Source organism: Linderina pennispora, assembly GCF_002104995.1.
Source record: "Linderina pennispora strain ATCC 12442 chromosome Unknown DL89scaffold_26, whole genome shotgun sequence".
In the NCBI taxonomy this organism is placed as follows: Eukaryota; Fungi; Kickxellomycota; class Kickxellomycetes; order Kickxellales; family Kickxellaceae; genus Linderina; species Linderina pennispora.
In genome coordinates, this window is record NW_024468274.1 from 413 (window position 1) to 71,290 (window position 70,878).

General features: G+C 53.0%; 6 protein-coding genes and 1 non-coding gene across 7 annotated transcripts in view; 4 read left to right on the forward strand and 3 right to left on the reverse strand.

Annotated features, from left to right (window-relative positions):
- DL89DRAFT_310771 (uncharacterized protein) overlaps positions 1-274 on the forward strand; it is a gene marked incomplete at its 5' end in the record, with an annotated part of 612 nt that extends 338 nt beyond the window's left edge. The window contains one exon of the mRNA XM_040890970.1: positions 1-274. This exon is cut by the window's left edge and continues 338 nt beyond it. Coding sequence (XP_040739706.1) covers positions 1-220 — 220 coding nt within the window. The 3' untranslated portion in view covers positions 221-274.
- Positions 275-391: 117 nt separating this feature from the next.
- Positions 392-637, forward strand: DL89DRAFT_99392 (uncharacterized protein). The gene has a single exon (XM_040892320.1). It carries the CDS (start codon positions 446-448, stop codon positions 602-604), a length of 159 nt encoding a protein of 52 aa, XP_040739707.1. The 5' UTR covers positions 392-445; the 3' UTR covers positions 605-637.
- Positions 638-18,671: 18,034 nt separating this feature from the next.
- DL89DRAFT_310775 (uncharacterized protein) lies at positions 18,672-19,536 on the forward strand (the record flags this gene model as incomplete). The annotated part of the gene is made up of 1 exon (XM_040890971.1): positions 18,672-19,536. Exon 1 carries the CDS (start codon positions 18,718-18,720, stop codon positions 19,534-19,536), a length of 819 nt encoding a protein of 272 aa, XP_040739708.1. The 5' UTR covers positions 18,672-18,717.
- A 7,739-nt stretch (positions 19,537-27,275) lies between these two features.
- DL89DRAFT_99523 (uncharacterized protein) lies at positions 27,276-28,084 on the reverse strand. The gene has a single exon (XM_040892321.1). The coding sequence runs from the start codon at positions 27,941-27,943 to the stop codon at positions 27,476-27,478; it is 468 nt and encodes a 155-aa protein (XP_040739709.1). The 5' UTR covers positions 27,944-28,084; the 3' UTR covers positions 27,276-27,475.
- A 9,676-nt stretch (positions 28,085-37,760) lies between these two features.
- DL89DRAFT_t157 lies at positions 37,761-37,834 on the reverse strand. The gene has a single exon. It is a non-coding gene; the product is annotated as a tRNA-Val (tRNA).
- A 16,158-nt stretch (positions 37,835-53,992) lies between these two features.
- Positions 53,993-56,392, reverse strand: DL89DRAFT_260965 (uncharacterized protein; the record flags this gene model as incomplete). The annotated part of the gene is made up of 1 exon (XM_040885828.1): positions 53,993-56,392. One exon carries the CDS (start codon positions 56,390-56,392, stop codon positions 53,993-53,995), a length of 2,400 nt encoding a protein of 799 aa, XP_040739710.1.
- A 10,830-nt stretch (positions 56,393-67,222) lies between these two features.
- On the forward strand, positions 67,223-68,426 carry DL89DRAFT_260971 (uncharacterized protein; the record flags this gene model as incomplete). Its single annotated transcript, XM_040885829.1, has 3 exons — positions 67,223-67,737; positions 67,788-67,871; positions 68,054-68,426. 3 exons carry the CDS (start codon positions 67,223-67,225, stop codon positions 68,424-68,426), a joined length of 972 nt encoding a protein of 323 aa, XP_040739711.1.
- Positions 68,427-70,878: the final 2,452 nt, after the last annotated feature.

The window sequence follows — 70,878 nt, forward strand, 5'->3', positions numbered from 1 at the left end:
CCCTCCTAGCAACGACCTCCATGTCGCCTTTGCCGAGTCAGAGGCGGTCCTTGGACATGTCTGCATGAACAAGGCGTGGCAAGCATTTCTGAGACAGCGTGCTGAGCAAGCAATTGCTGTCTCTTGCAAGCTGCACAGCAGGGATGTTTCGCCGCCAGTCATCTTCCGGCTAGCCTTTTCCTCTATTTTCTCTAGCAATACATATCTCGTTTCTGATTGACTAGTGGTGAAGAAGGCATATATCTGCTACCAGCGATAATATCCAGAGTTGTTGTGCTGGTTACTGTGCATTTGGCAGTTGTTCCAGCACCGCCCAAAACCATGCAACTCGAGCCTTCGCACAAACAAGCGTGCAGTAAATCATAACATGCGTTTCTCCCTGCAGCACCAGTGGATTTTTTTTTTGCGTTCATTCTACCACCTACCATCTAATACATTCTAGCTTATGTGGCGAGCAAGGTCGTTCTATCTGGCGCTTCTAGCTGCACGCGTCGCATTCTCGGTACTCCCGGCGTATATCCACCCAGATGAGCTGTTTTCAGGCGCCAGAGGTTGCGGGCCAACGACATATTTGGCTAGAGGCAGTGCGAACATGGGAGTTTGACCCACAGGCGCCGATCCGGTCCAGCGTGCCAATCTACATATACGCAGGGATTTCCAATGCTGCTGGTCAAGATCGCACAGCGGATACTGCTTGCTCTGTTTGGGTACCGGCTCGAGCTGACATCGCAGCTGCTGTTCTGCGCGCCGCGGGGTATTTATGGCCCTCCTGTCGTTTCTGGTCGATGCCAGCATCTATGACACCCTGAAGCGGCTGAATCCCACAGCGCGAATGACCCCGACGATGATTTCTGGTTTGCGAGCTCGTACTGCCTTGCAGTCTTCCACACGCATACGTTTTCCAACTCGTTTTGCGTCGATTGTCCTGGCGTTGTGCTTCAATCTGCTGGCGCGGATTGAGCAGGCATGCGTGCCACAACAAGTTCGCCCAAGCTGAGCTGGCCACACACGGGCAGTTGATAAGGCTGTGCATCCTCTTCGGGGGTTTGCGTGGCACTGGGCACCTTTGGACACATTGCCTTTGCGGCATTCGCGCTGCCACTCTGCCTGGTATGCGCTGCGATACTGGTAAATGCAGTATGGACTGACACAGTCGGTTTGCGGTGTGCGCTCGGTGCTTTTTCGGGAGTTGCGGTTGGCGGAATTGGATCGCTCTTGGCAATTACTCTAACGGACTCTGTGTACTTTGGATTGCTAAAGGTGGGGGCTACCGGTGTATCGGGATCACTGACATGCACACTGCTGAACAACTATCATACAACACGAAGAAAGACAACCTGGCCGAACATGGAATCCACCGTGGTACTTGCACGCAACAACGTCGATGCCAACGTTGTTTGGGCCGCTGTACATCCTGGCCATAGCCAAGCTGTGGGCATTTGCAAAGTCATCAGCAAGCCAGAGCAGAGACGAGCTACACCTCGGCTGCAGCTGCATTATCAGTTGTAGTTGGAGTCGGAGCCATGTCGATGGTGCCGCACCAAGAACCACGGTTCCTGCTGCCAGCATTCACTGGAATGGTGCTTTGCACTTGGCGCTGGCATCGGCTGGCGCCTGATTACTTCTGGATCCTATGGCTAGGTATTCAATGTGTTGCTGAGCATTGGCTATGGCGTGGTGCACCAGTCAGGCGTCGTACCGATGCTCGATTACTTGTCACGGACATCGGTGGCCCGATCAGCAGTGTGTACAATGGCAACCAGGGATAGCCATGGTGCATTGTGCGCGGCTTCACCAGCGACTGCAGGCGACCAGCGGATGACTACCAGGGTACTCATCTTTGCGACATACATGGCCCCTAGGCACTTGCTCGTACAGCCAGAGCAAAAGGACCAGAGGCAGGCCCGCATCGAGCTGATCGATCTTGTATCGGTTACCGACAAGCAGGTCCAAGATATGCTGCGTAGCTCGGTACAGGTAGATCACCCGACAGCCACACTATCTGCTGCAGAAGGACCCCATGCATTCAAGCAAACATCGCCAGGGGGTGTTTGAAAGGTAGGTTGAAACCTGTGCATTGTCACTGGTGCGAATTACTGGACCCAATAGTTGAAATGGCCCATGACTACTGCGTGCGCTAACAACACAGGACGTTGTCTCTTCTCTGCCTTTTCCGCTTGAATCCATCTGGAAAATAGGACGCTTCTGGTGATGCCGGCATCCGCAGACATCGAGCGGGTACAGCCCAGCGGTAGCACGGGGTACCAGCTCATGCCTCTCAAGAGCTTTGCACCACATGTGAATTTTGACCACATTGGGGAGATACTGCAGCGGCCTCTGGCACGGTCCAAGCTGGACATGTACCTGGTTGTCGCCTCATAGAGCCATGTGGAAGAAAAATATATATATCCGTGTCTGGACGTCAGAGCTTACAGTGCGGATGTGCATCGATAAAGGGCTGCAAATCTGCAATTTTACTTTTGCGGCAAAAGGAAAGAGGCTGTTCGCGATCTTCTTTATGGCCGTGCGCCTTTGCAGGACATGCAAATGCTCATCTGACAGCTGCTGGCAATGGCTCCGGCCATGCCACCGATGCCCTTCTCAGAAGAGAGCGGCAAACACAGCATTCTGGTATGTGGAGCCAGCGGCAGGTCGGGAAAGGTGCCGTACTGCGTCGCGGGGGCCAGGCTCTAAATCAGCGAGTGCCCTCTCGCTCATTCCCAAAGCAGCTCCTGCTAAAGACTAGTCTATGCACTACAGTTCATGAGCACCTTGAGTCTGTGCGATTGACAAGAGGGACGCACCACTCCTCATCCTTGCGTCCTACCCCGATTCTCAGCTTTCTTTCAATACTACCGGCTTGGCAATGGGCATTCATGCAGCTCGAGGCATGGCTGCAAATCAGCTTGCAGTCCTCTTCGCACGATGGTGCTCAAGCGCGGATGGGTTGCAACATGGGAAGGGCAATTGGCGTTTCTCGAGGTGCGATTTTTTGGTTTCCAGGACAGCCTGGGGGACATGCGTGGAGATCTACAACTGGGAATATCCCAACCACACAAGGATCAGCTACATGTGTGGTTCCAACTCTCCTTTCGCAACCACCGTTGGCCAAAGAGATATGCTGCATGACAATGGGGAGAGAGCAGGGAAAGTGACCGGAATGCCTGCGCATTGCACCAACTGACCCAGCCAGGCTCCCCTTTGTCCGCCACAGTGAATGCCCAGGCTGGCAACCACCATGGTGCGTGCTGGGGGATCATGGCTGCATGCATGTCTTTACAAAGAACGGCTTTCGTGGCGAATGCGAATTCTTAACAGTGATCTGCCCGTCATACTACACCACACAGCACAGCCGCTAGCCGAACCCTCGGTTTCCGGATATCCAACGCCGCATGCTCTAGAGAAGAACAAAGTGCGCTGCTAAGTTGCACGGTGGCTATCGCTGCGGGTGATTGGCAAATGTGTGGGAGGCTGAAAGCGCATTTTTGCCCAGCAACAACCAACCTTGCGATAGCCTGTGCAGAAAAATAGGGCGCATGCTGGCCAGCTCCGAGCGCAATCCTGGGTGGGGTGGGGTTTAGGGCAAGAGAAAATGCTTCTGAACAGACCGACAATCCCTAATTAAAAAATAACTCACAGCTTGCAACCCCCTCATGCCAGGGAACACGCGGTGAAAAAGGGGGCTATGGTCAGGGCAGGTATATAAAGGCATTTGCCAGGCGGTAGACATTAACTACCCTTCATCATTCACACATCGCCACCTTCTATCACAACAAACAAACCACAAAAACAGAGTCCGAGCGGCAACATATATAAATACTGTCGTTGACCCTTTATCACTGTATTGCTTCTATCTATACGCCTCTCCTTGCTAAATACCCAGAGTGCCTTCCCTTTTTGCTCTGCACCTCCCACACTAATGCGCCTCTCTCTCTCTATCCTTGTCGGCCTGGCTGTGTCTGGGCAATGTCAGAGCACTTTGAATATACCCTCATCATCAACAGTTTACAAGTTCACTCAGCCTGTTGACCACTTTGGTGCCAACAACAGCCAGTGGCAGCAGCAGTACCTTATCAATGCAACATTCTACAGGCCAGGCGGCCCTGTATATATGATCACTCCGGGCGAATCCACACTGGCAACATACTACACCGATCGCACGTTTGTCAACGACCTGGCACGTGAGACTAATGGGGTTGTTCTGGCAATTGAACACCGGTACTACGGGTCCTCGTACCCGATGCCTGACCTTTCAGGCGCCAGCCTCAAGTATATGACACCCGAGAACGCTCTCGAGGATTTTGCATCGATCCTGCGTCTGGTCAAGACCGACCCCAGCCGGATCTTCCCGGTGCCGGTGAGCGCAAACTCGACGATTATCACAGCCGGAGGCTCGTACTCTGGGGCGATCGCTGCGTGGATGCGTGCAAAGTACCCGCAGCTGGTCAAAGGCGCCTGGGCATCGTCGGCGCTGATCAAGGCGCAGTACGAGCTCTACAGCTACGACCAGATGGCCGGCAAGCGCTTGAATGACATTGGCTGCGGACCCAGGTTTGCGGAGGCAGTCAAGGAGGTCGACAAGATCCTGTACTCGGGCAATGACACGGCAGTCAGACTGATTGAAGATAAATTCGGCTGTCCCCACCTGACTCCCCGTGACTTTGGCGGCCTTGTAGGCGGCCTCACCACGATCATCGGGATGAACCCTGTTTTCGAGGGCTTCAACCAGTACAAGTCGCTGGTCTGCGACCACTTCGATGGCACGCGCTCCGATATCGATGCTTATGCACGTGCGTTCCAGGACTGGGTCAAATTTCTTGGCTTCACGTTCAGTGACCTCAACGCGATAGCGAACACAAGCTTCAACGTGGACAACTATTCTCTGGGTCAGAATTCACGGGTGTGGTTCTGGCAGTCGTGCACATGGTTCGGCAACTGGCAAGTCGCTCCCCCTCGCAGCACGCACCTGACCCCGTACCGCTCGCGACTTACGGATCTCGACTATTTCCAGCCGCCCTGCCAGGCCAAATTTGGCAGTCAGGTCAAAATCCCAGTTGACGTGAAGGGATATAACAAGAGGTGGTTCAACATTCTCAAGGGCGTCAAGAACATCCTGTATACTGTCGGCTCATATGACGTCTGGCGCGAGACAACGGCTGGCGCTGAGTACAGCTATGTGCTTCCCAACACAACAAGCTCGCCGATCATTGTCATCGAGGGGGCGACGCACGCCCAGGACCTGGCCAGTAGCAGGCCCAACGATATCGACTCGGTGAAGTGGGCCCGTGCATTTGGCACGGCGCAAGTCAAAAAGTGGATAATGTCATGAACATTCAGCGTGATATTCTCCGGCCAGCCTGATTCTGTCGTCTTCCAATCGCCTCCCTTTTTGCTACATCAGCAGCTGGGCGTTCCGCTCAAGCTAGCAGTTCGCCCAGCCGCCTCCCCACATATACCCTTGGATAATAGCGCACTGCGTGATACAGTATGCGCATTCTGCGTTTTTCCGACATGGCACATTTAGCCAGCCTGTCCTTGGTAGTCAATAAAACAAAATACCCTCACCCCCATGTTGGAAGCACAGCAAGTGAAGGAAAATAGGTATGCTTGTCTTGGGGGATCCAGACGACCCAGGGAATACATGCTTACTGGTGGAGGGTCATGCTGCCCGCGCCAAAACGCCTATCTCTGCCGACCCTGATCAAGCCCTCTGCCGCTGCCGAGGAAGCTGGGCACCCCGAGTCAGGCAGCAAACTGCATGCAGTCAAAAACCTGATTGCGCTTCCTTGTTCCGCTCTAGGGTGTGAAAACTTGGGCACGCGGTCAGCAAGAGAGCAGCCCAAAAATCAAGCAGCATCCACATTTGCCCAGGCACTTCATTGCATCACCCAGCTCGGTCGATTGTGCGAAATGCCGCCATCCGCTGCCCCCCTCTTCCCCCTACCCTATGCCCTGTCACGTCTGGCTGCATCCAGAAATCCGAACCTGTCATCAGGCAAGCATGCATTGCAGGAATAGAACAGGGAAGACGGGGGAGGGCACATCGATGTATGGCCTAAAGTGGAGGCAGGCAGGAGAATCTCGAGAACAATTTGAAACGTGATAATGATGGACACCCATTTCCGACTTGCTTGCCAACATTGGAGCGAGGGGGCTAGGAGGTCAGTGTGCGGCGTTGCCCTCGATTTCAATTTGCCAGTCGAGAGATGGCAGAAAGGAAAGCCAGAAGTGAGACGCTAGATTAACAAGTGGGGTTCTTGCGAATGCCAGCAATTGGGAGTGCTGAGATAATGCCATTCACTCCCGAGACTCCTTTCCTTGCTTCTGCCTGTTACCGCCTGAGGCCGCCACCCACTCCCTATCCCACCCCTGTTCGTCGGACCCACTCCAAGATGGGTAAAACACCACGCCTATTGTTTCTCCTTCATTTAAATACGCCGTTCCTTACAAATGGCGATACACCAGCCAGCACCCTTTTCTTTGTCCAGAATCACCATTAAAAAGCACTCTCCCCCTCTCTGAGACAGCATAATATACGCTTGGCATCTTCACATTATACTCGCACTCACACACCTATCACAAAGACAACCAACCCAGCCCTACGCAAACTACTGCTTGTCTGTATACATCAACAGCCAGCAACCATCACTAGCTAGACCAGAACCAAACACGCATTTCGACAGAGAACTTGACAACACGGGGTTTCCTTCCTATTCATAGTATATGCCAGCCAAAGCAAAGCTAGGGTTATAATGAATTCCCCAGATTTGTACACACAAGAGCACCACAGCAACAGAACATGTGGCCCGACACTGACGGACCTGCTCCAGACAGCAAACCACAGAGCCCCTTCTGGCATCATGCATACTCTGCCGGCTGCCTCCCCGCAGCAGCTCATCCAGAAATCGGCCCGCCAGCACACCCCGACGTCACTACGTTCATCCCCATCCCTAGCTACATCACTGCCGACCCCCGCAAAGAGATCTGGCCCTTCCTTCCCATCGAGGACCATTGACGAGATCATAGCCCATGAGAACGAGTTGCGGGCGCAGCAAGCAGTGTGGGAAAAGGCAAGGCTTGAGGAGCTTGTACGCCTCGAAATAGAAGGTCCAACACGGCCCTGGGCAGGAGGTAAGCGGCGCCGCTACACCAATCCTACTCCTGAACAGCGCGCGTGGCGGAGGCAGCAAGAGCTCGAGAAAAAGAAGCGCAAATACCGCAACCGCTGCAATGCATGGACGTACGAGGAGCGCGAGGAGCGCAGGCAGATACGCCGTGAGCGTGCGCGGCTGAAGCGCAAGACAGAGACACCCGAGGAGGCCGAAGACCGGCGCGAGTACAACCGGGTGCGTATGGCGGGAGTCCGGCGGAGGGAGCGCGAGCGCAAGGTTCTCAAAGACTTCTGTCAGCGACTCCGGCGCCAGCAGCACAACATCCGCTGTCTGGCGGTCAAGCGAGCAAGCAATACTGTCGATAGCTCAGCCTTGCACTTGGACGGCTCTGCTGCACATGAGGAGGTGAACAACACAATAGAGGCGCTGATGCAGTGGGCAGCCAGCGGGCTCCAGGTTCCCGAGAAGTTGGCGCCTGCCCAGTCACTCTCGCAAATCGCAGTGTCCGAGCAAACTGCGCTTGAATCCGCATGCGTCATGAGCCCTCTGCCCGGAGATCCGATTGATGTGGCCTCCACACTTTTGCTACCCAGCAAGCCAATGCCGGACACCGCGCTGCTTGATCATGAAGCAGCACTGGGCAGTGACGAAGAGACAGGCTCGCTATTTGGAGACCGCAGCAGCGGAGACGAGGTCAGCTCGCTGTTTGGCGGCGCCAGTGGAAATGGCGAATCGGAAACTACCGCAGGACAGCATGCAGGCGCCGGCAGAGGGCTAGCCAGTGTTTCGGATCTTCAGGCTGGCGCGGCCAGTTTGCTGCTGCCTACAAATGGTACCGTCTCAGTTGTAACTGCAGAAGAACTGAGGCGCGCGGCTAACAAATTCAACAAAGTACAGGCCGCTGCAGATGCTGCTGCACAGGCTGCTGCACAGGCTGCTGCTGAAGCGACAGCACAGGTTCAGCGGCAGCAGGGTATCGAGGACACTGTGGACAGCCTGCTCAAGGCTGCCGCCGACGCCGCCGAGGAGGATTCAAGGACACCGGAAGATCCTGGGCAGCCTCTGGTGGATAAGTTGAATGCGGTCGTCAAAGCAATAGCTGAAGCAGACGAAGCACCACCCACGACTGCATCGGATGACCCGCGGTCGTATCTCGCGGGAGTTACTGAGATTAATACAGCCCTGACAGCCGTCGAAGTCTTGGACGGTGCTATTGCACGAGGCGACACGGTGCCCATCAACCTTGATGCCCTTGAGGATGTTGTGCTCAAGATCGAGGCCCTGGTTGTGATGACCACGCTTCTTGGAAAAGACACCACTAAGGAGTCTGGCACGGGGCCAGCAGCAGCAGCAGCAGCAGCGACTGAAACAGCGGCAGTAAAAGCGGTGGTAGCAGCAGCAGCAAGTCAACCTGCCCAGCTGCCAAATCTGCAGCATATTCGGAAACGCCCATCATCTGATATGCGCGTCGTGCAGCACGACGGCATGGCATCGCCATTGTCTGTTTCCAGCCAGTGCCCGCTGACGCCGCGACCAGGCTCAGTTGTGTCAGTGGGGGCGTTGAGCGACTCACCATGGAGCCGTGACATCGCTGTCCCACGCTCCAGGCAGACTGGTGCCGTGCCATCGCAAGACATCGAGGCTATCATGTTCTCCCCACTGATGCCCAGCAAGGAGCTGTGCGTATTGCCGTTCGACCAGCAGTTTGTTCACTGTGTTCCGTCGCACCCAGCCTCCATAGCGGTCAGAGCACTCACTGCGCCAAACCGAGGGTTTGCCATGCCGCCACAGAAACACGTCGTGCCATCGCAACAATACGGTATGCCGCCTCGGGCATACACTGTGCCTGAGCACCCGTATGGTGTACCTTTACCAGCCTTCTACACCCAGTTGCCACACCACCAGGGGTCACAGCGCGTCCCCTCAGCGCAACCACGTATGCAGGTCCATTTTAGGGGCAGCCCGACCTATGCTGCACGCGGCAGAGTCATCGTGAAGGAGCTTGAGCGCAGTAGTAAGGAGCGCCTGGCTAAGGAAGCTGAGGCCAAGGCTGCTGAGAAGGCTGCCAAGGCTGAGGTGTATGCGAAAATTGCTGCTGCTCAGCTGCGCAAAAGCAGAGCCCGTGCCAGCGAGTCTGCTGCACAGCCGCCAAGTTCCCAGATTACTACCGGCGTGGATATGCCCAGGACCTGTGTTCCTAGTGTAGCGTCGGTTGCTCAGGTCGGCGGTACTCATGGCTGACTACAGGTGTGTGCCAGCATTCTGCGTTCACTGGCACCTACACTAACCAAAGCTATGTATACTATCCATTTTTCAGCGATAGCGATTCTGTTTTCTAACACCCCTTGCTCTCCAGCGTCCTTTTGTATATCATCTGTCCATTCCTGCATTCTACAGCCCAGCAGCCCGGCTGAATGGCCCCACGCTATTGCCAGCCACACGCGCTCCGATTTAACCAGCGTACCTTACCAAGGTCTTTATCGAAAGAGCAGTATTAAAAGTGGTATTTCAGAAGATGACTGCATACCTTTATGTGGAGGCAATAAGAAAAGAATTAGATAAAGTGAAGCCTTGCTATACAAATGACAAAGACCATGTTCTGTGAGCGGTGATGAGGGGAGGAATCAGCCAACCACCATAGTCTTCTGTGACAAGACATTATCGCACAGCCAGTCGATCTCCTCCAGGGCGCCGGATGACAGCACTACCCTGTCGTCCCAGGACTCGGGTGTTGTGACAGAATCCTCCAAGCACTGCTCGATCTCGCGGATCCGCTTGTACTCGGGACCCACTGCGGGCATAATCGACCGGATCTTGCCGATTAGCGATGCCAGCTGCTTGGCAGTGATGCTGCCCGACCGCGCCGTATGCGCAGCCCGCCGCACCTTTTTGATCTGGTCGCGCGGCACCTGGACCTTGCATTCAACAGTATTGAATACGAAACCAAGGAACCGCTGGTTCTGTTGCGGCACCAGATCAGAGGTCGGTGTGTTGATCAGGAACCCAAGATCCGTCAGGTGCCGGCACAGCACCTGCGTCTGCTCAGCCAGGTCCTCGGCCGACCCATTGAGCAGGCAGAGTTCGTCGATATGCGACACAATGCGGAATCCATTGGTGCGCAGCGGCTGCAGGGCTGCCTGAAGCAGTTTGGTGAACACCTTGGATCCAACGGAGATCCCAAACGGCAATGTGCGGTACTGGTAGTATTTGCCGTCAAACCCAAACACCAGATACCGCTGGTGGTCCTTGTGGATCGGCACCGACATGTATGCGCACTTGATGTTGATGCGTGTGATGTGGTCGCCCGGGTGCATAAGCGAAAGCAGCGATGGCAGCTCTTTGGCGACATAGTTGCCCGCCTCCAGGTACTTGTTGATGGGCCGGCACTCCAGTAGCGCCTTAAAGTTGCCGGCCACCTTGATTGTATACATGTGCGACACAAACAGCTCCGGCGAGTGGCTGACCTCCTCAATCACGCGGTCGCCCAGATCCCACCGCACAACCTTCTCGATCGCCTCGCGCTCCTCGTTGCTGTACTCGGGCATGGCCGGCTCCACGTGCTCAGGCTCCATCACAAAATCAAATTGCAGCCCATGGGTCACGGTCTCGAGCACCCACGGATCGGCGGTTACACCAGTCCAAGCACTCGAAAACTCGCGGATTCGAGCACCCAGTGCCACCGTGCGGTTATCACGCACCACTGCCTCTTCAGCTACGGCATTATGAACAGCCTGCGAAATCACTGGCGACTCCTGCGGCGTAACCGGCGTCGACTGGGCCAGCCCAGAGCCTGATGCGCCAGATGCGGCTGACGGCTCCATCGCGCGTCGCTCGATCTGCGCTGCCTCCAGCAATGACGCCGAGCAGACAGCCATCAGGCCGCTGGCAATCTCGCCCAGCCCCTGACCAACCTGCCGACCTACCAGTGTGGTCTTCAAAATGTGCTGCAGCCGGAAGTGCAGGTGGGCCGCCACATTGGCTGTGAGCCGGAACCGCGACGCCACATGCAATTGCGTCTGCGCCGCAAGTCCGCCGCCACCGACCATCTCCTTCAACAATGCGCTGGCGTTCAGCTCGCTGTTGTCCAGGCCTGGGTATGTGGCCTCGAGCTCGGGGAACGATGTGTTCTTGTCGCGCGCCTGAGCCAGAAACTGATCAACCTCGGACTCGCTGGGCTCAAGCTCCTGCAGCGCCGTCACCAGCCCGCTTTGGGGCTCGGGCGTCGCTGATGACGGCGTCGGCAGCACCGGTGTGGCTGCTGTGTCCAGCTCTACCTCTGGCTTTACAGACAGCTGCTCGAACGCCTGCAGCAGGTTCCTGAATCTGTCCTTGTCCATGTCCTGTCGAATAATTGAAAAATGAGCTCTCGCGTAGCTGGAAAAAGTGCGAATGAATTAGTCGGGATAAGAAAAATAATAATAATAAGGAGTTGCGAAAATACAGGGAAAGGGAAGGTTTTGAGACAAGCCTGAGAGCGGCTACTGCTCTCCGTGCGCTCCCGCCCTGTTTTCTTTCTCAGCCCGGCGGTGTTTTGCGATTTGTGCAGCAGCTGAATGGCCATTGGCTTTAGCTTTTTGTTCGACGGTCTGGCCCGCTGTCGGGAAACTGAAAACATGAAGCTCACTGCTGCCTGGTAAACTCGCCCAGTATTGGATGTGTTGCGAAATTGCCAAAAGCAGGCCCGGTGCGATTATTAACGCCAGCCTCGCAGCCCTATACTTAATTCTCCCGGAGCAGCGCATTGTCGGTGGCATGAGCAAAAATAGCGAAAGCCCAACCAGCAGTAGCCGACAGTTGGCCTACTGACTAATCTAAACACGATGCTGGCACGCCCCCACACTTATAAAGCCCCGCCGCTCTCGCATACGATCTCCCCCACACGGCCCACCTGCAGCGCACTTGTGGTACGCACAGTCATGCGCGGGGCTGCAGACGAGAAGCGGGGTCTGATATCTGGCAATTGCACGGATCAGGAGTGGAAAGGGCACAGCCCCCTATGTTCTGGATACCGGGCTGTCTCCTGGTCACGCGCTTGAGGATTTATATAGGGTGTTGTTTCGAGAGCTGCACCTTGGGTCTGTGTCTGATGTCATTGCCACGACAGGAGGAGGCAGCCACGTGTTCGATCTTCAACGCATACTCCAACACGACTCCCCAGCCCCTAGATTTGCAATCCTTTTCCAGACGCCGCGTCCATATTCCATCCCCTGGAATGCCCAGACACCGTCTCATCTTTCTGTCCTTTCTGCCCATGTAGCTGGCGTGTCCCCTCAGGTCCGATGATGTTCAGGGGGTAAGCTGATTATGAGCAATTCGACTCGGTTTTCCTAGCTTCTCGTTTATTTTCTGCTGCTGTTGAACACTCCAATGCAAACACTGGCATTACGGCCCTTCGTGGCGAACCCGTTGGCCAAATTCCATGCATCTACTATTCACACGATGGCCGCACGTAAACACGGGCATTGGTACTGCCTCATGTCGCGGAAACCTGCGATGGCAAAGGCAACCTGAGCCGCGGGAGAGGGCTCTGCTTTATGCAACCCTTTTCTAGCAGTCGTCATCTTTATCCAACTATTATTTTCCACACAAATACCTCTGCACCCTGCTAAAGGAAATGGATAATGCAAAATCAACTTGGGTTGCAATAATAGGTGCAGTGCTGTTGTTTACCTTGGCATATTTTACGGGCCGGTCATTTGTCAAACACCGTCGACAGCGTGAGATGGTCACCAGCAGAAATATTCGTCGTAATCGCCATGACCCGCGGCCAACAGATATTGAGGCTGGCCAAATATCTCGTACACAGACTGTTGACTACGAGCTGCCTACCTACGAGGCCCCACCGCCTGTATATTCGCCAAAGTAGCTAGTGGAGGTAGTGGAGGTATGGTGACTTGTAGATTGTAATGCCCACTTGTCCCGAAAATATATGATATTTATTGAACTTTTTCATGGCCAATTGACACGAATTGTTGCACCCGTGCAAGTTGCCGGTCGGCCAACCGTGCTAGCAATATTTTGGTTACGCAGCATGAATTCTTTTATATGCATGCTACTGCGTTTCACCGGATGCCTCTATGAGTGTCAACGGCCCGTTAACAAGGATGGCGCTCGTGTCGTCACTACCCCGAAGTTCCGCGTGAATTAGTTCGTTCAGAAAAATGCTGCCAAGACATCCACAGCTGTGTTGGTGGTTGCTTTCAGTGCATCAGTGCTATAATAAGCATAATGCTGGTTTCTCCTCTTCTCTTTGGACAGGCTATTTTTTCTATTCCTTGGCGCAACTGTCATACTTTTTTTTTAAAACACCTTGGTTCATGCACTTGCTCTAGAGCTTACCACACAACTCGTACACTCACTTTGCTCCTCTCCACTCAGGCTCCTGGTTTTCTTAACCATCAACCGATCTCATGTTCTACACTTTAAACAGGATGCCGAATGTCGTGAAAGCAATGGACATGGCCATTGTGGCCATGCTGGCATTTAATATCCTGCTGCTGCTCATTATCTCCCACCACATTCCACGTCAAGGCCACATTTGCCATAGCAACGTAGTCGACGAAACAAGCTACCCAGTAGATGGACGGCCTGTGGGAATGCAGCATAGGTGCTGGGACATGTAGGCTAGATGCTCATCTAGACTGACAAACCAACGATTTCAACATGGGTAAATATCCACAAATGTAAACGTGCTCATTCTCACAAAGGTGCTTGGGGCAATAAATGCCAACATCCTACCCCAATTTCGCCCCCTTCTCCCGCCTCTGCGTGCACTCGCCAGTTACACCGGCTGTGTAAACCAGTTCCTGCGGCTGGCTGTGCAGAAGGTTCTAAGTTTCTCCCCAAAGTGGCACATTTTAACATATCCTCAAACCACCTGTGCCCAATAACCAGGCACTGGTTTATCTGGCATTTCAGCATGATGCAGCTGACATCGACGTCATGAACGTTGTACCAAGCTGAGATAGTTCATAAGGCCTTCGTAGCGTGCGGGCAATGGCTGACTAATATTCCTAAGCGTGTAGCAGTAACCAATTTCACCTGCGTTCGACCTAATCCAGTTCCAGTATGCACGCATTACTAATGGCCCTATGACAAATGGCTACGAGAAAATTTTCATATAAATCCGACTGGTGATCCAGGCTCTTATCGGACTTGGAAACCCAAACGCATCACGCAAAGCGCTGCTTTCAACTCTTTTACTCAAAAGCGTCTCTAGACTCAACAACCTACTGCTCCTTTGTATCACCGCCAAATAATGACCAAACTCATCGCTATTACCGGCGCCACTGGCCTCCAGGGAGGCAGCGTTCTCAAGTCTCTGCACGCGACAGGCGCCTACAAACTCCGCGCTATCACACGCAATACCTCCAGCGACAAGGTCAAAGCCCTCAAGGCCAAGTACCCCGACGTTGAATGGGCTGAGGCTGACCTCGACAGCGGTGCCTCTCTTGTCAAAGCGTTCCAGGGCGCTGACTATGTCTTCGGCGTCACTCAGTTCTTCCAGCCTGGCGTCATGGACAAGGCCTTGGAGGGTGATACTGATGCCGAGTTTAGGCAGGGAAAGAACATGGTCGATGCTGCAATCGAGGCCAAGGTCGGCGCAATGATCTACAGCAGTCTGGATTCGATGAAGCAGCTGTCCGGCGGCAAGTACCCCGGTGTGCTGCATTTCGAAGGCAAGCACAGGATCGAGGAGTACCTGAACAGCATGTCAGACAAGATCAGCCCGTTCTTTGTCTACTTGGGGTACTACATGGAGAATTACGTGGACTTTTCGCGTATTTCGCCAGAGGACAACAAGACTGTCGAGTTCACCATGCCTCTCCTGCCTACGACGAGGGTTCCTCTTGTTGATACCGCCAATGACACGGGTGTCATCGTGCGCTATATTATTGAGCATCCTGAGGAATGCCGTGGCAAGCCAATGGAAGCCAGCGGTGGGTACTACGAGGCACAGGAGATGGCCAAGGCATATACTGAGGCTACGGGAAAGCCTGCCCGGTACGTCCAGATCCCGTACGAGGCAGTGGGTTTGGACGAACTTGCGCAAATGTTCAAGGGGCTTAACGAGTTTGGCTTGTTTGGAGGCAGAACCGGGTTCCTCAGCCGTGGCTATTCAGCAGCGGGTGGATTCACTACCCCAGTCCAGTTCTGGAAGAACCGCAACTGGAGCGGCCCTTCCTCTGCTTAAGCACCTTTGGTCGCCTCACATATCACATAAAATGAATAATCAGGTCAATATACTTACTCCTTACTGTCTGATTTTGCAAAGGTGAGGCTGTAGATAACCTGGCATCCTGTTCAGCTATCGGCCACTACACCCAGTGTCAGCTGTGTATACAGCACCATTGGCGAATGACTGTCTCTGACCCGATCACGTATTGGGCTTTGCTGGTAGACCTACCCACCAAGTAGTTGGCAAACTACCAGTTAATATGAATTGCAAATATCAGAGTGGAAGGCTGTCAGCATCGGGCCTTTATTTGTGAGAAAATGAAGTCGAAAAGGGGCTGTCATGTGCGAGAAAGTCGCTAATTGTCTGATTAAACTCGGCGCTGCACGTGCCGTCCCTGTTTTCGCCATGCGCTATATTCTCAGCTACTATAGCGATTCTTGGTCCACGAGGGAGGATGGCTGCTGGATCCAATTCAGCCGCAGAATCCAATCAATAGGCATATACGCTCATTCTCGTAGAGCTACATTTCCCCGGCAGCTACATGCCAACGGCATCTTTCACTCTGGGCTTTTTGGCAGCTGCCAGATTTCTTGCGTTTAAAAACTATATCTGTAGTACACTCCCTCTTCATAGGCACTTGAAGCTGTTTTCGTTTTCCCACCTACTTCTGATAGCTATTAGCCTTTTTCTCGAGATGGTTCTAATCGTTGAACTCGAGCCAAGTACCGAAGACCTATTTGACTATGCGTCATCCACCCCAGTCTCTACTAGCCCTACTGAGCCGGCCAGGGAGTTCCCACCTGAGGGCAACGAAGCAATTTTATCGAAAGCACTCGACAAGAATCCACTCACCAGGTACCTCAAGTACCTGATTACAACGCGAATTTCGCTTGGTTGACACCTATGTTAACGATCTCCCGGGCGTCTACGAGGAAGCCCTGTCCTCTGATTCCTCACTGCTCAACACCACTACCCAGAGCTTGGGTCGCCTGGCAAGTGCTAGCATGCAATTCCAGCAGCACATCGAAGAGCTGTCGCGGATTGGTGGCGACATCAGCACGGCGTGTGGGGCGCTGGACACAACCATCGAGTGCCTGATGAGGCGTGTAGTGGCAGAGCGGATGCAGCACGCGATAAAGGCTGAATTTGAAGACTACTTTCTGCAGATTGCTGAGCAGAGTGCCAAGAGTTTCGATTCCTTCGAGTTTGGCCTCAGCCCCTCTCAGTACCTCGATGACTGGATTCCCAGTCATTGTTGTATATGGTGGGCCGACGGAGGGTCTGAACTGGCGTTCGTTCATCATTTCCCATGCCTCGCCTTTGGTGCAGCACTATGCCAAATATGACTTGGAGAGCGCCGTTGACTGGGAAGTGGCCAAACGCAGAATCAACAGAAAGCTCACTGTCAGCATGCCCTGTGACAGGCTTGTTCAGGACAGGGACCTGATTGCCGATGCAGGAGGGTACCAGCAAGCACTTGACAGGCTGTCGAAACAAGTATCCAGGTGCCTAAGATTAGTCTTCGCTGGGTTAGCGTGCTGTGCAGCAGTGCAATAGCAGGAGCGCATGGTGCAGGCACTGACAAAGCTGAAAATTCGTGAGATAGCCTCGTTTGATTTCAATAGCCTGAGGGACTACAGACCTAGCTCTGGCTCTGGCTCTAGCTCTAGCTCTGGCTCTGCTGGACCAGATATTCCGTAAGGTGATGCCGGCATAACATTCCAATAAAATACTTGCATTGAGATATGGCCGGTACCCCATAAATGGCGCGGGCTGCGCATATACGCGGAGCCAATGGCAGAAATGTTGGCTTCGGCCTTGTTTCAGATACCCTCGCATTCACAGTTACAAGCCATGAAGTCTACACAGAACAGTAGGTATCGCAATGAATAGCATACATCCTTTGGTATCGCCACAGGTCTAAAAGCACTTTTTGTCGGGCTGGTAGTTTTTGAGTTTAGAGTTTACGATCTCTCGGGCCAGCAAGATCGCGTGTCTAGCTCAGTGCCCAGGCAGAAGAATTCCCGGCAGGCTTCGCCAGCAGTACTATCGGCCAGCAGCACTGGACTTGCAGATCCAACCGCATTCGTAGAACCAGCGAGCATCAGCAGTTCAAGTTCCAAGGATGCATCGACAAACTCCCTGTATTGTGCAGCTTGCAAAAAAAAGTTCAACAACGCGTCAACATTTGCTAACCACCAGCAGACGGAAAAGCACCGCAAAAACGCAAAGGCGTCGGGAAAACGCCCACCACCACGACAGCAGACTTCGAACACCCACCAGCACCCGGTGGTTCAGGGGGCGCTTGCAAGCCTGAAGAAGGCAAAGGGCATTATGCAGAAGGATCCAGCTGTTGCGGCTACAGTTATGTGGAATATTGCCAAGGACATCGCTGAGCATGGCGACGATACGACAACCAGATCGGCGCTTGAAGGCGCGCTCGAGTGCATGGAGCGCATGAATGCAGACAAGGCACTGAGAGGAGCCAAGGGAGCGCCGGCATCGTGGACTGCCAGGACGCTGCTCAAGACCATGCTGGATTGTAGGATGGCGCTGGCAAGGCTCGAGCCGGCAACAGACAGAGCTGGGACCATGTATGTTGATGCACTAGGCGGGTTCCTTGGGATCGAATCAAAGGCACTTCACGGTCTTGCGCAAAGCCGTGATCCAGTCAGCCTAGATGCCGTGGCATCAAAGCTGAACGAATCGATTCCGCGGAAATTTGCTAATACAGAGGACATTGACCAGGCAGTGTCGACCATCGAAGAAGTCGCCAGCGGACTGCTATCGTTTTCTGGTGGCCAACGCGAGGACCCAGCCATATGGACTGGTGTAGCGCTTTATTTCCTACTACACTCGTTCGCAACTACAAAGGGTGCGCCAGACACTGCATACAGGGCATTGTTGACTGCTGGTGAAGCTTTCAAAGCACTCGGCTTCGAGTACTTGCAATGCGACTGCGCGTTGATTCTCATCGACAAACACTGGCAGCAGAACGCCGCCAAGTTTATAGTTGCCCAGGCTATAACAAGATCGCTAGAGATGGGCGATCTAGTGCGTGCCCAGAGCATTCTGAACAAGACGAAGGAGCGGTGGAGCGACCCGTGGATCCAGTACCTGGCCAAGGTTGTCACCCGGTCGGTTGATTCTGATGCGCTATGGCTCGAATTCGATGCCAGAGACGAATGGACCCATGTGTGCTCTGACTCTGTAAGCCTTGACAGCACAATACGCGCTCTGGTTGACAATTGCCTGGGCGCTATCTTGGCCGACTATACTTTTTACATCCCAGCTACTGCGAGATAAGGACCCATCATTCCAATACATGTGTGGTTCAAATGACGACCACCCGCTATGCGCAGAGCTCCGCCCACGCGATGTAGATTGTCCCCAGCCCCATTTTGACCTCACCTCCATACCTTTGCAATGCGAACAATCCTGCCCAGCACATTAAAGCAGCCTAAGAACCTGGGGAGTCTCAGTAAGACTGAACGCCAGCAGAGGCCCAACTACTTCTTGGCAGTCCGGCTCAGCAACCCATCGCTGCAAACACAGCTCCAGCATTTTTACAAGAGTGTCTCAGAAACCTTCCCCAGGCACAGCCGGTATCTTATCAACCCCACGCTATCACATGTAACATTGGGCACAATGTTCCTGGAAAAGCACGACATCCCTGGCGCAGTTGACCTCTTGGAGTCGTTCGCCGATCTAGTCAACGAGTATATCCAGGAGCCACCCAAACTGACGCTCAAGGGGATTGGCAACTTTGGCGGTAATCGTGTCGTGTTTGCCAACGTCGATGCCAGCCACGGGTTTCAGTCGCTAGTGCGCGACATCCGGGTGATATTCTGGTCGCACGGCTACTCTAACACCCCTTTGCTGGCGCCCAGGCGCGTACCGTATTTCGGCAACGACATTGTCCCCCATGGGAGTGCCTTCCAAGTGACTAGTGGGCACGTCATGGACTGGAAACCACATGCAACACTGATGAAGGAGCGCTCGCTAGCAATGCCTGTATCTGTGAAAAAGGCCAGAGAGCAGATCAAGTCCTCGCTGGCGAAACTGGAGAACAGTGAGACTCCTCGCAAGAAGCCTGCGACCAAGATCCCAGGATTCGTATTTGAGAACTTTATGAACCACTCGTTTGGATCGCAGATCGTGTCTCGGATCGAGCTGCTGTCGATGACGGTGAAGGACAAGGACGGCTACTATGCGCGCCTTGGCGGGCTAGATATAGACAAGTGACGACGGATACCCTCAATTGATGGTTTTTAGACTCTGCAATAACTACAAAACGCAAAAGGCTACTCGCCAAAGGTGATCTTGGAGCCCTCGAACTGCACGGCAACACCCATCAGCTTGGTTTCGGCTATGTTATCAGTGTTCTCAGTGTCCATCTTGCGTGCCTTCTTCAAGTCGGGTTCTGCCGCAGCCATCACTGCAGGCGCGCCGCTGTCGTCGGCCGTGCGCTTCTTCAGGTCCTTTTCCCATGGCCGGCCCTTTTCTGTGGCAGCTGTGCCTGCATACTCTATGCGCATCATGCGGCCCTTCAGCTTCTTGCCATTCATGGCCATCAGCGCCTTGGTCGCGTCATCCGTGTACTTGAAATCAATGTACCCAAAGCCCTTGCACTTCTCGCGGTTGTCCTCGAACGTGGCAACACGAATGCCGACGATATTGCCAAACTGCTCAAACATCGACTTGAGATCTGCCTTCTTCACATCGAAGCTGAGGTTGCCCATGAACAGCGTTGGGCTCGGGTCATGCTTCTGTTTCTTCATCTTCTTGTCCTTGACCTTGCTCTTGGGCTTCTTGTCCCCCTTCTCCTCGGCCTCGGCCTCGGCCTCGGTTGCCTTCGGGTCGATGCGGCTTGGGCGGCCCGTCTTCACAAAGTCACTTGCGTTTTTGATCAAGACAGCACGCCGCCCGATCTTCTGCTCAGAATGCGCCATGGCTAGCGTCATCGCATTCTCGGTGTCAAAGTCAACGTACGCAAACCCTCTGATCTTGTTGTTCTTCTTGGGCAGGTTGACCCGGGTGATGTTGCCGCCGCACGGCTTGAAAAACTCCTCGATGTCCTCGCGTGTCACTGAGAATGGGAGGTTACCAATCCACACGCTATATTCAGACCGGGGCTTCTTTGCCTTCTTAGCCTTCTCCTCTTGGCCCTCTGCTGACGGCTCGCTGGCGTTTGTGCTCTCCTCAGCACCTGCTTCGCTAGTAGGCTGCTCTGTCATCTCCTCTACTTTCGCTGCTTCAGCTACGGCCTCTGCCTTCTTCTTGTCTTTCTTGTCCTTTGTGTGGGAGCCCATGGTGAGTGCAGGAAAAGCAAATAATGTCGAGTGTGTAGAACTGAAAAGGCCAACTGCCAGTTGATGAGAAAATATTCGAGTGAACCATTTTTTTCTTAATAAAAAAGCAGACACATGCTAATTACATCCGCAGTGATCGTGATCAGAACTGCTTTAGCTATAGCCCGATTTGGATAAATAGCAATTAGACTACCTGTCAGCGCCTCCATTGGTCCAGCCAAGCTGCTGCAGGCACTGCTCAATAGCAGCAATTGTCATGCCGGATAGTTCGTCTGACATATGGCTGTCATGTCTTACCACCATTCGCTGGCCTTCCAGGAAACCTCTATTCCACTACCTATCACAGGCATCAGGTATGTGTGACTCCGAATCGCATAATGGACAGCACATGGCATCTGTAGCCACAGCAGCTGCCAATACACTTGAACCAGGTAATAAAGGAGACTGCATAACAGAAAGCCTAGCAGCCAAAGAATTCCTGGCCAGAGAAAGCACCTGTGGGACTGACACTACATTTGCAGGTATAGCAAATGGCATAAAAGCACTTTGGGAGGCTGGTGGGTTTGTGGACAAACTTGCGTCGGGCCTATCAGCTGATCTTGCTTCTGCTGAACTATTGACTGGACAACAGTAGATATTTGTTGTCTGTAGGGTGCAATGGCCTCTTGAAGGTATTGGATTCTCATCTTGGTAGAGAGCTGCTGAAGCTGTAATCTCACCTGCAGACAACTGTACTCCATGTGGCTGTCAACCCATTGCTGTACCATTTGCTGCTCATATTGCTGCTGCTCAAGCTTCCACTGTCGCTGTTGCCCAACAATCTGCTCTCCTGCCTGCTGCAGACTAGCGATCTGCAACCCAGCCTGATACTGGCTGTAGCTATTTCTGCCATAGGTAAATGCGCCTGGGAATGCAGGAGATGCCGGAATAGCATCCAGAGAGAGCGGGCTCGAATCGGCTGGACACTGGGGCTTGCTCGTTGCCGGCCATACAATAGACTGAACCGTGGTTACCGAAGATCTGTGGACAAGTGAAGGCTGCTGTGGTGTCGATGCATGCAAAGGAGTCAGCAATGCGTGGGTATCAGCATCCATAAATGAGGGAGTAGCAGAGGATGTTCTTGAATAATGCATATTATCCACACTGGGTGTTCGCGTTCGATGTACCTGTGCTGTCGCCACAACTGGCTGCTGGATATAGACACCAGATGGATTGGACGCCGTGCACGGAACTATGTCCGCCGAAGGATTCGAAGATGAGCTCGCCATGGCCATTGATGGCCAGCCAATTTGTGCAACAGCAGGTGTGCTGGGGCTAGGAATGAGCGAGCTAGAACCAACAGTACCACACGGGAGCACTGGCTGACATGATATGTGCATTGGGCCAGATATCGCTAGTGACACAGCGGATGCAGATACCGACGAACTGACATGCGAATGTGGTGCTATGTATGGCGATTCTACCGATGACTGCACCGGCGTAGTAGCAACAGCTCCCTGAACAGGTGTAGCCACTTGGACAGACATAGACACCGATTCCGAGACAGCAATCCCAGGATCTGCTGTGACAGTTGGTAATGCGACAGGATGATCTGAAGGCATAGCAGCATCAGGACTTTGTGCTGGTGCAGGCGTCGGGGTGATAGCAACAAATCTTGATGCCAAGGAGGAATCTGAAGCAGAGGAAGCTGGGATGGAAATAGCAACTGGACCCGACGCGGATTTTGAGTTTGCCACAGGGGCTGACGTCGATGCTGTACAGACTGCAACGAAACCCATGGCCGATGAGAATGTCGATATAGGCTGCTACATACTGACAGTAGTAGCAACGCCATCGGGAATAGACCTCGGTATTGAAGCAGATGTAGTAGCTGAAGTGAGCGCTGTTGCAAAAACAAGGGCCGACACGTGCATTGAGATAGGTGCTGCTGTCGATCTGGGTGCATATGGTTCTGGAGACACAAGTACCGCAGAGTCTGTAACTAGCCATGGCTTCTCCACTGGTGCGGCGTCGCTGTGGCTAGCCGGTGCTTTCTGAGTGCCCAATTGCTCAAGGAACGAATGAACCAATCTCACAAACTCCTCCTGAAATCCGGCAGGGTCGGAGGCGCTGGTTTTGGCGGCGTGTTGGTACAAGCTGTAGACGGCGTTTAGTGTTGTTCGAGAGCTAGGCGTACCTTGAATGCTGGTTTTCAGAACACCAGTACAGTTGCGCACAGCCTTGGCGAGATCATCCATGATAGCGCAGTCTTTGGAACTCAGCCTTATACCCTTCTTATGGATTGCCAAGAGCAGACCCCACAGCTGGAAGCTAGGAACTGCCCTTTTCAGCAGTGAAGCTGGGACTGTTGCTGGTACCAGCGCAGAAACAGTAGGAGGGATGACAGGGGCAATCGGTCACACGACTGGAGACAAAGCAGCATCCATAGCTGCCTCTGAGAAACTGGCTGGAGCAACTGAAACCCGCAATGGTGCCTGTATAATTGCAATGCGGGCCTCAGTACGCCGAATCTTGATTGACAGACAGTCACAACATGTCATCAGTCCCTTCAAATCCAGAATCTGACGACTGGAGCCCGCTATGGCACAACTGGGCACATAACTATCGCCAAACTGTTTGGTAGCGTTGGCACGGGTCAGCTGGATCAAATGAGTCCGCATACCCTTGAGCTCGTTCAACGAGCGCCCCAGTGTAGCCACATCGCTGGTTGCTAGTTTGTCCACGATCGTCGCACAATTCTCTGTGATTTCCTGGCATACAGCAGCATACCTCTCCAAGCAAAGATCTGACGACAGCTCCATAGTATCGTTCTGAGGGGTTAGAGGAAGGTGCAACTGGAGCCGGGCCAAGGTAACAAATGGGCGAGCATCAACAGCGAACTCAGGGTGGTGCCTGACATTGCGAGCATTGACAGCCGCTCCTTCCGCGCTGCTCAAGTAGTACCAGGTATACTGCATCGAATACCAAGGCTGCAGCCTCACGTAGTACGGGTGGATATCGTAGTTGCGGGTATATAGCAGTTTACTCATCCCCTGGATGAACGCTGGGTCGCAAATTGTTGGACAGAATGTGATGTCGTGTGGACGTCCACGACACGCAGGACACTCGTCGCTGAGCCGAGGCTGGGAGGGCATAGGGCATTCGCCTGGCACTATCGAGAGATTTGTCAAAATTGGAAAGAAGAGGCCAGGCGTGGTTTCAACAGTGTTTGCCATCGGTTTGCGCAAGTCCTTATCGAACATCTCGTCAAACAGTTGCTCGATAGCCCTGCTCTCGTCTTCAGAAAGTGCATGTTTCTGAGAATGTGTGTGCAAAATGTAAAGCTCGGTCAGCCTGGCAGCAAAGAGCTCCATGATAAGAGGCAGCTCCTCTGGGTGGACAGTAACCAATTCCTGAGATAGAGGCAAATCTGGGTCCGATACAGGGAGCTGGATCTGCGGGCATACGACGACCTCCTGTCCACTTGACATCGCACCATCGCGGCCATCATCCCCCTGGACAGTCGTCGTCGAAAGTGCCAGCTTGAGCTGTTTGGACCGTCTGTCAGTCCCAGACACAGCTGCATCAACGCTGCTGGAGATGGCCACTGCTTCACTTGCCTTGCGTTTGATCGCTTTGCTCTTCAGTAGGTCTGGTGATTCTACCCCTGCGCCAGTATCTGGTTTTGGCTTCACGGCATGGAACTCGATCGGGCGTCCAGTAGCAACATGCACCGGCATATTATCGGTTGAGAGAATCCACGAATCTGGCAGCTCACACATTGACACCGATTGCGTGCTGGCACTTCTCCGCAGCAAGCTAGACTGAGCACCATGATGCAACCCTGATGCCTGTATGCAGCAGTCAAGTACCCTTTCCGCTCGCTCTGCGCTAACCATCTCGCTGTCGGCATTTGTCTGATTGATATAGGAACTGCTGAGCACTTGTGCTGCATTGATATCTAGGGCAGATACGATTGCTTCACCCAGACGGACGACATCTGACTTGGAACCGTCATCGCCCGGAGACCCGCTCTTTGCACGCAGCTGATGGCAAACCATATGTTCGTCAGCTGTATCCCTTGCTACCAGCCGAAGCACCCATACGAATTTGGACTGGCCAGCACCCATCACACGCCCCAGCGCCACACGGTCTACTCCAGCATCGACACTGCTGTCAAAGAAGATGACGGTATCAGCGGTGATAGGATTTGGTGCATACGACTCGAGCATTGTCGATGAGATGAGAATTGCGACAGGGGAATGTTTTGTGTTGAAAAGATCAGCACGCTCTTGACTAGCGCTCTGCCGAAGGCTGCTGTCGATTCGCAAATGGTCGATACGGGAACTAGCCAGGTACTCGCTGATAATATCAAGCGTCCGAAGGTGCTGCACAAATATCACTACGCGCCGCCTCTGTTCAAGCAAGCCCGGCAACAACAGGTCAAGCAGGCCGAGTTTGGCTGAAGACTCAACCAGGATATTGCGATGCTCAGGATCTGAATTGGGCGAGACTCCGGTGTTGCTGATAAGATGCGGGTGGCTAGTCGACTTCAGGGCCTCGACAAGAATATCCATGAGTACTCTGGCTGCATGAGCGCCCGGCTTGCCCTCCGACTGATTGGTGCTAGGATGGGCAGCTGCGTGTTCGGAGTTTGTGCTGCAACTGTGAGTCAGTTGACGCTTGAGCTCGGCCAAACACTTGTTGCGCTGGCCATCATCTAGGCTGCTTTGCCGCATCATAATGATAACCTTGCCCTACCAGCTGAATGGACGCCATGCTCTTTCGGATGATTGCCTGATACAGCTGACGCTGCCATGCTGTCATACCTACGGGAATAACGAGGTCGAAGTAGCGCATGTTGTGCGCACTGATTGAAGAAGACGCAGCAGACGGCTTAGATTTCGAGTGTGCAACAGGCACTGGGGTTGCTGGAGCGTTGATCACTGGTGATGGTTTTCGTGAGGCACACTGCCTGCCCTTTGAGTGTGCTGGATTTTGCGGATTGCTAGCGTGCTGTGCAGACGTCGACGCTGAAGTACTGCTACGTAACACGTCGCGAAAATCGGCTACTGTCGACTTGCACGAACTGGGAGCTGGTGGTAGTGGTGGAGTCGACCGTTGATGACCATCTGGACGCTGCCGGCTGCCCGAGATGGCAGTGCAGGCTGCCATATTAGTATTTAACTTTTCTACGACCTGCTTGAGCGCAAACATCTTTGCACACTTCACAATATCCTCCCTTGTCGGATCGTCAGTCAAGTCAAAGCGGTCCCGAAGCGACTCTTCAGTAGAGTACCGATTTGGCTCAAGGAAATGCGCTAGCGAAAACAAGTCATAAACGCTCTGTGGTTGTTGTGACGGCCCAATAAGAATGCGCTGGTGCAAATGAAACTGGTTCGAGAACTGTACAGAGCTACAGAATTTCTTGCCCTTCAGGAATGCGCCGTATGTTATGATGCTCTGCCAAAAGACCTTGGTTGAGCGTAACAGACTGGCTACAGTGTCGTTCTTTATCGCCTCGAAGTCTGCGATAACAACATGGCATGAAAGCGCTGGGCTCAGCTCCCCTTTTCCGTATCCGCGGAACACCAGATGCTTAAGTAGCATTTCCACGGTACCCTCATCGCCGTACAGCTCGCCAACAACAACGTTAGGTGCGACTGCCCTAAAGATAGCTGACCAGGCAGATATATCACTATGTGGGGCGATAATCAGGTAGGGAACCATGCCACAAGCGCCTGCGGAAGCACCGGAACTGCACATCTCACGAACTGGTTGTGTAGCAGTAGCTGCCGAAATGAAAGCTGCCACAGTATTCATGAAGTGGATTCTTCTGATCGTATTGAACACAACTGGCTTGGACGCCTTCCACGCAGTCAGGAGCCATTCGACTCGCTCAACCTCCAAATCGGAGAGTCCAGCGCTCACTGAAAATGACAATGGCTTGATCGTGCTCACAGCATCCATTAGACAGCCCCCTGGACGACTCTCCCACCTGCACCATCCACGCATGTCGATTGCACACCGGGCTCTGTACCTTTTATATGCATACAGCCAGTACATGAACTCTTGGCGATCTGAGCAAGGGTCTGGGATGGCCTGGACGACAACCGTCTTGTCATTTGGTGGTTCCAAGATTACTGCCGCCTGCTCAAAGTGCAAAGCCAGGTATCGGCCATCGCTATCCAGATCGAGTCTGTTATGCTCCAGATATCTCCTGCGTGCATCCACACTGTTAGGCTATCTATGCAAAACGCCGACCATGTGCTTAATCTGCTTTCCGCTCCTAATACTCGACTTGCTCAAAATATCCCCAGACCAATCCGGCATACCCATTATTGGGGTGGAGTCCTTTGGCAGAACCTTGGGGCTAATCGTGCCCGAAGCCAGTACCTCCTCGACATCCATAGGCTCAACCACTTCCGAAATACCTGCTACATAGGAATGGTGCGTGTGCTGCTTAGCTATACCGTATAAATCACTTTTTTTACCAAACGTCCCTACATGTTATATGATTTTCATACCTAGTTCCTGCCCTTCGGCATGTGAGAGAGAGCCTCCATATTGGCCAAGAGTATCTGCCAGGGCCTTCGTTTTTCCACCCCATTCATTGGAAGATGTGTCTCCAGGGTTGAAATTGCTCTGAGGTATGGCATTTTCCTCGTCTGAGAGGGACCTCATGTGCGACTCCTTGGTATGAGCAGAACTGCGCAGGGTTCGACATAGTGTTTTCCTGGGCCTGAGATCTTTCGCCAACTTGCACTTCTCCAGAACATCCAACAGGCTGTCGGACGTTGCTAGTGATTCTCAAGTAACCTGCCTATCGCCCCAGGTCACCAAAAAGTAACAGCGAAGTGAAGGATCGACCAACATGCCTTTGATATTTTTGATCATACAGGTAGGCGACCAGGATGCACTATTGACCCTGCTCCATCCATGAGTGGCCCCCACACACCACGGCGAATCCTATTCATGGACTTGGTCCCTCGTTTATTTAGCGCATTAGCCTGACTGGTGTTTTTGCCATTTTCTGCATCGACATCCTGAGCACCAAACACCGAAAGATTATTAGCAAACGCGTCGAGCGCCTCGTCTACGATGCTCGCAATCCCCCTGTTCTCGAACCGGTCAACAGAGATTGGTCTGGGTAAGCCGATTCCTTGGCACATGTCGCTGCACTTCTCAAAATTTTCGACTTCCTCCTTGCAGTTCAGTGTTTCCTTGGCATCTATCCAACTTGCGTCCACTATCCTGTACCCTTTCCAAAACACCAGGTACTCGACACCTCTCTGAAGGGAGATTCGCCGTCCAACTATACGCTCCACCTCATATTCATCTGCGTCCCTTTTCCTTGCCATACTAGCTATAACGGTTGATCGATGTTAAGCAAAATATGACTGTTGGTATCGTTTCCTTCCTTTATGAGTGGGTAAATGTATAATAACGAGCAGCTGCTTCGATGTGGAAGGAAACCATGTATTGCTGCAAGTATGAATGAGGGGGCGAACTTATAGTCAGAGTGCCATGAGTCTGCTGATAGTCAGCTTTGGTTGATTTTTTACACAGCACAAATCGCATTTTCCCTATCTGTGAGTCCTGTCCTTAATTGGCTCATTGTTCAGACTTTAGAGAATGCACGAGTGAGGATCAGCGACAGGTGGCATTGCAGTTTCGGCATATATTGCACCATTGGAATGCCATGGCCAGCATAGCCACGCTGCTTCCAACAAGTCTGAGCCCTAGCATCACCAAGCATGTGGTTGACGATCTGCACAACAAGTCTAAATTTGGAATGCTGCAACACCACTGCAAGCCGCCTGGTGGTTAAAGATATGTGTATACTTACCCATATACATAGCGGTGGAATTAGCGATCTGCATACACCACTGAGTAGAGAGCAAATAGAGTAGCAATGCCAAAGTGCACGGATCGGGAATCAATGGTTGAGATAAAAATCATTTCCCAATTTTCACTATTTTTGTACTGTTCACAGCAAAGATCCTCAAGGCGCTGGTTCCTCGACTGAACGCATTACATGACTATTTTAGCCTTGAAGCTACATGCACACAGTGTATATTGGTCCTCGGCATACAGTGCTTCACTGGTGGGGCTAATTTCGGCCCTAATATCACTCTGAGCTTCTGCTAAGGTGCTTTCATCGATTCCAGAGCAAGCTTCCGAAGCCCTTGTCATAATAGGTAACATTGAGTGGTGTCTTGTATACTAGCTTTCAATCCGGGCATGCAAGTTGGCTACTTTGGCCCTCCAAACCAACCAATATCCCTCACTCTCCTCTCTTTTTGCTAGGGGTCCTTAGTATATCTCGTAGAGTATCAATATTGTTGCCTTATTTCAGCACATTTCACTCACAAAGCGTATTAATTTTCTTTGAACGCACAGTATTCGCTCTATGCTGTTGACAATTAGAGGTATTTATCAATATACATAAGCAACAGCTATATATACAATACCCCTTTCTTAACTCAAAATAAATTCTGTAGCATTCACATTACGGACACTGTCTTCACAGTACATATAGCCAATATTCAATGGCTGCACTGACAAATAGACTAATAATGCGCTGATCTTCTATTTCATAAAACTTTGCTAACAGTGTACTTTTGTCTTAACACGTTATGAATTCCCACAGAGTGCACTCGGACTACATCTGCAGTATTTCTGTCCTTGGTCTCTGGTAGCAAAAACCAGCAGAAAACCACTCCAAACACATTGCAGATGCCAAAAACAACAAACGAGTATCCGCCTATAGCGCTCTGCATAGGTGGAAATACCAGGCCAATGACGACCATGAAGAAATAGTTGACCGTGCTGCCAATGGAGCCAAATGCAGCTGCAGCATACGTGGGCGTTAATTCGCTGCATGTGAGCCATGGAATTGGCCCCGAGCCAACAACAAAGGCAACATAATGCACAAACACCATTGTGATTGCAAGGATATTAATATGCCCCACGGTGCCCACAACAATAAATATGCATGCAATGGCCATGCCGCCATGCGAGACCAGCATTAATGGCCGACGCCCGTAGTATGCGGACAAGATCACCCCAGCCAGTGTCGCTAGCGCAGCAACAAGAGAAAGAACACTGGTCAGGATCTGCGCCAGTGTCGGGATGCTTGCAGGGTTGCCGGTGGTGACTGAGCTGAAAATTGATGTCGAGTAAAACGACAGAGAGCCAACACCACACGACTGCTGGAGGAAATTAACTGTGACTATCACTAGCAGTTGGTGGCGGAGGTTTTCTGGCGTTCGTCCAGCTACGACGTCGTAAATGTTGGCAACGAATGCGCCATCGCCCATCTCTTTGCGCACGTCGGCGACCATTTTGTCGAACTCGGCTGTGCAGTCGGCGCCCTGGCGCAGCTTCTCCAGCGATTCACGGGCCAGTTCGAGCCTGTCTTTCATGATTAACCATTTAGGCGACTCGACACAGAACATCAGCAGCTGGATGTTCACCAGTGCGAGGACGCCGGTGATGGAGAACAGAATGCGCCAATAAGGCGGCTTGGACATTCCCAACGAGACTGCCTGAGACACAGCAATTCCCAGTGCAATGCCCATCTGGAGCAAAAAACCCAAGCACATTCCGAGCCTTGGGCGTAGCCGCTTCGACAATATACGCAGTGAACGTGCTATTGGCACATCCAATGCCCAACCCTACGCATATGCGTCCAACCACCAGCATTGGGATGTTAACCGCCAGAGATAGAAACAGCGCGCCGATGATGGAAAAGACTCGGCAATAGGCGAGTACTGTTTTTCGGCCGTACCGGTTTGAGAAGGGCGTACAGAACAGAGCGCCCAGCATCGCACCCAGCGGCATGCAGGAGACGATTACTCCCCAAACGGTGGGACTCATGGGGATGCATGATGGGAAGGGCCCGATCCAGTGCAGGGGAGAGGTGATGCAGCGGGAGATTACATCGCCAGGGACGTTAGTTGCACCAATGTCCCAGCCGTAGCCGACACTGCCCAGGGAGCCAACAAGGGCGCAGAAGAGCTGGTACTTTGTGATGCCCAGTTCGCGGGAGTCCGTCATTGAATATAGTAAATGCGTAGGGATGGGATGTTTGTGGAAATGAAAACCGAGGACCAGCATCCGGCTGGGTTTATATTGGGCGTGGGATTGATATGCCAAAGCAAGAAATGTGCGTGTGTGCGAACGTGGAAGCTTGCGCTCTCAAGAGCTTATTTTTGACACTCTATGCTACCCGTGCCATTTTGTAATATTTTTCAGCACGGGTAGGATGGTATGCTTAGATTAGCAAAAAAACCAAATAAAGACCGTGCAGTTCAACGCCGATTGCAGGCAAGTCGTTCCCACACGCTTGTCAGAATGCGATGTGCCAAAGCGCCCAGAGGACCGATTTCCGATCCGGTAATTGATTTCTAATTTCTGTCAACCGCCTGTTGGGAATCAAGGATCCTCGACGACTGGATTTTCTGCGCCGGCTAGCTGCCGTGTGCCCGCGGGCCACCCAGCGCAACGTTGGGGGGAGGGCGACGATGTGGGCTGAGCTGTGCAGAGCGTGGAACAGTAGGACTCCAGCGTGTACTAATGTTGCACAAACTGGTGTTTTCCTCCTTTCAAATGAATTCTATCGGGCGGCGAGTGCTGACATTGTCCTGACAAACTCCCATTTGCACCTATTTTCCGGGGCCGTCGCACCAAGCACTGGCGAAGGTACGACGGCGATCATCTACTAGGTATAGTCGCGGCTTCTGACCACACCCACCTGCAGATGAATGAGCAAGGCCACCAAGACTGTGGCGAGAGCAAACTGAGAGCGGCGAATTAGATCGGCGGCGTAAAGCGAGCTGGATCCACAATGAATGAGGGTAGAGCCGCGTTTCGTGCAGGGTCGTCCATTCCCAGGGCATGCGCGGTCTATTTCACGACACTGTGTCTCTCGGTTCATTGGAAGTCAAGAACTGCCGTGCAGCATCTGCTCGAGTACAGGCGAGGGCGGGCATAAGCATTTTTGGCGCAATCTGGCTGGCGCTATGTGGATAAAGACACCAGTGCCACCAGCCTACTGCTGCGGCAAATAAAACAGTGCTATCCTCAGGGTGTATATAGATCGCACTGAGATAAAGCCTACTGTCGCTGTTGCCGATGACGCAAGGACACATTTTTCAAGGTATGTATCTTGTGCAAATGTAGTGGAAAGCCAATAATTGCCAGCATCAAAGCCGCCTCATGCCAAGCGAGGCGCTGGCGTTGAGCAGCTGCGGGCGAGATGCGTGGCGACTGTGACGATGACAACGGCGGCCCAAGCCCTGCATCTGGTGACAGACTTGGCTCTCCACAGTGCAACGCCAGGCGGTGGTGGCGGCAGCAAAAAGCCAGAAGCTTTCCTGCTTGACTGCTGGCGCTGGCAGCCGAAAGAAAAAGGGCCAGGCTCTCAGTGACCTTTTCAGCACACGGTTGGCTGGGCGTGGTCCGGGCCAATCGGGTGGCGACTTCAAAGTAGGCAGTTTCAGGAAATTGAGAGCAATGCGGGCACACCCAACCGAAGCTCCTCCCCGGCCTGGCAGGCAAGGAGGTTTTTTTGTTTTTGGCTGCTGGGCTCACAATTATATAAGGAGTCTCGTCTGGCCCAACGGCCAGTTCTCGAGGCTTCCTTGTTTTTATCCACTTCTTGATCAACAGCCGCCATCACCCTAGCCATGTCGACAGCCATTGCCTCTACAACCGCCCTGCAGGGACCCGCCCTGGAGTACAGCAGCCACTCGCAGCTGCTCCGCACGACGGCGTGGTCACTGCGCTCGCTAATGCGCACAACAGACCGGCTGGCCAGCGGGCCTGGGCTGCGCGGCAACTTTGGCCACATAATTCCAGCCTCGGCGACCCTGCCGTCCATCGAGGTGTTTGTGAACAGCATCACCGCCTCGCTCCACATCAAAGCCGCAGTGCTCGTAACAGCGCTCGTGTATGTCGAGCGGCTCGGCCGCCGGCTGCCAAAGAGCGCCCAGGGCACAGCTGACACCCCATACCGCATTTTCCTGGCTGCGCTAGTGCTGGCCGACAAGTACTGGTCAGACTACGCGGTCAAGGCAAAGAGCCTGGTCAAGGCGGCTGGCGGGCTGTTCCAGCTCAGTGAGATCTGCGCCATGGAGCGCGCAGTGCTGAAGATCCTCGGGTTCAGACTGTATGTGTCGACCGAGGAGCTGCGCCAGTACGCCAACAAGCTGTCTATCGATCTCGACCAGGCCTGAAAAGAGAAAGCCAACCAAGCATGCATCACCCCTGCGCAGGGTCTCCTCTGCCGTCCACCCACAGTACATATCCCCTCTCACCCCCACCCCCTCCCTGTTTATAGCTGTTTTAAATGAAATTCAAGATATTTTCAAGCTTGTCTTTTCTGTACACTGAGAATTGGTCTACCGCGTTGACTCCTTGAGCTGGCCCTCGAGTATTTCGCGCTCCATCAGCAGATACTTTATATACTCGACGGTCTTTTGCAGAATCAGCGCCTCGCTGCGCTGCGACGGCGTCAGTGTCGGCACGATCTGGATAAGCTGATCGTAGCCTGCCCGGATATTCTGCCGGCGCTTCTGCTCAGACGCAATGTGGTTCGCCTTCTTTTCCTCCTCCGTCAGCAGCTCGCCCTTCTTCTTTGTAATGCGCGTTACTCGTGGCTTCCTGGGCTTGCCAGACGACCCGGAGGGCTGCTGCATCTCAGCCATCATTGAGGCAAACTGCTGGTCGGCAGGTGCGGATCCGATCAGCCCCGGGAGTTGTGGTTTTGTTTCGTTGTCCATGTGCTTTTTTCCTGAAAACAGGTTTTGGGCGTATGTGTGTGTACAAGAGCGGCTAAAAGAGCGGCACAAAAAGTGGGCAATTGCAAAAGGGCAAATGGAGAGAGCTAGGAAACAGAGTGAGAGAAAGAGCGTTCCAAGGCTGCAAGAAGGGACAAGGGGTTTCAGGGTTCCCTATTAAGAAACAAATAATGTGGGAACGACTGGCGATGGCCGGTTCAAAGGGAGAGCCTGTGCGAGTGGGAGGCAAGAATTGTGCGGGAAAGCAGCGCAGGCTCTGATGGCGACAAAGGCGAATATAGCAGCGTGAGGAAAAGTATTATATAAGGGCGTGTAGCACTAGTAGAGACAAGAAGAGCTGTGCTTGCTGCTGCAGAGAAGGGAATCTGCTGCCCTTGGTCTATTTGCGCCCGTTCACAAGACGAATGCACCTGGCACGTGAATGTGCGGGCACCCACAGAATCAGCCAAGGCCTTCCCCTAGATGTTGGAATTTCCAAACACACAACCTCGAGTGGTGTCGCATTGCTTTTCTGCCTAGATTCACATGCGGCCTATGCCCCCCCCCCGCAACTTGCACCGTACCCCTTTACCAGTCTCGACGGTCCGCGTGGACTGTTAAGAGCATGACATCCTATATTAGCTTTGCCACCAAAGCCCTCATGTGAAAAATCTATTCACTCGTCGTCACTGTCGTCGTCCTCTGACAGATCCTCGTTCTCAAACAGCGACGAGTCCACGGCCACATCACCCTCCGAGATAAACTTGGAGTCCGACTGCGCCAAGGACCGATCTTGCTCAAACAGCTGGCGCCCAGTGAGCATCATATCCGACTGCTTCTTTGAGTCCGCCGTGCGGCGCGCCGTGCCCCGCGACTCAGCCGCCGCCAGCGCAGCCTTCTTCATCTCAGCCCGCTCCATGTCAAACCTCTCCTTCCACTCGAGGAAGCTCGCCCGAGTCACCTGCGTGCCGATGAACTTGGCCTGGTCGGCCTCAACCTCCTTCTGGATCCGCTCGTCCTCCTGCCGCTTGATCTCTGCAAGCTTCTCGATAAGACGCTCGGCCATCAGCTCCTTGACATGCATCGCCATGTTGAACACCATAGCCATTCCAAGACTCTCTTCGCCGATCACGCGCGTCTTCTCTTTGAACTCTTCCAAATCGTCGTCATCGAGCTCTGCCTCGGGTTCCGGCACGTTCTCGTCCTCAGAATCTGCGTCGGCGTCAGCATCAGGCAGTGCCAAGTCAAATACTGGCAGCTCGTCGGGGTACGTTGCTGTGTATTCCACCGTCAGGAGCACCGTACTGGCCGGCAGCTCGTCATCGTCAAGCGCAATCTCAATCGAAAACCTGTATGGAGACTCGGCAAGCTCCGTGAACTCGCTCGGGTAAATCGATTGCAGGATCTCCACCTCGCTGCGCTGCTCTTCCAGATAGTGCTCGTCGGACATGCCTTTTAATGTAATTAACCTGAACTTGAGAGAAAGAGAGAAAAAAGCTATCGAAAAATTGCACTCTGAAATCAGACATCCATGATCAGCCTATGGCTAAGGCCTACGAAGCCAACCTGCCAGAGCCAGTCGTTGTGGGAATGGAAATGAGAAAAAAAAAAACACCGCTGCGGCTAATCTCATTATCTCGCTGACGATTTACTCTGAGGCTTAAAGTTGTCCGAGCAGGTGCTCCAGATGCTGGACTTTCGACGGGAGGCCTGAGTCCAGGATGGCACTGAGTTTCGCACGCAGCGGTCCAGAGCTGCTTGTGGGGATAACAAGCCGCTTCAGATTAGGCATGCGAGCCAGGAACATCGCCAAAGCGTGCAGCTTCTGAGGCGAGACTCCCTGGGGGAGTCCGTCCTGAAGGTTAAAGTACACCAGCGACATGCTAATAGGCACATACTCGCTGGGAACCCTCAAGTCGGGATGACCTGTATCAAGCAGACTACCCTCTAGCATTTCATATGCTGTGCATAGCTGCTTGAGGCGTGGAAGCTGTCCCAGAAGCTTAACCAGCTGCCCACGGCCGCATTGGACGTACAATCTGAGGCATTGCAGTTGATTGAGCTGGACGTCATCGGGGACTGTAAGCCTTGCACTAGTATAGGAGTTCAGATAATACGACACCTCCAATGTCTTGATGCGAGAGTTGGAAGCAAGCAGCGGGTGAGTCCAGTAAGGCGAAGTCGAAAGGTCCGAGAGAAGTAGGTGGTTGAAGACCACCTTGAGGCTATCGAGATTTGCAAGCGGAGTAAGATCAAGTTGAGCCCATCCAGGGTGATCATGAACCACCAGCTCTGAGATCTGGTACAGAGGGAAATGGCTCAAAAAGTCGTTGATATCGCCAAGGAAATTCTCAACACCAAGTTTTCTGAGCGCACCGAACCTAGCATTCTTAGGAGCTGCTACCTGGCAGTCCCCAACATCATCCTCAAACTTGAGGTAAAGCGACTCCAGCTCATTGAAAGCTAATGACTGGTAGCCATTCCAAGTGTGGAAGTGCTCCCAAAGGGTTCCTGGGTCCACATTATTCAGCCGAAGCGACTTGATAGTAGGTGCGAATATTCTAATCGGCCTGAGATACTGGTCACCAAAGCCCACTTCTCTATCCTTATGCATCCCCACGGTCACAGTAACATTTTGCACCGTCTTTGGCAGGTCTCCCAGGCGGACAAAAAAGAAGTCTGTATCGATAATGTCGATAGAAACCAACGAGCTCACCATGCTGTGCAAAAGAACCTCAATCAGCGGCTCGCCGTACGCACCATCGCCTCTGTAGTAGTAGATCACCCTCTTCAGGTTCGGCAACGCCTTACACAACTCGTCATTAAGCTCTGTCAGCCGGTAGTTGATGGCACCAGGAAATCGATCGTCAGAGTCCGGGACCTGCTCATTGGCATCAGCGCCTACTCTTGCAACGCTGACCCCCTCATCACCTGGGCCATCACTATTGCCTGTGTTAATCCCGTAGATACGCAAAGTCGTGATATTTGGCCACACGCGTCCCAGGAATTTCTTCTCTACTAATTTCTCCAGTAACCCGCTGGCGCTGATGCACGGGTTAATACGCAGTTCAAAACACCTAGCTTTATGAATATCCCCATGCTCCACGATAGTAAGAATGTTCGTAGACACCAAGAACTCGCCCCTTCCGTTGACATGTGCGTTTTCATCAGGATTATAGAACCCAGCCATGGCAGTCTTGTACATAGACGACTGCACGTCACCATGGTACCTGCGGCTCACAGCAGTCGATTGAATGTCGAACCTTGCCGCATTGGTAAAGAATTCTGGCTCATCCTCATGATCACCCAAAAAATAGTCATTCCCAGGGCTGCTCACAGAACGAAGGTTGTCGAATACTAGATCTAGCACTTCGGGTGCAGCAGAATCGAAAAACGACATGGCTGAAAAGGCTTTTTTGCTATAGATGGCGTTTGTTGGCTAGTTGGATGTTAAAGAAAGGATGAATTAGGAAGAGAACAGCGAATGATGCGCTGCCACCAGCGCATATTTATATCAAGGCTATTAATGATACTTTTGTCGGTATTGCTGATCATTATCAGACTCATCATCGCCGTATTGTGAGCCTTCAAACTAAATATACACCAAAAGTCAGGGAAATAATCAAAAGGGAAATTTCAGACATGCGTAAAGTTTATTGTTTGCTACAAACACAAAAAGCTACAAAGCAACAAGACCATCACGCGCTTCAGTTTATGGCAGGGTAAGCCCGACACCTGCTCAGTGATACAGTTCAAGGAAATAAGTGCTGTATGTTTCCACACAGCCTCGTACTTGTGAACATCATTGCATTTGTTTGCTCTGAAAACATTGCTGAGGCAGTATAGAGACTCACAACGACAGTCAGACTTCTAAATCTGAGTCGCAGTATCTAAAGCTCCATGCCATAACCTCTCCCGAATACAGTGCGTGGTGCACCAATACTACCCAATCACCGCATAGGCGACTCAATTATCCATGAGATATGAAATGAATGAGCTAGATGTTGAACATTCAGAAGCACATTAATAATCTTTCTGCCAATTCTAGCTAGCTCATCAAAATAGTGCTCACGTTTTGGTACTGTCACTGACTCGGAATAAAAAAGAACTGGCTGTCTAAAGGCTAGCTGAAGCAGAGTAGTGCTATGAACATCTCTCTAACTGGCACCATCTCAGTTGCCCAGGGGTTAGATATGCTGAGTGCAGGAAAAAGGACGAGAGCCTCTCGATTTCCTATGTATCTTTTTGACAACCCCTCCGTATGCTGGTCAGCAGGCCAAACACTTGCAGCATCGTGCATAGTAGACAGTTCGTGTATGCTGAGAGAAGGATTTTTGCTTTGCAATGCAAGTGGTTAAAAAAAATAACACTAGCAAAATAGGACACGCAAAAATGATTTCTGCCGGGTTCGAACCGGCGACCGTCTGCGTGTTAGGCAGACGTGATAACCAACTACACCAAGAAATCTTTACGCTTCTGAAGTGGTTTGTTATGCCCGTCGTTGACGATCATGAACATGTCGCTGATACGCTCCTAGATCAAGATCAAGATCAAGACATGCGAGACCCACGACTGCCCCGCACCTCTTCCTCTGTCTCAGTTTCAAGTCCACAAGACCAGTCTCATAGCCATGCGACAAGGGTCGACCCAGTCACTGGGATTCCTATTGTCCATGCGGCCCCGAGACCTTAGCTCAAGTGTGCATCGGTATATATAAGTGCACATCTTATACATGCACATAGAGAGAAGGCGAACTCGGATCCTGTCTTTGACTTTGATTTCCTGAATATAACAATCTCTGACTCAAGCTCTTCTTTCTATTCGGCTCAATCATTATCACCTGGGCCAGGTGATAACACTGAAGTGGTTCTCAGAAATACATATATAAGCCAGATGATCCATACATCACCCACTTTTCGATGATACCTCTGCCTATTGCTCCCCAGCTGCCTTTGTCCATTAGTCAAACTTCCTATCTGCAATGAAATAAATACCAAAATGCACCTGCAGTGCAGACTAGTCTTATTGTTGCAAAGATATTATAGGATATTATATTTCTAGATTAGTTCTTATTAAGATTGCATATTTCTCCTAGTATTATGCTTCCCTCAAAAGGATACTTAAATTATTAGCCTAATATATAAATGAAGTGCATTTCTTACCTATTATTATACTATTTTCTATACCTATATATATTATTATTACTAAAGAATAATTAGAGGTTATTTAGAGTTACTTATCTGCTTATCAATTATTTAAGTATATTATATCTACTCACAATTTGGGTTTAATAGATGTTATATAGAGTTAGCTCTCTACCTATAAATTGTTTATATATATTACAGCTATTAGCAATTTCAGTAAAATAATCATTTCACCTAAGCTACTATCAGTATCTTAGAAAATTTTTAGTAAATATAACTTCCTCATAGTTGCTTAGCTATATCTATTAAGATATTGGCTTTTATAGCCTAAAGATAATTAGCCCTAAATATACAAAGCTTTTCTTTCTAGCTAAAATCATATTTACTAAAAATTTTCTAAGATACTGATAGAAGCTTAGGTAAAATAGTAAGAATATCATATCTTAGTTATTTGAATAATTAATTTTAGAACAGTTTTTTTTACTACTAGTTATTTTTATTATAGATATTAATAAATATTGTATCTAGAATGTTTCTATGCTTCTAAATGATTACTAAGTTAATTGTAAAATACTAATATTTATAAGTCTAAGAATGACCCCTTAGCTGAAATTTTTTAGGATACTAATAGGAGTTTTAGAGAAGCACCATATTTGGCATAAGAATAAAAATTTTCAGATAAATTAACTAAGTATCAAGTAGTTTAGTAACTGTGAATAACTTCCATAGTGGAGATCAGTCAGAATTGGTTAGCTATTTAATAATTATTAATATTTTTATTGTTTTCTTATTCAGATGCTAAATATAGTGCTTCTCTGAAACCCCCTTCAGCATCCTGAAAAATTTCAGTTGATTTCTTGTGACCCAGCCTCTATCTCAGTAGAAGCATATTAATTGTGTATCAACTGAAATTTTTCAGGATGCCAAAGGGGGTTTCGGAGAAGCACCATATTTGGCATCTTTGTTTATTTGTTAATCTAGTTGCTAGAATCTTTTTGGCCACTACTAAGCATTCTGTATTTTAAAATATTTATCTATTGCTAGTAATTGATTTCTTATTTGTTAATTGGTTATTCTGATAATAGATATTTAGTTTCTTTAACTATTTATATTTGTGAATGGCCTCCAGTGGTTTAAAGAAAAATTCTAATTTTTATCCCTAGTTGATGAAGTGTATATTGATAGAAATTTACCTGAAGAAATAGCTAATACTCTGTATATGATCTGCAACTTCTGCATACTTTGGTATCTTCACAAGAGTCTCTATAATATCACCAAGGTATGGTTCAAGGCTGTATGAAACATACACTCGCTTGAGAGATGGAATAAGTGAGATAAGCAGTACCAGTCTGTCAATTGCAGCTTCATTGGATGTCTCAATAACCAAATTGACATCCAGTTCAAAAAGACGATCCCCGCCAAGTGGATAGTGAGTACCGCGAACCTTTTGCACCTCATCCAAATGAAGATTGTAATCATCTTCCAGTGACTTATTGCCTTGGTGATCATCAAGGCATAGGGACAACTTGGTAATGTTTGGGAGCAAGCCAATGAGTGATATTACTTGAGCATAACTGAACCGCACAGTTGTAATGTCGAATATCCGGAGGTTGGCAGCACACACAGAGTCTTGGAGTATTGTGAGCACCCAATCGGTATCCCACAGAAACCAGAAGTCGATCATTAGCTGCTGCAAGTGTGATGAAATGCTGAATGCCGAGGTTATCGCATGTTCATACCACTCTTCCGACTTGTTTTCGCTGGTGTAATCCCATGTAAGGTTCACGCAGTGTAGGTGGGGATACTGGCTGTGCACATGCCCATCGACTAGAGTGATAATAGGCGGTGATGCTTCAGGCATATCTAGAGTGATCGTCTCTAGTGTCTCTGTATTGGGCTCAACGAGAATATCCTGGGCGAATGGGTAGTGGTGCTTGCATTTGACATGCTTTAGAGCTGGAAACGGCTTTCCCGGTGGCAGATTGTAGCGGGTGGTGATATCATCGTCGTCCAGTTCAATCGATAAGGCCTGAAGATTGGGGTATATGGTCAGACTGCCTCCGTCGTGCTGTACCAGGTGCAAAAAATCGGCTGATGTAGCATTGACCAGTTCAATACTCTTTAATGTTGCTGCGCTGCGGTAGAAAAGCTCAAAGAATGACTCACCCAAGGATGAGTCAAAAAGCGTGATATTCTCCAAGTTGGCAATGAATGGCAGTTCGCAGACTCCAGGGCCAAAGTATGCGTCAATAAACGTAACTGAAGCGGCCCTCGATGCCATTGATGCAGCAAACTCCATTAGCAGCTTTCTATGGTGATGCTGTGGCCCGATATCCATACCAAGGTAGCACCTTTGGATATGCGGAAACAGCCTGTTGAGCTGAGCAGTTGTCCTTGCGATCTCCTGAGCGGCCATAGCGCTGTCGATATCAGAGTCGCTATCAGGTAATCCAGTCAAAATGACTTGCAAATCAATTGGCTTCAGAAATACAGCGTCTCCAGTAGCGCCAGCTACGAGTTGTTGAGCTACTGTGCCGTTCAGAATATCGGTGCACGAATGATTCATGGCGACAGACTTTACAAGCCTTTCGGTACCAGAAGTCACAGCAGTAAGGAGCGTTGGCAGCCAGCACTGGTCCTCTGTAAGCATGGTGAAGCCGAGATTCGTCTCGTCTACCACTTCCTGATACAGTAGCTGTAGAGCAGTAAGTCGCCAGTGCCGACAAATACTGAGAAACGGCATAAAGCTCGGACGTATGCCGGTTGGACTCTTATCATAAGTACGGACTGTGCCACGCAAAACGCCCGACGTATACTCGATTATCAGCTCGATAATGTGGGGTGGCAGAATAGAAATATCAACAGACATTAGGGTAAATGTTTGGAAAAGATAGAGGAGAAGTAGGAGAACGGTTCACAGTTTGCTTCCAAGCCCAGTTGTACTAGACAATGAAAACAGCACTACACTGGCTAGTTTTCCAGTCTTGATGGCCGATCCATCGTGCATCATCATATCCCTTTGCTAAGCTAGAGCTGAGCCACTGAGCATCTATACTCTTCCAAGCAATGTCTAGCTGGTGCAAGGAATACTGAGTATAGCTGCGCATGGGCACCAGAACGTTCAGAGCCGCTATGTGCATTTAATGATGTGTTGTGTGAATAGCAATTCGAGGGCTGGCTTACTGTCGCAGTTTATTGGGCTTTTTCAGCTCTACTCGTAATGGCTAAACGGTGCATTCCAGCTTTCAAAATAAACGAAAGTTCAGCAGTATCCAAAGACTGGTTACACGTGCGACGCCAGATCATCACTATCTGCTTCAGTAAGCAGCCCATCGTTCCTGGCGGAGGGCAGTTGCATCGCACACTGCACTCTGGACATTCCAATCGTCCCATGCAACACCAGAAAGATAAGCAAAGGTGTCTATTTTACTCAACTGAAGCCAGCAATAAGAACTCTCCGGCAAAAGGGTATGGCGAAATAGGCTACTGCTTACTCGTAGATGACGTTGTCAACAGCACGCGAGTACGGCTTGATGTTGTCACCGAACCACAGAGCAACCTCGCGCTCAGCGGACTCGACCGAGTCGGAGCCGTGGCAGACGTTCTTGCCGATGTCCAGGGCGAAGTCGGCGCGGATGGTGCCGGGAGCCGAGTCCTGGGGTTGGTGGCGCCGAGCATGACGCGGCCGATCTTGACGGCACCCTTGCCCTGGATGACGAAAGCAGCAACAGGGCCTGACTGCATGTACGCCAGAAGCTTGGGGAAGAACGGCTTGTCAGCCAGGTCCTTGTAGTGCTCCTTCAGCAGCTCCGCCGACGGGTGGATGAGCTGGAGGGCGAGGATCTTGAATCCGCGCTTCTCGAACCGCGAGACAATCTCGCCGACAAGGCCGCGCTCGACGCCGTCGGGCTTGACCATGATGAAGGAACGCTCCTGGTTGGCAGACATGGTGGATTTGTGGTGGGTTATGACGTGCTGGCTGTTGCGATTAGCGAAGCAGAAAAAGACAAAGAAGAAGAAAAAGGAGCAGACTGCGAAGGGCCGCATCGTTTGGGGCTGACTTTATATGGCTGTCGAGTACTGAGAAGCAAGAAAAAACTTTTCGTAAACAAATTGGATATGCTGTAGAGTGGCAACGACGATCCCCTTCCTGTACACCAAGCCCAAGCGACGGTCACAACTGGTTGATTGAAATTCGCAGATGGATTACGAGACATCAAATTTTGGGATTAGGGTTGGGTTTGGATTTGTAATGCCTGCGATCATCATCACCGCCGCTCAGATGGGCTGGCACTTGCGCCTTCACGTTTTCCCGACACCTTTTGCTATCAAATGCTCGCCTCAAAATTAGCAACCTTGACCCAGAATCCGCCCCGACTGCTGAATCTGCCGTCACTGACTCGGAGCAGCGCTCTGCTGAATGCAAAGAGCACACTCGCAGTCGCTCGTAACCTGCACAGCCTGTCGAGACAGCGACCATCAGCACTTTCGCAGAATATTGCGCTGCAAAGTGCTACTCCCCGCGGACAGCAGTGGCGTGGGGCTCGCTGGGATCGGTACACTAATGCCGATTATGGATCCAAGCGTGGCAGCAGCTATGGCAGCAATCCGAACCCAGGCGGCTTCTTTTCGCGACTGTCGCCTGAAGCCCTCGTCTATTCAATCATTGGCGCAAACGGCGTAGTGTTCTTGGTATGGAGCTCTGCACAGCAGCGGCAAAAAAGCTTTGGCGATACCAAGCTGCTGAGGTGGATGGTGGACAACTTTAGCGCGACCTACATCAACCTGACATCGGGCCGGGTGTGGACGCTGTTAACGCCGGCATTCTCGCATATAGAGCCCATGCACTTGATGGTGAATATGTTTATGCTGTACACGTTTGGCACTGATATGGCACGGCTGCTAGGACCGAAACGCTTCCTGATGTTCTACCTGGGAGCAGCAGCATTCGGAAACCTGCTGAGCGATTTGATCCGCGGTATCTACCTGCCGGCCAAGACTGGCAACTACAGAACGGCAGCTCAACCGGCGATTGGCGCATCGACCTCGGTAGTTGGAACCACAACACTATTTGCGTGCCTCTACCCGCATGCTACGCTACAGCTCTTCTTCATTGTGCCTGTGCCGGCATGGCTTGCAACTGCTGGCTTTATCGGCTGGGATGTCTATCGTGTCATGCGCTCGGATCGCACCAGGGTCGATGGTGCAGGCCATCTTGGCGGTGCTGCTGCTGCTCTTGGATACTACTGGTTCCGTCTGCGTCCGCTCATTAGAAGGATGCGCTAGACATGACTGCATTCATTAGAGTTGTACTGTCCTTTTCTGACAGCAGAGAGTAGCCTTGGTTGTATGATGAGCCTCCAGTACCAATTTGGAGTCTAGTCGACTAGGCGCAAATTAGCCTCTTCGTATGTAGCATATGTGGTATATATACCGTGTGCCAGTCGGCCCGGTCCCAATGATAGCCATGCTCCACTAGTCCTCCATTTTAAATGCTGTCCTCTACCCCGGCTGCGTGTTGGGTCTGGGTTGTTGGTGCAATGACCAAGTGGTGGGCGATATACAAGTTAGGATAAAAGGCAGCAAATAAAAGGCAACATGTGCCAAGCACTAACACTGCAGTGCAGGTGCATGGCAAAATCATTCTTCACATGGGCGATGCTTTGAATTCCAGCTTACAATTGCAGTCAACGTCCCAGTGCCATTCCCACCCGACCGTGGCCATGTGAAAACAGAACAATGCTCTGCTGCATTTTGGACAGGTACCAAGATGTGGCCGGGCAAAACAAAGGCACAGCAAGTATCTCGGGCAGTGTCCTTTTAGCAAGTGCGTCAGCTTGCTTCGCTTGCCCCGTCGTTGGATTTGCATTTTTGTTTACTGTAGAACTTGGCTCTGCATCATATTTTCCTATCCTATTTCTTTAGCTAATATATCCAAGATGCCAGACATCAAGAACACTATAGCCATCGAGGAGGGCGAGATCGTTGTCCCTCAGGCCGGACCCGAGCGCGATGCCATTACCAAGCGTCTCCTGCACAAGCTCGATATGCGCCTTGTCACTTATATGTCGCTGTTGTACCTTTTCAACACTCTTGACCGCGGAAATATCGGCAATGCGCGTCTTGGTGGTCTCGAAGAGGACACACACCTCACCGGCAACGACTTTTACAACGTGCTTTCCTTCTTCTACTTTGGCTACTGTATTTCCCAGGTGCCCAACATGTTTCTGCTCAAGAAAGTCAGCCCGTCGCTGCTGATCGGCGTAACCATGGTGCTGTGGGGCGTCTGCTCGACTTCTATGGCAGCGTGCAAGAACTACTCCAGCCTACTCGCCGCACGATTCTTCATGGGGGTGTTCGAGGCTGGTATTGGTCCCGGCGCCCCACTGGTCTTGTCGTTCTTTTACTTGCGCAATGAGCTTGCATGGCGCACAGCTCTTTTCTTTGGCAGCTCAACCATTGCTGGCGCTTTTGGCGGAGCGATCGCTTACGGGGTGTCCAAAAATCTGGCGCACGAGAAGCTGGCACCTTGGCGGTTGCTGTTCATTATTGAGGGTATCCCTACAATTGCACTAGGCATATTCACCATCTTCTTCTTGCCCAACTCTCCCCACAAGCTCGAGAAGTGGTTCGTGACGCCCGAGGAGAAGCAGGTGGCCATTGAGCGTGGGCGCTTGGGACTCAACACCGACAATACTGTTTTGGACAAGCGCCAGCTGATTGCTGCCTTCAAGGACTACAAGAACCTCTTCACATGTCTGATATATATCGGCCTGAACATCCCGCTAGCCTCGTACACGTCGTTCTTGCCCACGATTGTCAAGAACATGGGCTACTCGGACGCCAAGGCCCAGCTGATGACTGTTCCGCCATATGCGTGTGCGCTGGTCACTGTGCTGCTGTTTGCATGGAACTCTGACCGTACCCAGCGCCGTGGCTACCATGTTGCTGGTGCTGGCTCAATTGCCTGCCTTGGCTATATCCTGTTGCTCTCGTCGGACCACATGCACACCAACTATGCTGGTGCGTGCATCGTTGCCGTGGGGCTGTACCCGGTTGTGCCGCTGATGCTGTCATGGGTAGCCAACAACAATGTTGGACACACAAAGCGTGCGATCAGTGTGGCTATGCTCAACACATTCGGCCAGTGCTTCGCAACCGTAGGCACGCAGATCTACAAGACTCACATGGCACCGCGCTTCTTCATGGGATATAGTGTGTGTCTCTCGTTTAGCTTTCTGATGATCGTCGTGGCGCTGTCCCTGACATGCATTCTGAGGCGGGAGAATGCCCGCAGGGACGCCGAGTTTGGTGAGCCCAAGCTGTTGACCCCAGAAGAGCAGGCTGAGGCTATCCGCAGCGGCATCTACGACGACCACCCAAGCTTCCGTTATTACGTCTAAATCACAATGCTCTAGCGCAGCAATGAACTGCAAAATATAGCTTGGGATGCTTTGCTGTCTGCTAGTGACGTCGTCTACAAGCGCACAATCGATCGATCTAACAATGCAGATCAAATATAATCAGCACTGCAAAGGTCACACGTGACTGAATGGGTTCTGCGTTCAATTGGCTGATCTCCAGCTCATGCAGGCAGCGATGCCAACAGCCGAGGTTTGCCAGGAAAGGTTTTTGCGCGTCTTCGAGCCATTGAGAAGTTTTCGGGCTGCTGTGATAAACTGCCCCGCCATCCTTTCCTTTCTCATCTTTCGTCCGTTCAGCACACCCCCTAGTCGCTATTCTCTATTTTTATTCTCTCGGCCCTAGCTTATACTCTGTGCTCTTGCAATTCGCACCCTGCGGTTAATATCATTTACTTCCCCTGCCTAAAGAGTTGCCACCCCCTCTTTTTCGCAAAGCAAACAGGCGCTTACGTTTTGGACTGCTGTGCCTCTTCCACACTATCTCAGCCAGAGACGCAGGGTTCTGCCTTCCACCGTTCTGACACCTGCCTGTTTGTACTAAACATACTCAGGTTTCTAGCAGTCTGCTGGGCACACTCTACAAACATTCTACGCTACTTACACATAATTTTAAGCCTTCGATGTCGACACTTGAAGCAAGCAGCCTTTTGCCTTTTGATGGCTGGCAAAAACCCCCATGCCTCTCTCGGCAGCTAGCCACGCACCAGAACCTGGTAAGCGCGGTGCGCGGCAGTGGCGATGGCGTGACAAAGCGGGTCACGCGAACGCGCACAGTCAGCGACACACAGTGGAGCCGGACGCGACGGCCGCGTGGGCGGCGCGCCAGCATCGACGGACAGCACTGCGACTTGGACTACCGCACGCTTCTAGATGCGGAGCGGTTCATGGATGACACGGTGATATACAGGTCGCGGCGTCAGTACGTGTTGGCGCGTGGGCACAGGTGTGTGAAGATGACACTGACGCGGAGACGTTCTCACCCAGGCCATGTTGGCGCGCCGTCGTTGCCTACATCGCCACTGACGTCTGATATCGATGGTGTACACAGTGATCTGGAGGATCTCATCGCGCTGACAGACATGGTGCCGGTTGAGAGCAGCGAGGCTGTGGCTGCCGAGGATTCTGAGGGCAAAAACACAGGCCGAGCCAAAGACTCTCCTGGAAACGCTGATTCCAGCAAAAGCAGCAATGACAGCAAGGAAAGCAATGATAGCAAGGACAAGAAGCCAAGGGCCAGCGCGGCAAAGACAGTGGGCCAGCAGAAGATGCAGAGGAGAATGCAGGGGAGGACTCGGGCAATAGCGAAGAAGAGAAAGACGAAGGCGACGATGAGGAGGAGGACGATGAGGAGGACGAGGATGATGGGGTGGTGAGGTGCGTGTGTGGAGAGCGCAATGACGGCGAGCTGATGATTCAGTGTGAGATCTGCCAGGTATGGCAACACACGTTGTGCATGGGTATCCGCGACGAGAAGCACATCCCAGACAAATACTACTGCGAAAAGTGCCGGCCCGAAGACCACCCGTACATCAACTCGCGGCCACGCACAATCGTTCTTGCTGAAGCCAGTTCGATCGGCGCCACCACTATGATGCGCCGGTCTGCTGTTATGGCTGTGGCCAAAATGACCGCCCGTGAGGAGTACCGCGCAGCGGCAGCGGCAGCAGCTATTGCAGCGTCGGTGGCAGCAGCAGCTTCGTCGGGCGGCAGATCGGGCGGCAGCCGGCGAGGATCAAAAAAGCAGCCAGTCAAATTGGAAACCGGTCAGACTACACCATCATCGAATGGCCGATCTACGCAGCCTGCCAAGAAAGGCCGGCGCAATCGTCGGCAAACGCGTGACCCTGACGAAGAGAGCGAGGGAGAGTACGATGCAAATTCTGGATCCAACAGCACCTCTGACAAGTCTTCTGGTAAGAACAGCAAAGGGGCTGCTAAGCGCACCGGCGGCGAATCTGCGAGTCGTGGAAAGCGGCGCAGGACCGGCGGAGCTGCATCCAAAGAAAATTCAAACAACGACAGCGGAAACGAGGAGGACGAAGGCAGATCCCCAGTCGACGACTCGTCTACTCAGCTGCCTGTACTGGACGCCAAGATGCAGCGGATTGCTAAACAGGCAGGCCGCGGCCGATCAGCATCATCGGTGGTCAAGAGCAGCAGCAAGTCACTTGCTGCTGGTTCACCGCGGCGAGGAAACAGGCTGGCAGGCATTCCGAATGGCATCGAAGAGGAGGGAGATGAGAGCGAGAAGAAACGAGTCCAGAGCATGCCGGGGTCGCCTCGGTCTCCTTCGCCGTCGCTGCAGTCGCTACTGCTGGAGAACGGCCCGGCAGGCAAGGGCGGACTGATGGTCGAGATTGGTGATGCGTCTGATGGCGGCCAGTCGACGAGGACCGATCAATCGAACAAGCGTAAGCGCAATGGTCGCAGCGGGGCTGTTGGGCGGGGCGGCAAGCACCAGCGGTTGACGCAGTCGGCGTCAAATTCCCCGTACATTTCTCAAGGGCCTAGTTTTGGCGACTCGGTATTTGGGGCCGATCAGCGCCAGGGATCGCGGCATGTCAGTCCTAGGGGCACCCCAGCAGGCATTGCCGAAGGTGATGATGAGTATGAAAATGGCGGCCAGGGTAGCATCGGCGATGGTGCAGAAACTGCAGGCAAGGACGAGGAGCACGCGCACCACCGACAACCAAAGCACAATTTCCCACCGATCGAGATGGAAGACGTTGATGGCAACACTATCACAGTGCCGTCCAACATGCTGAACTCGCATGGCCAGCCGATATACTCGTCGGTTACGCCTGAAACCATGTGCAAGATCCGGTATCCGCACAACCGTGCCAGCCTGCATGAGCTTAACCGTCGCGCGAAGCAGCTGCTGGATTGGCTGGGCAAGGCACAGTCTGAATACGAGCAAGAGCGCCTGACATGGCTCCGGCCACTGCATTCGGGGGGCGATGAGCAGCAGCAGGGGGAGGATACCGAGCAAGACACAAAGCCCGAGGGCGACTCGTCATCGATTCTCCCTCGTCAGCAGCAGCAGCTTGATCGCCGTCCGTCACAGGCACTCTCAGAGGCACCCACGTCGCCAATCAACCCCAGCGACTGGCCTACCGATGACCCTGAGCTGCCACGCGAATTCCCTGCCGACGACGAGCCCTTGATGGAGACTGAAGCAGCGGCACCGGCAAATGAGGGAAAGCCAGCAGATTCCAGCAGGCCGAGACCCACGCTTTCGATCATGGAGGACCTGGTCTGGCGGCTGATTCGGTTCCAGGAAACGTACGCGATTTGACTTCAATATATTCTTTGTCGGCAAAAAGGCACTGAGACGTTTACTTTAGCGCATGTACTTTACGCGGTTCTTCTTGCGCTCCTTTTTCTCTCGCCGCTTGCGCTCCTGCTCAGTCTCATCCTCCTTTGAGGCCGCACCGTCGCCCTTGGGCAGCAGGAAATCGCGCACGTACGGGCCAAACACCACAGCTGCGTAGGCCGGAATCACCATGTACAGGCCCCATGCCCACTTTGTGGCCAGGCTGAGCACATGCGTGGCCCACGAGATGTAGATAAAGTCAAAAATGTACGAGACCAGGCCAGGCTGGCCCAGGTCCGTGCCGGCGTCCATCAAAACACCACTGGCGTCATACCGCGGCCGCGAGACCTGGTACAGGTTCACGTACAGGAACGACTCGAGCGCCAGCGACAAAAAGTACATAATGCTTTCAGTCCAGTTGATGCTGCTGTACTGGAAAAAGAACCGCACTACGATGTAAAGACCGTTTACCAGCAGGTATACCTTGTCCATTTTGGCCATCCGTGCTGCATTCTCTTGCACAATTCGCTTCTGCGACTGGTTCGCCTACAGGGGTTGGAAGCGCCAGGCGGAGTTCCTTCAGCTAAGCTGTTGCTAACGGGGCGGGTAGTGTTTAGCCAGACAACGTACCATTTCTTCGGGTCGTTCTCTGAATGTGCAGGTTCCTCAAGAGTATAAAGGTGAGAAGGTGATCTGAAGCAAAGGAAAAGTGGGGTTTGATTGTACTGTGCACCGCCATGGTAGCAGGAACAGAAAGCAGTTCTTGCCAATATCTCGAGGTCACGTGCCGAGCAGATTGGTTGGATCTCATCTGTCAGCCTAGAGGCTCATTTGCCTGCTGCACTCTGGCGTAGGAGCTAGGCGAGGGTGGTGCTGGCCACATCGGTAAATGGCGTGCTCTACCTGTGCATGGCAGGACCTGTGCATGGCAGGGCTCGGTGGTTGGGCTTTTTCATGTATTGGAATGGGTAGGTTGGAAAGAGAAAAACATAAAATCACATTTTCAGCACGTATCTCAGGACGACCAGACAAGATCCACCATGTGTCCTATCACCAGGAGAAAAGGCGCTTCGTTTGTTTACTTGGTCAACGGGATCCGCTCGTGGATCTGGGGCTTGTTTGCAGGCGCATCCGGGATGTTCTTCTTCCATCCCAGGGCCTTGAACAGGCACGCGTTGTACTCCTTCTCAGGCGCACGGCACTTGTTGAACGACTGGTTCTTGTTGTCCAGGCACTGCCAGTGGGCGCGGAACTCGGTCGCGCAGCTGGCCTGGATCTTCTCCAGCACGTCAATGGCACAGCGCGTCACCTTGCGGCCCTCCGCCAGGCAGTGCTTCGGGTCACGGTCCTCGTTTTTGCACAGCATGAAGTCCTCGTTGTACTCTTGGCATACGCTGCCAATGAAGAAGGACGCTGACTTTAGCGGCGCCCCGCTGCTGCCGACCTCATCGACATGCGGCAAATCGGCAGGCGGTGGTGTCGGGTCGACCCAATCCTCACTCTTGAAATGTTTGTAGCCCGGAATCGCCATCGCTTAACAGAATAATAGACTGAGCTGTGTGGAATTACGAGGAGGGATTTGGAAGGAAGAAGGTGAGGAAATGAGATTTCGAGGGCTGTCAACTGCTAAAAGCTGGCAGCGCAATTGTGCCCTTCCCCAAGGCTTATCTTTTTGTCACTGCAAGATGGTCTACTAGTGCTGATCTGCCCCTGCGCCGCGTTATTTGATCTGGAGATCACGATCGCTGGTTGGCATTTTCAGACAACAGACGCGAACCTGCAGTTTCTTTGCTCTCCTGCCTATACTTTCTAGTTTTTTTTTTTTTTTTTTTTCGCGCCATTTGCTAGGCACCTTTTAACATTCGCACTGCATTTACATGCTCGCTTAAAAACACACCTTTCCCTTCTTTCCTTCGTTCCTACTCTTGTCTATTACTCGGGCTTTTGTTATCGAAAGGCTACGCGCATGTACGACAAGACACCAGACAGCCAGCGGTCCTCGCTGTTTTCAGCCCTGTATGGAATATACGAGCGTGCGTGCTTGTCTGCGGAGCGCGAGTCAAGGCGGCTGTTCGGGTCCCACCCAGCTACTACACACGGGAGGGCATCGTATTCTAGCAAAGAGCGCAGCAGACTTAGTGGGCGCCGTACACGCTCCCACAGACACGCATCGCACCAAAGCGACCTCCCCGAGCCGCCGATGGCTGTAAGTGTTGCTTTTTTGTTGCAGGCTATGGCTATTGTGGATCTCGGTTTGATGGTGCGATATTGCTGACCCTTGTCTTTGATTATTTTCCTTAGGCTGGGACAGCACAGCGCATGGACAACTCGGGGCTATATCAGGCTGTAAGAAGCAAGCGGCGCAAGATGAGCAGCGGATATGCAGGGGCGTCATGGCTCCATCTGGACGACAGCGACACAACATTGTCACCTATAGTTGTCAGTGACGATGAAAACGGCTGTGACATTGGCGCGTTGGGTGAGATGGCCTCGTCGCCGGACGGTTTCTGGAACAAACCGGAGGCGCGAGAGCACTTTGGTTGAACTGGAGCCGGAGGACAGTCGGCAGTGGACCCCGCCGCAAATGGACCTGGGGCACCTGGAGCGGTTTTCTGAGCATGGCATGGGCGTGTTAGGGCTAGTATCAATGCCTCCGCCGCCAGCTCCGCCGCCGCCACCACCACAGCCCCGGTTTACAGCACCGGAAGCGGATGCACCAGCGGCAAGAGAGTCTTGCCGTGAGTCGCTGGTAGCGAAGCAGACCCAGACATCTGCGGCAGTGTCCGAGCACGGCAGCGTTCGCAACCAGCATCCAGGCAGGACAATAGCTGATTCGGCAGCTGTGGAGCAGGCGCGGCTGGAAAATGTCGAGCGCGAGCTGCGCAGACTGAAAAGGATCATTGCTGCCCTGCTTCCCAATGGGCTGAACGAGGAGGATTTGCAGTCGGTTTATGGCGGTATTGAGCAGCCCGAGCGTACGTCGGACGATATTATCTCTCGGCTCGTCAAAGCGCGGTTTGGGGGGGCTGTGAATCCGCAGCCACCACACCGCACTCCATTGCCGATGCAGCGGCAGTACTCGTTCCCATCGGCGATGCTGCCGCCGTCACCAAAGTCCAGCGACTCGGCAAAGGCAGGCAGGGGAGCGCTTTCGTCACCGCCGCCCTCTGCGCGTGCAGCGGAGTGGCCGGGTAGTGGAGACTATTGCATTGCTTCGAGCAGGCGGCATTTGGATTTCTTGTCAAGGAGCCCGTCAGTGTCGTCGGCCGGGTCGCAGCGTAGAGCCTCGGGCACAGTTCAGCGGAGGGCCCGGCAGACGCAGTACCGCAAGCCATCGTCCATCGGACTGAAGCCGGCGGCTTCATTGGAGGACCATCCTGAGGCACTCCACAAGGACCCAACGTTCATGGCCAAGCTGCTGGATGAAATGAAGACTCACAAGCTTCGCAGCGTCGAGAAGCCAAAAGACATGGGGGGCTATAGATACCGGCGGATATGACGCCCTAGCATACGCTACTCTCGTTTGGCAGTCTGACTAGAGTCGCATTAATGTAAAGACAAAGTTGTTGGTTCTAACACGCTTAAACGAGTGCTGGCACTTTGTGGATGCCGCTGGGAGGCCGGTACTGGCCACAGATGGACGGTTTCGGTGCCGATCCCTTATATGCGTTGCAAATGTCACGGATAAAGTCGGTTGGGCGATACCCGCCTGGGCACGAATACCACCCGCCGTCCTCAACGCACCGCAAGCTGCCGTCAATATACACAGTAGCGCTTGTCTTGACACCAGCAAACACGGCAGCCTCCACCGACTGCTTGAACAGGACCAGCCCCTCGCCCTGCGTCGTACACGCCAAGAACGCCGCCGTATCCAATCCCGCGCTGCTGGCGCACTTTAGCGACAAATCGGCGTCCCTGCCAATATCGCTGAAGTGGTTATTGAGACAGGTCAGAAAGCGCCAGAATGACGGCAGGTCGGGCTTATGCTTCAGCGCGCAGAGCTCCTCGATGTTGCCCTGACACTCGGCGTCGCCGTGCATACACGTCGCACCAAACGTCGCATTGGGGTTGAGCTCCGCAATGAAGTTCAGCTGCACGTCCATGATGGAGTACACTGCGGGCACGACGCTGCCGAAGACCTCTTCGACCTTGAGCGCATCGGGACACCGGGACATCACGAAAAGCTCAACTTGCACCTTGTCGCTCCCCCACAGCGATGGGATTGACTGGGGCGGGTGTGCTGGGGGCGGTGTGCTGGTGCCGGGGAGTAGGGCCCAGGTTAGAGCGCCAAGACCCGCTAGAAGCAGAGCGAGCCAAAAGACGGCCCGTCTGTGCAGTGGCCTTGGCGCCGAGTCATTGCCAGGAGCTCGATGGTCCTGGGTAAGCAAGTAGTCGGTCTCCATCGGACGGTACCCGAGGCAAGAAAGCAGATAATAGAGATGAATAGACGAACTCTGGAGAATGAAGAAAAGAGGAGAAAAAAGCCGAGACACGGCTAGTGTCGTGTGCGCGGAGTGATCCCTTTTCAATGCCCAGCATCCTTGCTATCGATGAAGTCAGCTACTGCGGCTTTTTAATCACAAAGCTGCATCACCAGGGCGACCCATTCGAAGGAGGCAATTGTCATCGCAAGCACGCCACACATAGCAAGAATGGTGAATAGTTGGGATTAGAAAAAAGAGAGATAAGTGCGATAAAAACGAACGGTTCAGATACAAAAAAGCGACGAGGTACTGAGGCGTGCTCATTGGAACATGCGCTTGAAGAAGCCAAAGAAGCCGCGGTTCTTCTTCTTGTGATCGCTGCTGGAGCCAGCCGCAGCCTCGGCCGTCTCGGCAGTAGGCTTGACAGGCTCGGACGCCTCCGCAGCCTCGGCAACGGTCTCTGGCCGCGACTCCTTGGGATCGGTCTCCTCGACAGGCGTGGCGTTCTCTTCTTCGGGGACCGGTGTGGCGGCCTCCTCAACAGCGGCAGGAGTCTCCTCAGCCTTGGGCTCCTCAGCCTCAGCGACAGCAGGCTCAGCGGCAGCAGTCTCCTCAGCGGTAGCATCAGCCTCAACCTTTGGCTCCTCAATAACAACAGCCTCATCGGCCTTGGGCTCCTCGGTGGTGGTCTCCTCAGCGGCGACCTCAGCAGCAGGCTCTTCGGTTTTAGCCTCCTCAACGACTGGAGCAGTCTCCTCAACGACTGGAGCAGTCTCCTCAACGACTGGAACAGTCTCCTCAGTCTTAACTTCCTCCTCAGCAGGCTCAGCGACAGCCGGCTCCTCGACCTTGGTCTCCTCAACCGCCGGGACAGTCTCCTCAGCCGGAGCGGTAACAGCCTCCTCAACAACAGCAGACTCCTCGGTCTTGGTCTCCTCGGCAGCAGGGATAGGCTCCTCGACCGGGGTGGCAACAGCCTCCTCAACGACGACCTCAGCGGTGGGCTCCTCAACAGCAGCGACAGCGGGCTCCTCAGCCTTAACTCCCTCCTCGGCAGGCTCAGCGACAGCAGGCTCCTCGACCTTGGTTTCCTCAACGACCGGAACAGTCTCCTCGACCGAAGCAGTAGCAGTCTCCTCAGGCTTGGCCTCCTCGGCAGCAGGAGTGGCCTCTTCGACAGGGGCCTCTTCGACAGGGGCCTCTTCGACAGGGGCCGCGTCCTCCTCAGCAGCGACCTCAGCAGCAGGTTCCTCAGGCTTGGTCTCCTCAACGACCGGAGTCTCCTCAACGACCGGAGCAGTAGCAGCCTCCTCAGCAGCAGCGACAGCCGGCTCCTCAACGACCGGAGCAATAGCAGCCTCCTCAGCAACAGCAGCCTCCTCAGGCTTGATATCCTCGGCAGCGGGCTCTTCAGTCTTGGTCTCCTGAGCAGTAGGGATGGCCTCCTCGACAGGGGCCGCGTCCTCCTCAGCAGCGACCTCAGCAGCAGGCTCCTCAGGCTTGGTCTCCTCAACGACCGGAGAAGTCTCCTCAACCGGAGCAGTGGCAGTCTCTTCAACTGGGGCAGTAACAGGCTCCTCAGTAGCAGTGACAACAGGCTCCTCGGCAACAACAGGAAGTTCCTCGACCTCCTCAGTAGGCTCAGCGACAGCTGGCTCCTCGGCCTTGGCCTCTTCAGCGGCCGGAGCAGTCTCCTCAGCCGGAGCGGTAGCAGCCTCCTCAGCGGCAGCAGGCTCCTCGGCCTTGGTTTCCTCAGCACCAGGGTTTGTCTCCTCGACCGGGGCAGCAGCAGGCTCCTCGACAGGCTCAGCGATAGCCGGCTCCTCCGCCTTGGTTTCCTCGACAGAGGCAGCGTCCTCTTCAGTGGCGACCTCAGCAGCAGGCTCCTCGGTCTTCACCTCCTCAACAGCCGGAGCAGTAGCAGCCTCCTCAGCAGCAGCGACAGCGGGCTCCTCAGCGGCGACAGCAGGCTCCTCAGTCTTGGTCTCTTCAGCGGCAGCGACAAGGTCCTCCTCAGTCTTGGTCTCCTCGACGGCAGCGACGGACTCTTCGATCTTCTCCTCAACAACAGGCTCCTCGACCTTGACCTCCTCAGTGGCGGCAGGAGGCTCTACGACAGCAGCTTCTGCTTCAGCAGCAGGAGCAGGCGACTCCTCAGCAGAAGCATCAGTCGTCTTCTCAGCTGGTTCCTCACCAGCGCCAGCAGCCTGCTCGTCAGCGACCGCAGCAGCGGGTTCCTCGACAGCCGGAGCCTCATCAGCAGCACCGGCCGGCTCGTCAGCAACAGCTCCAGCAGCCTCGACACCTGTATCCGCAGGTGCCGCTGCAGCATCTTGAGCAGGTACTGCGTCAGCAGCAGCCGCATCGACAGCAGCAGCCGTCTGCTCTTCAGACTCTTTGACGGGCTCGGTAACCTCGCTGTCCACGTGGACATCAGCTGCCGGGGCCGTAAATGAGTTGTTGACAATGCCTGCGGCATCGGTAGACTTGTCGGCGGCATCGTCCAGCACCCACTCGCCATCGACCTTGTACTTGTAGATGTAGGCGGTTCCTGGCTCCAGGTCGGAAACCGTGACCTCGTACTTGCCGTCATCGGCCTTGGTCATGGCGATCGGCGACCAGTGCTTCTCAGTGTCAGCACCAAAGGTGCCCAGGATCTCGACGGTACCAGCAGTGTCGGCGGCGGCTAGCCGGAAAACATGGCTGACGGTGTTGCTCATTGTTTTTGTTTGTTATGTCTGGATTAGAGCGGGGGATATCTGGTTATGTTGTGCGTATGTGCAGGAGATAGCAAAGGTTGTTCTCTATCTCAAAAGGACAAGCAAAAGGTCAGTGTAGTGAAAAAATACAAAAATTAACGCAGCGGCGAGGGAAAAAGTGGAGAAAGGAGAAACGGCCCGGGAGGTAGGGGCACTGACGGACGGCGCGCCCTTATAAAGGGGCTGGTGGGGGGTTCGCCTTTGTTCGTATCATGGCCACCTCTGTCCCCCAGTCACGTCTGGCACTATAGCGACAGGCACAGTGGGTGGGAGCCAGCCTGATTGTGCCATGGAGCCTGAGTGTCAATCACAACACTTTTTGCGTGTTGTTTTCGGTCGGCGCTCAGAAAATAGATCCATTTCCTCGCTTGCGCCTGTTGTGTGTTTGTTGGCACGTCGATCAACCAATGCCGCGTCTAAAAAAGCACACAGAACACTATACTCCGCAGGGGCATGTCTGGGTGTCGCTGTGGGTAGAGTAGCGTGCCCCAGCGCAGACGTCGGTGCGCAACAGGACCTCAAGCACAAAACTGGGATAATGGCTTCGATTGGATGTGCATCGGCTCGAGGCACGAGCAGGAGACGCAATAGTGGGGGATGCATGCGTGCATAAATACGCCTGGATTCGCCGATGAGCGAGCTCGGCCACCGTCCATCTGTCCCACCACCACGGCGCTATCTCTGCCTGCCTCACCCACCCCAACCGAATTTAGGTGGTGGTGCAGACAGGGGGCTGCCGAAACGGCGCCTGAGACGAAGAGAAGGCCGTCACGGGCATATCCAGCTCGCTTCTCGGATCTTCTGGGCATCCCGCACTTCTGATGCAGAGCGGCGGACTCAAGTGACATAGGCATGACCTCGCCGAGGGCCTCTCCATGTGCCAGCTGAGGTGGACAAATATACATGCAACAATTGCAACAGAAAATTAGTTTATTCGCCACCAATACAAGCTGCGCTGCCGACGGCCGCTGGCACGGGGACCCGGATCACTGAGATAGCAAATGCTGAAAGCCGGCGCTCAGCCGCAGTACAGGCCAGCGAGAAAAAAAAAAGTCCAGTGCTACATGTCGCCAAATGCGTTCTTGAAGCGCGGGTTCTGGCGATTAAACTCTCGCGAGTTTTTGGCAAATATGCGCTTCTCGGCATCGGTCGTCTCGATGGCCCCGGTAGTTTTCTCGTCATCAGTCATCAGCGACAGCAGGCCGGTGATGATGGTGGCAACGGACCATGCGGGGTTCCAGGTGTTCTTGTGGTAGTTCGAGTAGGACGTGCAGATATCCATGTTGACCTGGAACCGGCCGTTGGGCGTGATCATCTGGATCGCCGGCGGCGCAAACGGATACTCTTTTGGGAAGATCAGGCGGCCGTGGTACTCGCCACCCTCGAAGGGTGTGTCCGGTGGACCGCTGATGATGTAGTGCCATTCGAGGATGTTCTTCTCCAGCGGCTTCGCTGTGATGAACTCGGGCGGCGACTTCTGGATCATCTTGTACTCCTTTGTGAGCCGCTTGCTTGCTGCCTTTGACGCCATGACGAATGCTGAAGCTGGAGATATCTAAGAAAGCTATATGCTGCAATCATAGCCTGCTGCGTGCAAAAAAAAGGGCTGCCAATTAGACAGCTTGGTGCATTTTCCACAGCGTTATGGAGGACGGGTACCCAGAGCACAGGATGAGATTGATCAGACCATATGTGAGGTTTATATTGGGGAGTAGTGTTCAGCACAGGCTCCACTGCATTTCTCCTCATCTCTTCTCTTAGTCTCAGCCATGAAGTGCGCAGTCTGCCAGGACCCGCTCTTTTCTAATGTCCCATCGGATATCGCCGAAGCTGCGGATCTACACCTGGCATCCATTCGCTGCGGACACGTCTTTCATATGCACTGCATCAACAGCTGCCGATACAACACCCATTTTGTTCTGTGTCCTGTATGTCGCCAGAAGCATAGCGGGGCAGCAGTCCGACTGTTCCTTGACCACAGCCCAGCCGAGTGCGCCAATAGCGCAGGCAGCACCAGCGACCGCTCACAGATTGTACATGACATCGAGCGACTGAAAACGGTACTCCACAGTGCAGTGGAGCTCATTGGCGACATCATCTCTGAGCTGCTCAGCCGCACTGATGATCTGGAGCTAGTATCAGCGATTGAGGGTCTGGATATCAACGAGTTTTGTCTAGAAATTCCTGACATGGACCTAGATCTCTCTCAATTGCCCTTAGATTGGTCCTAGTTTCAACTACCTTTACCAACCTAGGCGATATTCGTATAGGAATCAGATTTGATGCGCTGGGATGGGCGTCTTGCAGGCATAGTCTAATTGCATATCTAGATATGAGCATCTTGAGGTGATCAATTAATTGAAGTGTGTGAAATTGTTGAGAGCACGTCACTGCGACAGCTCGGAAATAGCATCTGGCGGGAGAATGGTGAATGCCGAGATGACGCCGCTGTACTGGTCGCCGGTCTCGTCCCGGTGGCCGCTGGGAGCCAGCGACATATGGCGATCAAGCGCATTGCGAACGAACAGCTCGACTGACAACGCCTTGACCTCCAGGCGCACCAGGACGCCCGGGCCACCGACATTCGTCTCGTAGCACTGGAAGCCCTCCTCGGAAAGCTCTTTGCCCGCAGCATCAACCTCGGCGCTGGGAAGGCCATTCGGGATCAGCGTCAATGCGCAGCCACCGCCACCAGCACCAGTGAGCTTCGAGGCCATACCGCGGGTCCCGGTGATGTCACGCACGCGCTCCAGCGCCGGATGGCTGACGCCCAGGGTCGCCAGCAGGCCGTGGTTGATGCGGATCATGTCCTGCAGCTGCACTTCGAGATCACTTGCATCGGGTCCACCAAACAGATTGGCAGCCTTAGTGCTGATGCTGTGGATTGCGTCCATGATTCCGTCGATGATCGGTGAGTGGCGGTCCCGCAGCACACGCACACTGGCGACCAGCGCCTTGGTGCTCTTGGGGACCTTTGTGTTTGTGATCAGAACGCGCAATGCCCGCGTGCTCTGCAGGTCAGTCTGCTCCTCGCCCTTCCTGTACCGCACAAACCCGCCGTACGTGGCCACTGCATTATCAATCCCTGAAGGCGTCCCGTGTGCCACCTGCTCGCCACGGAATGCCCAAGCATTAATAAGCTGCTTGTCCTCTGCCGACGAGCCCTCATCGGAAAGCTGCCCAGTCAGCTTGAGCATCGCCGCCGACAGCGCAACATTGAATGCCGCCGATGAGCCCAGCCCGGCACCCACCGGCAGCAGCGACCGCACGGTGATTGTGAAGCCGCTGGTGCGGTCCTCGCTGCGGAACAGGCAAGCATACAGGTAGACAAATGTCAGAATGGCCGTGCGGCCCGGACCCACGGGAACCGTGATGGCCTCTGTTACCAGTGACTCGATTTCTGCTGGATGCTCCAGGTCCTCCTTGCGGATCTGCGGCAGCGTGTGGGTGCTGAAGTGCACGTCGATGTCGATATCGGGTAGCACAAGCCTGACGGTTGCGTCGTCGCGGGGCGTCACCAGCGCATATGCTCGCAGGTTCAAACTGCCAGCCACTGCCGTTTTGCCATAGACGACCGCGTGCTCGCCAAACAAAATGACCTTGCCAGGCGCGCTCACGACAAAAGGACTCCACGAATTGCGCATTGTCACCATCCTGGGCTCTGAGGGGGTTGAATGAGGTTGAATGAAGAGTGTATCGAATAGAAACAGCAAGGTTGCATGAAATGGGGGTTGTTAGTTCAGGTTGGCTGTTTGTAGCGCCAAAATAAACGGTCCCCCTTGCGGCTCGGCTCGCTTCAAGCCGACTGCTTTTGATTACGCTCAATCTTCACTGCAGTCAGGTTCGATCTGCTTTTTGTGCCTATCTTTCGCTCCCTTTGCCATTCCATACACACACAATTTCACCTCTAACCGCAAATGAGCTCGCCCTCAGAAAACGACAAACCCAACACGTCCAGGTACCTTACTCCGCCGTCGAGCTACACGATCCACACAAAGCCGCAGAGCAAAACCGAACTCGATATTGTGTCCGAGCGCTTCACCTACACGCACTACCCAGCTATACTGCTGTCAGCCTTGAACTTTGCTGCGCTGTCGAATGCCTCGCGAGGCGTCAAAGGATACCCATCGGTGTTCCAATGCAGCGCATACACCGCCGTGTTTGCGTTCTCCGGCTATGCGCTTAGCAAGGGTGACGCTGTAAATGGCTCTGGCCTGACTGCCGGGTGGTCGGCTATCTGGTTGTTTTTCAATGCGCGTAATGCCCTGAAAAGCGCGCGCCCGTTCCCAATTGCTATGACGGCAGCGGTAGCAACTGTTGGGTCTATATATGGCTACAGCTATGCGAATGTTGGAAAAGAATAAATTGTATGTACTTGCAACCAGTAGGAAAGCACCAGCTTTATATTTAGGTGTGTTGTGGCCAGCATACATTCTATAAAACACATCATTTGTATTTTTATGATATGTATGTTACTATCATATGCTTGTCTATGTTTCGATGCATATTGGTGCAAATACGAACCGGCACAAAGGATCTAGTGATAATCACGGCGAGATTGAAAAGAAAAAATCCATTTGTTGTGGCTAGGTTGGCGGCTTTGATATCTGCCACACCCTTCTTCTTAAATGTGATCACAGTAAACTTCTGCTGGGAAGTGCTAGTGATACCATGAAAGAAAGGTGTATGAAAATATGCTGGCACATTTTTTTTCGTAGAATTGCTTACGTGCCTGTATCCATAGTTGGGATGTCTGCAAGCTAGGCAATTTGTGTTTCCAGTTTCACTACACTTTTTTTGCACTCGTCTGCCTCCATCTTTGATGTTTTCAAGGTGGATATACTGACGAGATTAGCCGTTGCTGAAGCCCAATCCTCGATATTCGCCATATGCTCCTCCACAGCGTATCTAACAAGGGGTGATATGTGGCATGCAGGAATTGGAGAGGAATGGAATCGCTCACATCGCCACAGCATCAGGTTTATAAACATGGGTTGCTTGATGCATTGCGACCTGTTTACAGTAACCGGCAAAGCGGTAAACTAGCAAATTATAAGTTTATGTGTCCATTAAATGTATCTGCATTAGTCGTAGTGGTGTTGTACTTATCATGATCTGATGCATTGTCCTAGTGCTGATATATAGGTTATATAGGATTCGTCATATAGCATATTCTATGCCTGACATTGGTACAGCATATATCAATCATAGACTGTTGCGCGTCCACTGCGGCTGTGATGTCAAGATGTCAGTCGAATCAGGTGACGGCGAGCCGGGCACCAACGAGAGCCCCTTAGAACCTACACAATGGAGAAAACATCGAGCCTCTGATGAGTTGCGCAGACGGCCGCATTGAAAAAATCCCCGCGCAACTTGCCTATTCCCATTTCTCTCTTTTCTTCAGTATTAAATATCGCCTTTAAAACCCCCTCACATTTACTCAACGCAACAAGACGAATATTTACATGCAAACATGGTCACATATCTGAAAGGGATTCTAAATCATTTCTGTGAATACTTTATACTATTTCTCTACTGATAATGTCAGTTCTTTTCATTTTTCTGCTGTCTTGAAAGAAGCGGTGGATAGTCAATGCCTGGTTCAATGCTCTGCTGCAATGTCCCGTACACCTGTGGAATCTCTTGTGCGGGAATTGTCGGTTTAAAACATTGACCCGGCTGTCCGCGTTCATGGAGATTCGCACAGCGTGAAATCCGACGCTTCTCATGGCTAGGAATCTGTGGGCAGGTTTTAGATATGCTAATAGGTGTTCAAGTGTCCAGAGATTTACCTGCCAGCAATCCCCCAGACACATGACCCCTTCGCCCACACTCTGGAGTCCGTTAATTTCTTGCGCATAGTTCTGCCCACCCGCATCTTTACGCTTGACAAAATTCTACCAAGAACAAGAGGCAGTCTAGACGCACGGACGGAGGATACACTGGCCCGGGGTCCCGGGGATGTACTGAAGTCAGATGCTCATGTTTACAGACTTAAATTAGGCGGGAAGGGAGCTCGTTCTTTTTTCTTGCTCTACATCACTACCCTCACTTTTTTTCGCAAGACTAGCGAGCAGCCTCATATAATCGTTCACATAAACAAAACAGCCACCAACACCTTCTAAACAGTGCGATGATTTTTAAGAGCCTTCTGCCCTCAGCCGAGATCCCTGCTCTCGACATCCCAACATTCTACCTGGGCGCATCCAAGGTCAACGGCGCCACACCTGACACGCTGGCATACGTGGATATTGCCACCAGAAAGGCGCTGACCTACGGCCAGCTCGAAGATATGCATGATAGGATTGCATCAGGTTTGGTCAATAACCTTGGCCTCAAGAAGGGAGACATTGTCATGATCTTTGCCTCAAACACCATCTACTATGCGCCTGCATACTTTGGGATCCTCGCTTCGGGTGCCGTGTGCTGCACTGCCAGCAGCGTGTTCAATGCGTCAGAGATTGCGTACCAGTTCAATGACTGTGGTGCAAAGGTTGTCTTTGTCACCAAGTCGCAGGAGAAGGTCATGGCGCAAGCTATCGACGAAGGGCTGGTCAAAGTCAGCCCCCAAAACGTCGTCAGTCTTGAGGATGTGCCATCGGATCCCCGTTTCACGAGCATGCAAACAATGTTGTCAGACAAGGCGTACACGCGCTTTCAAATCACAACCAAGGAGGAGTCTGCGAACACTCTGGCAACCATCGTCTACTCGTCGGGCACCACTGGTCGGCCTAAGGGAGTTATGCTGAGTCATCGCAACATGATCAGTTACACAGTCAATGGGGTTGTCTACAACGAGTTTGTAGAGGCTAAGACTGGTGGCACAAAAGACGACTCGCAGCGCTGCATTGCAATCTTGCCATTTGCACACATCTATGGCTTGACAACACTAGTCCAGAACTCGGTCGCTGGCGGTAAGACGCAGTACATTCTTCGTAGATTCAGCATCGACCACTTTTTGCAGGCCATCCAGGACTACAGGCTGCAGATCGCCCCTGTCGTACCTGCCGTCTATACGCAGATTCTCAAGCACCCGAAGCTGCACAGGTATGACCTATCGTCGCTGCGTGTCCTTGGATGCGGTGCGGCACCCTTGGCTAAGAGTGTCCATGAGGGCATTGTCAAGATGTTCCCGATCAAGGTCAGCCAGGGGTTCGGCATGTCCGAGACTTGCAGCGGCATAATCCAGATGGCAGCGTACAAGCCAGTCTTTGGTGCTGTTGGGTTCTTGTACTCTGGTGCCGAGGCAAAGTTTGTTGACGAGCATGGCAAGGACCTGGGTGTTGGCCAGGAGGGCGAACTGTGCCTACGCGGCAGTCAAATTATGATGGGCTATCTCAACCGGCCAGAGGAGAATGCCTATGTGTTTGACAAGGACGGGTTCTTCCACACCGGCGACGTCGGCTACATCAACGAGACTGGCCATGTGTTTATTACTGACCGGATCAAGGAGCTGATCAAGTACAAGGGGCTGCAGGTATCTGCATCCGAGCTCGAGGACATTCTCATCACACACGAAGCAGTCAATGATGCAGCAGTCATTGGCGTCCATGATCCTAAGCGCGAGACCGAGGTCCCTATGGCATACATTGTTCTGGCTGATTCCATCGATGCATCGGATAAGGCCAAGGTTGACAAACTATGCACGGAGGTCCAAGCATTTCTGGCCTCCAAGGTTGCCGGACACAAGCATCTGCGTGGTGGTGTTGATGTCATTGAATCAATCCCGCGCAATGTGTCGGGCAAGATTTTGAGGCGCGAGCTGAAGGTTCGGCATATGGCAAAAATTGGTGCCAAGCTTTAAATGGTATAGTTTCTTTGAAATTCCAGGCACTGATACAGTGTCCATGGCAGTGTCTGTAGCAACATCCTTGCCAACGTAAGTGGCCAGTACATCATTGCATGTATTCGATCGAGCATTAATATACTAATTTATGATCTAAGAATTTTGATCACGCCGACTTTTTTTGAACGCTGATTTTTGGACGCGACCATTGCTTGTGTCGGCTTCCGAATGACTCGTAAAAATTTGGCTGCTTGGTCCTCTCAAAAAATTTTCCTACTCCGTTTTTCTCTCCATCTCGTATTCTTTACATAGCCTTCTCCCCGGCTCCCCGCCTCTCACACACAACACATATCACCATCACAATAGAAAAAACAATGGCTCCCACGGAAGGTATTCCCGAGGTTGCGGCTGCTGCCGAGATCAAGAAGGACGCTGTTGCCGAGCAGCCCAAGCTGGACCTCCCTCACCTGTCCGAGGGCGAGGCGGCCAAGGTTGTGAAGCAGGTCAAGCACTACTTCACCGACGCGAACCTCAACCACGACAACTACATGGTCAAGAGCCTTAAGGAGGAGGACGGATGGATCAAGGTCACCCAGCTTGCGCGGTTCAACCGGATCCGTCAGCTGCTGGGCGTGCCGACCGATGCGCCCCAGCAGAAGAAGCGCGGCAAGCAGCCCCGCTTCGTCCCAGTTCCTGAGGAATTCATCCAGCTGCTGGGCAAGACAATCAAGGAGGGTCTTGCTGGCGAGGAGACGCTGGAGGTGAAGGAGGACGGTTCGGCGATCCGGCGCACTGTCGAGTTCACGCCGTCGGACGACTGGTACGAGCGCACCGTGCACTTCAAGGGCCTTGACTACGGCCGCGAGAACCCCGATCTTATCGACGAGCTGACCGACTTCTTCAGCGCCAAGGGCAAGGTGATGCTTGTGCGCCTGCGCCGCAACCCCAAGACCAAGGCGTTCAAGGGCAACGTCCTCGTCGAGTTCGACACCAAGGAGGCTGCCGAGGAGGTCTCGAAGCTGACTGACCTCGAGTACAAGGGCAAGAAGCTTGAGCCGGCTATGCTGTCCGCATACCACGACGAGAAGCAGGCTGCCGACGAGTATATCCAGCCCGAGCTGCAGAAGCCTGGCGCCGAGTACCAGTCGTTCGAGGACTACTGCAAGGCGCATGGCCGCGAGGTGCCGGCTATCCAGGGCGAGCGCAAGCAGAAGCGCGAGGAGCCCAAGGAGGTCGAGATTGAGATTGAGTCGCTGGTCAAGTTCTCGGGCGTTGAGGGCGAGGTCGGCTTCCCGCAGCTCAAGGAGCTGTTCAACACTGTTGGACCGGTCCGGTTCATCGACTACGAGCGCGGCAGCCCCGAGGGCATTGTGCGGTTCCGCCAGCCCATCGCCAAGGAGGTCGTCGAGAAGAACGCTGAGGGCATCATGATGGACGGGCTCACGCTCAAGCTGGCCGAGGTTGATGAGGAGGCCCACAAGGCATTCGTGGAGCGCGCCAAGACTGCTGTCGAGAACTCGTCGGCGCGCGGCGGCAACGACAAGAAGCGCCGGGGCAACTTTAGCGGCGGCCGCGGCGGCAAGCGTGGACGCCACTAAGCTCCCCAGGGCTTGGCTGGATGCGATGTCGATATTTCTTTTTTTTTTAAAATACATGATGACATGGGAATGTAGCCTCGCAAAAGTCCATGTGCGTTTGTGATGTGGGCAGGGAGACCGCCGACCGTGATCTGTGGCCAAGCCTTTTTGCTGGACCATCCTGTGTACTGACGTGGGTATCGGCAGATCGGGCCATCCGCGGTGGATCGCGCATCTATTTTGAAATTCAAAATCTTCTGGTAGATCTGGTATTCTGCTTGTTTTGTGGCAGGAGAGGGGGAGTTTCTGTTGAGCGCGTGCGAGGTGGCGGTGCAGATACTCAACCGCCTGCCCAAACCCGTTCTCAACCCTTTCTCCAGGGGGGTGCGTGCGGCTGCCATGCCAGGAGATAGAGTGGTTCGAAGCACGATCAGTGTATCGCGTTACACTAGGCCACTGTAACCATTTCCGTTTTCAGACCACCGGTGCTTCCGGGGGAGCCGCAAGCTTTCGGACGCAAAAATCCTGTGCTGGCTGATCGCAGCAAAAGGCGACCGAGACGGTCCGTCCTCAGTCGTTTGCGCCGAGCAAAGATGAAAATACCTCAAAGTGTGCTGAAAATGTGCAGCCAATTAAACTGGTCGGCGATCATTTACGCTCAAATCTGCTGCTTTGGCGTGCTGGCAGGGCAAACTTGGCGGCGGCGCGCGCTTTCTGAACCTTTTTTTCCTCGTCGCTATTTTTCTTGTGCTATTTACTAAGAACCAGCTCTGCTTCTACATGCTCCTTCAGAGATAGGCAAACTCCAACCAGCAAGGTGCATATCAATTGACTTTTTCTGCTACGTGTGTCGTCTGCCTGGCTTTACTGCTGGCCATATACTCGCTCAGCGTGCGGGGGAGGAGACGTTACAGACCCTCGCCTTTCCAGACTCCTATATGCTACAACGAGGCGATTCTAATCGATATATCCTGCCTTTCCCCCTGTTACATAGCATCAGCATCACTCAAAAGGCGCTGCCATCTAGCTCGTCCAGCAACGAAGAAAAGGGGAGAACCTGTCAGACTTCCCCCTTCTCCTAACTCAACGCCATCTTTTTTCTTTTCGCCTTTATGTTTACTCTGCACTGGTAGCTCTTTTTTCCTCTACTGAAACGACGGGCCGCCCCTTCCTCCGCTTTCTCTCTCTCTTTCTCGTATAGCCCTGTCTATATCCCAACCACTTTCTTCCTGGGAAGGAAGACGCAGCCAAACCAAAAGGGAACCCAGCTTGCCCTCCTTCACCGGTTATTATTATTATTATTTATATCGGATATAGTAGCAACTGCTCTCTTTATAGACTACCCACGGTATTTCTACTCCACTCTGGCCGCACACCCCAACCAGCCAACTATACATCCTATACACACATCGTGGAGCGGACTTTGAGATGCAAGACTCGCTGCTGAACGCATACATCTACGATTTTCTTCGCAAAAAACGGTTGCTGAAGACCGCGCTGGCATTGGCCGAGGAGTGCGGCAACCTGCCACTTGCTCAGGTCGTGCCCAGTGATCCGCGCGTGCCTGACGACACACCGGCCGGTGCGGGTGCAGCAAAGGCGAAGGGCAAGGCCGACGGAGACGCAAGGGATGGCGCCAGTAGTAAATTCACTCCGCCGGCACATGACTCAGCGAGTCCGGCCAAGGGCGATGGAGCGAATCCCGCAGACCGGCCAAAGGGCAAGCCTGTGCCGGCCGTCAACGTGCCGCTAGACATGGCCAACACATTCCTGGGGAATTGGTTTGAGCTCTTTCATTGCATGGCACAGGCCTACTCCGATCGCCAGCCGGCGGCCAATGTGCCCGATCTCATGCGTACGTACGTGCAGCACCAGCAGATGCGGAAGGGGCAAAAGCCTGCTGCCACACAGCTGAATCCGAATGGCAAGCGCAGCGGCTCACGGTAAGTTGTTTTTCTACCTTTGCATGCCGAATGCTGATGCGGCCAGGCAGGGAGAGGGGGTATCCTGAAGACCCCCTTGTTTGCAGAAGGGCACCCGTCTTGACTGGGGCTCGCTTCTCCCCAACTGTGTACAGGTGGGGGGTGTTCAGAATCCTCAGGGGCCGCGTTACTTTCAGTGCCCGCTTTCAAACACGCACCACAGCATCTCCTGTTTTCTCTCTTCCGTGTCAATCCCCGTTGTCATTTAATGTTGGCTAACAGAAACCCATCCCTTTTCTGTTTACGGGGGCAATCCCATGCCTTTTTCTGCGTATAGTGACGACGCGGATACAGCTGGAGTTGGTTCAGAGCAGGTGGACGCTGCCACGAAGCGGATACGGTCAAACAACGGCGAGAGCTCGCCGCAGAGTGCCGCGCTGGTGGCAAAGTACACACCGTTTCCTGATGGGTCTGATCACCAGCACCAGCAGCACCAGGAGCAGCAGCAGCAGGCAGCGACAAACGGCGTGCCGACGATTCCCCACGGCCCTGGCGTCAACATGCTCCCGCTAGGCGGGCACATGCTGTCCAACGACTATACGCAGTATCTGTCACGCAGCCTGAAGGTTGTCAGCGAGGGCACGCAGGCTGCCGGCACAGCGCACCAGGCACATAGAAACGAGCAAGGTAATGTTGGGTCAACCACGTAATGCATGTCAGAAAGTGTTGGGGGATGTCCAGGCGCTCTTCCCATATAGTGCATATATGAGTGGTCGCCAAGCTATTGTACCTTTTCTGGTCGTTTGCCAAAGTGCTCATATTAATTTCTGTGAGGTAGACCTGTGCCCTATTGTTCCATGTCTTGAGTAGCACTTTATTGTGCTTGTTTTATGCATGCCATTATCCGGGTCATAAACTTTTTGCTTATTAGTGTGCCATTGCCTATTTGTTTGTTTCGGCACCCTCTATTGTCTGCATCTCACTCACACGCAAAACCACAACAACATACTGCACTCTCGAGTCCCACTATACACAGTGGATAATTGATGGTTGAGGAATATCCTTGGCTAATACGAACTGTACATTCGCTTGTTACCCTTTCCATAGATGTCCGAGTCAAGGTCGAGCCCAATTCATCGCCTGCAGCCCAGTTGAAGTCTAACAACAGCGTGTCAGGACAGAGTGAAGCATCTACACGGTCGCCGCCTGGTCCGAAGCAGCAGCAGCAGCAGCAGCAGCAATCACAGCCGCAGGCGCAATCACAGCCACAGGCGCAACCGCCCACAGCGCCCCGGGCGAGTGCTACACCGTTGAACGCAAAGATGACAGAGACGCAGGCGCAGCCACCGCCGATTAAGCACGCTCATACATTTGCATCCCCGCACGTAGCGAATGCCAATATCCCACGGCTTGTGCCAAATCAGCGCACGGTCAGCCAATCCATGGGTGGCAGTCCAAATGTATCGGGGGTCGCCACAGCACAGGCAGCTCAGCGGCTGATATCGCCACCGCCGTCTATTACTTCGCCAATGATTCCCAATGCAGCTGCACACAATGATCTGCGCCGCGCATCGGTTGCCTCCATGACGTTTGGCATGCCGCCCCAGCCACACCAGCAGCAGGTGCATCCCGGCCAGCTTCAGCGTGTTGGATCGGTCGGTCCGCCTAGCCAGCTCATGCACCAGGCGATCCCCGGCAACTTTTCGGGTGCTATGCCCCAGCCAGGGATGGGTGCTCCGGGACAGGGCGAATTCAGCTTCAATAGCTCGTCAACGGTTCTGGCAGCAGCAGCGGCGGCAGCGGGATACCCGATGGCTTCGATAGCGGGTGCCCCGAATGCTGCTATGCTTGCATATTTCCAAAACCAGCAGCAGCATCATCAACAGCAGCAGCAGCAGCAGCAGCAACACCAACAGCAACAACAGCAACAACAACAGCAGCAACACCAACAACAGCAGCAGCAGCAGCAGCAACAGCAGGCAGCGAACGCGGCTGTAACTTCACACCCAGAGATTAGCACAGTAGGCGCCCCGAGCTCGTTGCAGATGGACCAAGCATCTCGGCCACAGGGACAACCAGGCGTGCCCACAAACCTGCCGCCTGGGATGCAGGTGCCTAATGCTAATCCGTTTGCGATGCTGAGCCCACAGATGGCCGTTCAAGCCGAAAATCAGGGGTATCCGCATGGTGTTCCGTCTCAGACGCTTCCAGCCAACCAGCCGCAAGTGCAGCCACAGATACAGCCACAGACGCAGCAGCAACAGCAACAGCAGCAGTTTCAGTTCCAGCTCCAGCATCAGGTGCCTGGGCCGCATGGCGCCATCCCACCGGGTCATATGGCGATGCAGCGCGGCGGCATGCTTGTAGGCAATCTCGGACCCGGCGGGATCCGGCGCCCTGGTACTGGCGAGCCCGACAATAGCGCACCCAACCAGGGACTGATGATCATCTCGTCGGCACCAACTGCTTCAATCCCGACCTCGGCGCCTACACCTGCCACGGCTCCAAAGAAGGCGGCTGCGAAACCCAAGTCACGCAAGTCCACGAAGAAGGGGGCAAAGGGCGTAGCAAACAAGTCGCAGGCCACGTCGAGCCCCGCTATGGTTATGCCGGTAGGTGCGGGTCCCATGTCTGCACTAAACCCACCGCCAGCACCAGTGAACCGCAACAACCCGGCTGCCGGAATCGAGCGCGTTGCTTCCCCATACACTATTAAAAGTGGGGTTGTCAGTAGCAACAGCGGGAGCAGCGGTAAGGCTAGTGCCAGTCCAGCCTTGGCCATGAAGGCGCAGCAGCAGCAGCAAGTGGCCAATGCCATTGCCACCAGTGCCGGTGGAACGAATCCAATGATGGGCGTGGCCAAGCCTAATATCAATACGCCGTCGCCATCGTTTGCAAATAGCAGCATTGCAGGCCGCAATCTGGCCATGGCCAGTGAGGGGGGTGATGCAGGTGAGAGCACGCTCTCGTCGATACTGTCGCAGCGGGGCAATCAGGCAGCCCAGCAGCTCCCGATTCAGATGATGGCTGGCACCACGCCTGGATCGACAGGCGACTTGCAGACAACGGAGCCGAGCGATTTTGGCGCCCTCCAGCTCAGCGACTGGCTTACCGACGGGAACGGGGACTCGCTCAGTGACATCTTCAACTTTGGTACGTCAC

Bases quoted from the DNA above. Each gene is read 5' to 3' on its own strand.
- DL89DRAFT_99523 (XM_040892321.1), bottom strand. From the start codon at position 27,943: ATGGCAAGGAAAAGGGACGCAGATGAATATGAGGTGGAGCGTATAGTT.
- DL89DRAFT_99392 (XM_040892320.1), top strand. From the start codon at position 446: ATGTGGCGAGCAAGGTCGTTCTATCTGGCGCTTCTAGCTGCACGCGTC.